The sequence below is a fragment of the Hemitrygon akajei genome, unplaced genomic scaffold, assembly GCF_048418815.1.
Source record: "Hemitrygon akajei unplaced genomic scaffold, sHemAka1.3 Scf000089, whole genome shotgun sequence".
Lineage (NCBI taxonomy): Eukaryota > Metazoa > Chordata > Chondrichthyes > Myliobatiformes > Dasyatidae > Hemitrygon > Hemitrygon akajei.
In genome coordinates this window covers 3060387-3126037 of record NW_027331975.1, presented here as the reverse complement: position 1 = coordinate 3126037, position 65651 = coordinate 3060387, and the positions used below count along the sequence as shown (strand labels likewise).

At 45.8% G+C, this 65651-nt stretch overlaps 1 protein-coding gene and 1 pseudogene across 1 annotated transcript; one reads left to right on the top strand and one right to left on the bottom strand.

Moving 5' to 3' along the window:
* Window positions 1–5113: 5113 nt before the first annotated feature.
* LOC140722781 (NACHT, LRR and PYD domains-containing protein 3-like) lies at window positions 5114–46667 on the top strand. The gene is made up of 12 exons (XM_073037451.1): window positions 5114–5143; window positions 18190–18284; window positions 20842–21111; window positions 21676–21842; window positions 29861–30032; window positions 30143–30208; window positions 42925–44662; window positions 45128–45214; window positions 45370–45540; window positions 45696–45866; window positions 46022–46189; window positions 46354–46667. The coding sequence occupies exons 2-12, from the start codon at window positions 18275–18277 to the stop codon at window positions 46439–46441; spliced, it is 3108 nt and encodes a 1035-aa protein (XP_072893552.1). The 5' UTR covers window positions 5114–5143; window positions 18190–18274; the 3' UTR covers window positions 46442–46667.
* LOC140722808 (U1 spliceosomal RNA) lies at window positions 17096–17241 on the bottom strand (annotated as a pseudogene).
* Window positions 46668–65651: the final 18984 nt, after the last annotated feature.

The following is a 65651-nucleotide window of genomic DNA, read 5'->3' as shown; positions in this document are numbered from 1 at the left end:
GTCAAGAAATAGAGACAGATCTGACCCTTCTTGTAGACAGCCTCAGCGTTCTTTGACCAGTCCAATTTATTTTCAATTCGTATCCCCAGGTATTTGTAATCCTCCACCATGTCCACACTGACCCTTTGGATGGAAACAGGGGTTACCGGTGCCTTAGACCTCCTCAGGTCCACCACCATCTCCTTAGTCTTTTTCACATTAAGCTGCAGGTGATTCAGCTCAGCCTCATCTCCCTTGCTGATGCATCCAACTATGGCAGAGTCATCAGAAAACTTCTGAAGATGGCAAGACTCTGTGCAGTAGTTGAAGTCAAGGTGTAGATGGTGAGAGAACGGGATACAGGACAGACCCCTGTGGAGCCCCAGTGCTGCTGACCACTCTGTCTGACACACAGTGTTGCAAGCGCACGTACTGTGGTCTGCCAGTCAGGTAATCAATAATCCATGACACCAGGGAAGCATCCACCTGCATCACTGTCAGCTTCTCACATAGCAGAGCTGGGCGGATGGTGTTGAACGCACTGGAGAAGTCAAAAAACATGACCCTCACAGTGCTCGCCGGCTTGTCCAGGTGGGTGAAGACACGGTGCAACAGGTAGACAATGGCATCCTCAACTCCTAGTCGGGGCTGATAGGCGAACTGGAGGTGGTCTAAGTGTGGCCCAACCATAGGCCGGAGCTGCTCTAGAACAAGTCTCTCCAGGGTCATGATATGGGAGGTCAATGCCACCGGTCTGTAGTCATTAGAGCCACTGGGGCGCGGCGGTCTTCGGTACAGGGACGAGGCAGGACTTCTTTCACAGCACAGGAACCCTCTGGAGACTCAAGCTAAGGTTGAATACATGGTGAAGTACTCTACATAGATGTGGGGGGGGGGGGGCACAGGCTTTGAGCAGCCTGGGGTTGACACCATCCGAGCCTGCAGCCTTGCTTGGGTGGAGACGTTTCAGCTGTCTTCTCACCTGCTCAGCTGTGAAGCCCACATGGTGGTTTCAAATGTAGGAGGTGTGTAGTCACGAGAGCAGGGTAGGGGGCTGTGAGGAAGGGTAGGAGTGGACAGTAGAGTAATGTGTTGGTTGGGAGCCGACACAGAAGAATCATGAGGGGATGGGCAGGGGCCACTGTGTCAAATCTGTTGAAGAGCAGGTTAAGTTCGTTGGCCCTGTCCACACTGCCTTCTGCTCCTCTGTTGCTAGTTTGCCGGAACCCAGTGATGGTCCTCATCCCACTCCAGACCTCTCTCATGTTGTTCTGTTGGAGTTTCCACTCAGGCTTCCTCCTATACTTATCTTTAGACTCCTTGATCTTGGCTTTCAGGTCCCTCTGTATTGTCCTCAGCTCCTCCCTATTTCCATCTCGAAACACCCTCTTTTAGCGTTCAGGATGTCCTTAATGTCCTTTATTACCCATGGTTTCTTATTTGAATAACAAAGGACAGTTCTTGCCGGAACATTGCAGTCCACACAGAAGTTGATGTAACCAGTGATGCACTCTGTGAGCCCATCAATGTCCTCTCCATGTGGCTCACAGCGTGCCTGCCAGTCTGTCACCTCAAACAATCTTGGAGTGCCTCATAAGCCTCCCCCGACCATTTCCTCACTGACCTCGAGGTTGCAGGTTTACTCTTCACCAGATGCACGTAGCAGAGTTTGAGATGCATCAAGTTGTGTTCTGACCTTCCCAGTGGTGGAAGAGGAGAGGAGCTGTAAGCATCCTTAAAAAAAACCCTTAAAAAGTGAATACTTAAGGGAATCTGAGGGGTAACTGCTTCACTGAGGGCGGTGCGAATGCTGAAAGAGCTCCCAGCCGTATTAGAGATGAAGGTTCAATTGTAGTATGTAAGAGATGTCTGTGTAGGTACATGGGTGAGGGTGGTCTAGAGGGCTATGGTCTGGGTGCAGGCTGATGGTACCGGACCGAACACAGCCGGAATGGACGGGCTATGAGTCCTGTGTCTGTGCTCTAAAGGCTCTATGAATCTACATTGAAACTTCTACACATAATCGACATTTGTTGCAGGCGGGTTGTATCCAACAATGTGTTTTTATTTTGGACCAGCGTCTGCAATGCTGGAAGTTCTGTAGAGCTGGAACCACCGTGAGATTGGGCTGAATGCACCTCGACAGGGTAAATACAACTACTGGAATTTTAGTTCACCGTTACAAAATGGCTGAATGTTCATTTCATCTTTGCCATAATAAAATTCAGAACATGTCACGTTGAGTATTATTTCCTTTTTCAGTTATCTTTGCAAGCCACTTCCTCCGTCGCCAGGGCAACAGCTCGCTGGAGCTGCAAGGAGAGTTGAACATGTTTATCTCTCTCTGTTTACTGACTCTCAGCGAGAGACAGGGGCCTCAGCAGCCAGTGTTGATACAAGGATGCTTTGATCATTTACTGTGCGGGACGGATGATGTCTGTGCTGGAATGAAGGAACAACTAATGATTGTAGGGATTGCATTTATGCGATTCTGTTCAGTGTGTCAAACATCTTGTAGTCAATCAGTGTTTTGTGCATCAAAAGAACAAAGAAATATCCTGTACTCAGTTTCCAGTGCTATATTTTCAATGTTATATTTAAAAATATTGTTCTTGTTACACGACGGGGAAAGTGGCTGTTAATTGACCTGGGCTTGATGACTGTCGCCAATAAAATAATGTACAAATGTGCTCAAAGTAACTGAGGAGACAAGTTGAAATGTATCAGCACCCTCTTCGTGACCCAGTGTCCATGTTTCCCGGCTGATCTCCATCCAGACAAAGGATCATCAGGCCCCAGTTCTGTCATGGGTTGGTGTGGGAGTGTAAGGTTTTGAACTGGGATTAGCTGAGACACTGCCGCATATTACCGGCAGCAAAGAGCCCTGGGAAAGCTGGTGCTTGAGATACAATCTTGCGATGGAGGCTCCGGGAATATGGGGCTGTCTGTGTTTGGGCTTCGGTCTACGTCGGTTCTTTTACAGATGCGGCTGGATGTTCCTCCTTCCTAAATGAAGCAGACGTCTCCGGGGGCTGGATATTGGTAGTGTGAATCTCTCAGTGTGTGATCTGGAAAAGATGTGCGAGGCTCTCGGTGCGGGCTGTGACCCTCTGAGGTTGGATCCTGGGATACCACACATGTTTTGACCCAGATAAAATGAACCGGGGATCAAGTTGTCCGGTTTTATGAGATGTTGAGCGAGTATTCTGTTCTGTGCTCAGATGTTTGGTTCTGAATTTCCCTTGAAAGCGAAGCAGAGAATGAGTTCCCATTCCATCCCTCACAGGGAGAGGTTGTGATTAAATACGCTGTTTAGTGTTTGCACCAGTAGAAATAGCCCGGGGTTTCAGAAATCAATTCACATTTGGAAATTCCTCTTCACTGTCACCTGTCTATCTGCCAGTGGGAGTCAAAGGGAAACTCAAGATGCTGAAGATAGAACAGAACATGGAACAGAACATCACAGGAACAGGCCCTTCGGCAACAATGGTGTGCCAAACCAGCTGAAAAGTATATCAACACCCACCCCAAAAATCTCCTACCTGCACAATGTCCATATCCTCTCAATCTTCCTCACACACATCTATCTAAACGTCTCTTAAAAGCCTCCGATGTATTTGATTCCCCCACCATAACAGACAGCGCATTCCAGGCATCCACACCTCTCTGAGTAAAACAACTTACCCTCACATTTCCATTGCATTTACTCGCTCACACCTTCATTGCATGGCCTCTGATATTAGACATTTCTAACCAGCGAAAAGATGCTCCCTGTCTACTCTGTCAATGTCTTTCATAATCTTATAAACCTCTATAGATCTTCCCTCAGTCCCTACCGCTCCATGGAGAGCACCCCAAGATTTTCCACTAAAAACTGGATGAATCCATTCTGACGAAAGGTTAGGAAACTGAATCGCTATCTTTTTTCCTCTCCCCACAGCAATTCCTTACCTGCAGAGCATTTCTTGTGATTCCAGTTTCTCTTTATTACATTCACCCTGGAACATTTTCTATCCTCTGTGAATGGAAGTGCACCTGCGCTCGTTTTGTGAGAGTTAATAGAAGAGTAAAGAAACCAGATTTTTCCCAGTACATTATCCTTGTACCAAATGTCCTGTTTTTCACGGAAATGTATTCAGTACAGTTGTTGCTAACAAGATTCACAAAATAAGCTGAGGAATCATAAGCTTTATGCGTGTGGAGCAGTGATGGCCCTGGGCCTGTGTTCAGTGCAGTTCACAGGGATAGTGTTCGGGGGGGGGGGGGGGGGGGTGGGTAGATAGGGCGGGAGTGATTATTTATATCAACTGAATAGCAACAAGTCTGGATGCAGTGAGAATGGACAGGGTGGCTTGATTAGACGGAGAGTCTGGGATCTGAGAGTGCTGCCTCAGAAATAAAGAAGCTTCACTTAAAAACTGAGCTGAGAGAAATTTCTTCAGCCAAAAGTTGGGGGAATGTGAAGTTTGATGTCACAGAGGGTGGTGGAGGCTATCGTTGGGTATATTCACATTTTGGGTTGCTAAATAGGTTGAGTGTTATAGCAGGGAAGCGAGAATAAGGTGTTGAAAATAAAATCTTCCATGAATGATTGAGCAACAGACTAGAATGACCGAGTCATCCAATTCTACTCCGATGTATTATGACTTGTATCTTATACTATGACTGAGCGATGACTTCATTGTATCCCATCACAAACAAGAGAAAATCGTCAGACGCTGGAAATCCAAGCAACACACACAAAATGCTGGAAGAACTCAGCAGGCCAGGCAGCGTCTATGGAAGAGAGCAGCGTCGACATACAGATGCTGCCTAGCCTGATGAGTTCCTCCAGCATTTTGTGTGTGTTCTTTTGCATCCCATGTCAGGCTTTGAAAAGTGTGAGTGACAGTTACAGATTTCTTCACTCGGATCATGATATAAGCGTTCAATATTTAAATTTCAGTTTAATGCTTTGTTCTCATTTGTATTAGTAACATACTCTATTCTCTCTGGTTAAAGTTAGACCTGCGGTGAGAGGTTTATTGGAAGAAAAGCCAACGACTGGAAGTAAACCACAACTGAAGATGAGGGAACAGCAACAATTGAACCAGTCCGAGGACTGAGAGCATCAACTGAAGAGAAACCTTCATTGATTCCATTGATTCAGTCAGGAGGAAGTTTGGTGAGTCTCATTTACTCAAACACTGGTCTTTTAGACATTACAGGTCTGTACCAAGGAAGGTAGGAAATAGTTGGAGCGGAACTGTATAAATGTGGAAGTGCCAGTTATGCCAGTTGCAATCACTCCAGATCTGCTAATTGCTGTCAGCATCAGCTCTGTGAGGCCACGCACATTCCTCATATTGTTTGCTCAATTCAAATATCACTTCTGATGTTTCCTTGCTTGTCTGTGTTATGTCATAATAATTTCAAAACGCGGTGAGAATTTCCTCCCTTTATAAGACGCCGCAACTGCTTCCTGCTGTAGTGATTGCAGAAATGTGGAATTACCATGAACTACAGCAACATGTCATTGACTCCTCTGTCTATTGCAAGCTGCAATGATATACTTGCCCTGGAGTATATCGTCGTGCAAGCCTCTGCTAAGAGCAAACCCTCTTGAAGCCAAATGTCCCACCACCACATTTCATTCAGTCCTAACTAGCAAATGCCAACCAATAATGTACATTTACGTAGCCTGGCGTCATCAAGTATCTTTCTACCAATAAATTGCCAGACCTGTGAATCTGTGATCAAGCAGAAACAGGTTTCGCAATGTTCCTGTTTGACCCTGTACCAAAGGCATGGGTTATATCTGTACTTGAGATGAACGGATGTTTTTGAAGCCAGGACTGCTGGAGCTGCCGGAGTCGGTTTAAACTCAGTCATTTCGGGATGGGAAGCAGCGTGTTGGATCAGATGATGAAGGAGATGATATTCAGTTAGATACAATGCTCAGAGGGACGGTGGGAGGTTTGGCTGTGGATAGGGCATCATGTAGTGAAAAGCAGCAACAGATCCACCCCCAACCCCGTCACTCCCTCTCTCACCCTCCTGTTTTTCTTGCCGGTGTTAATCGCGGGAGTCAGCAACTCTTTGTACCCACGGGCCAGTGAAATTAAAGCCTTTGATTCCATTCAAAGCCTAGTTTCTTTATAAAGAGTGGGGTTGAATTGTTTTCGAAATGAACATCGGGGAATGCGTAAAAAAAAATTAAATCAGATCAGTAGCAATTTCGGAGGACTGAGTGGTCCACTTATGCATTCGGTGTGTTGTTTAGAAAAGTTCTAACAGTTTAATTAGTATAAGCCAATATAACAGCCGGATATTAATGTTATTGTGGAACTGAAAAGAAAATCTACATTGATAACTACATACATGGAGATTTGTGTGTTAATGCTGTACCCCAGCGGGTTGCGGATCGACCATGACTCACTCGGTGAAATGGCCAGCACGGTACGGGACCGAGGGACGCGCTTACTGACTCTACAGTCTCCCCATCTACCGCGCGAACGAGCTCACCGCCCCGCCCACTGCCCACGTGCATCCTCTCGCGGAGCTTCGTCACCCTCGCGCTCCCGGGCTGACGTTGAGACGATTTGAGCATGCTGTGCGTGCCCGGTATCTGTCGCGGTGACGTGAATTTCACTTATCCCTCATTGGTGACAGCAAATAACCATTTAGCATATCAACCAATGGGGATGTGGGCTTCGTCATTTAGGAGTTCCCTCCGTAGATCCCGCCACGTGTTTCCTAACCCGACTCCCGGAAAAGATCCAACAAGCCCGTTTCTTTAATGTCACTCTTCCTCAACAAGGAGTTGGCGGAGCTGTAAGGTTGACGGATTGAAGTGGGAAAACGGGGGCTTATCTCCTCTGAAGTAACGAGGACGAATAAGGCTTCAAGTCAAGTCAAGTCAAGTCACTTTTATTGTTATTTCGACCATAACTGCTGGTACAGTACATAGGAAAAATGAGACAACGTTTTTCAGGACCATGGTGTTACATGACACAGTACAAAAACTAAACTGAAATACGTAAAAACAACGCAGTGAAAGCTGCACTAGACTACAGACCTACACAGGGCTGTGTAAAGTGCACAAAAACAGTGCAGGCATCACAATAAATAATAAACAGGCTAAATAGGGCAAGGTGTCAGTCCAGGCCCTGGGTATTGAGGAGTCTGATAGCTTGGGAGAAGAAACTGTTGCATAGTCTGGTCGTGAGAGCCCGAATGCTTCGGAACCTGTTCCCAGACGGCAGGAGGGAGATGAGATTGTATGACGGGTGCATGGGGTCCTTCATAATGCTGTTTCCTTTGCGGATACAGCGTGTAGTGTAAATGTCCGTGATGGCGGGAAGAGAGACCCCGATAATCTTCTCAGCTGACCTCACTATCCGCTGCATGACCTTGCGATCCCAGATGGTGCAATTATCCGAACCTGGCAGTGATGCAGCTGCTCAGGATGCTCTCAATACAACCCCTATAGAATGTGATGAGGATTTGGGGTGGGAGATGGACTTTCCTCTGCCTTCGCAGAAAGTAGAGACGCTGCTGGGCTTTCTTTGCTATGCAGCTGGTGTTGAGGGACCAGGTGAGATTCTCCGTCAGGTGAACACCAAAAAATCTGGTGCTCTTAACGGTCTCAACCGAGGAGCCGTCGATGTTCAGTGGGGAGTGGTCGCTCCGTGCCCTCCTGAAGTCAACAACCATCTCTTTTGTTTTGTTCACATTCAGAGACAGGTTGTTGGCTCTGCACCAGTCCGTTAGCCGCTGCACCCCCTCTCTGTATGCTGACTCGTCGTTCTTGCTGATGAGACCCACCACGGCCGTGTCATCGGTGAACTTGATATATGGTTCGAGCTGTGTGTTGCAGCACAGTCGTGGGTCAGCAGAGTGAACAGCAGTGGACTGAGCACGCAGCCCTGGGGAGCCCCTGTGCTCAGTGTGATGGTTTTGGAGATGCCGTTCCCGATCCGGACTGACTGAGGCCTCCCAGTCAGGAAGTCTAGGATCCAGTTGCAGAGGGAGGTGTTCAGGCCCAGTAGGCTCAGCTTTCCAATCAGTTTCTGAGGGATGATTGTGTTGAGTGCTGAACTTAAGTCTATGAACAGCATTCGAACGTATGTGTCTTTTTTGTCCAGGTGGATTAGGGCCAGGTGGATGGTGGTGGCAACAGCAGGCCCACTGAGGGGGCAGCAGGGTCTTGATATGCCTCATGACGAGCCTCTCGAAACACTTCATGATGATGGATATGTGTGCAACGGGACGGTAGTCATTTATGCAGGAAACTGAAGACTTCTTCGGCACGGGGACGATGTTGGCGGCCTTGAAGCACTTTGGAACGGTGGCGCTGCTCAGGGAGATGTTGAAGATGTCAGTGAGAACATCTGCTAGCTGGTCTGCACATCCTCTGAGCACTCTACCAGGGATGTCGTCTGGTCCAGCAGCCTTCCGTGGGTTGACCCTGCAAAGGGATCTTCTCACATCGGCCACGGTGGGACACAGCACCTGGTCGTTTGTAGGAGGGGTGGACTTCCTCGCCGCCTCGTCATTTTCCTCCTCAAACTGGGCGTAGACGTTATTCAGCGCATCTGGGAGGGAGGCATCACTTGCACAGTCAGGTGATGTTGTCCTGTAACTGGTGATGTCCTGGATGCCCTTCCACATGCGCCGCATGCCGCCGCTGTCATGGAAGTGGCTGTGGATTCGCTGGGCGTGTGCACGCTTTGCCCCTCTGATGGCTCGCGTCAGTTTGTCCCTTGCTGTTGTTAGGGCTGCCTTGTCGCCTGATCTGAAGGCGGAGTCGCGGGACCTCAGCAGCGCACTCACCTCCGCGGTCATCCATGGCTTTTGGTTGGCACGTATAGTGATGGTCTTGGACAGTGACATCATCACTGCACTTGCTGATGTAGCTGGTCACTGATGCTGTGTACTCCTCTAAGTTGATAGAGTCGCCATCGGTTGCAGCCTCCCTGAACATGTGCCAGTCAGTGTGCTCAAAGCAGTCTTGAAGAGCAGGGTTGGCTCCTGCTGGCCAGGTTTTCACCTGCTTCTGAACTGGTCTGAAGCACCTGACGAGCGGTCTGTATGCTGGGATTAGCATAACAGAGATGTGGTCTGAGTATCCCAGGAGGGGTGGGTCTCTGCCCGGTACGCGTCGGGGATGTTTGTGTAAACCCGGTCCAACACGTTCTCCCCGCTTGTTGCAAAGTCCACATACTGATGGAATTTGGGATGCACTGACTTAAGGTTCGCGTGGTTGAAATCACGGGCGACAATAAACAGACCATCAGGGTGTGCGTTCTGCAGATCGCTAATAGCCTCGACCATTTCATAAGCGCCTCCTTAGCATTAGCGCTGGGGGGAATGTAGACACCGAATATAAGGACCCGGTGGCGGGCTTTTGTTTGAGGTGTCTGGGTTTAAACAACGGAGTGAACAGACCCACCTTGGGCCTGGAGGCTGTCCCAGTGGGTGTTGTGGGGACAGACCCTTGGAGCATGATTGCTCCCTGTCTGTATTAGGGACAAAATGCACCATTTACGTCTGATATTGAATGAATGAAAACATCTATATTTATCATGTATTCTGTTTATGATACAATCATTGTCCAATTTATGTTCAAGTTTAGTAACCCCGGCACATGCCTGATGTCACGTGTGGGATCCCCACACCGGGATCTGACGTCACTCTGCGCCCCCACATGCCTGATATCACGTGTGGGTTCCCCCTCACCAGGATCTGAAGTCACGTGTGCAGTTCCTTACGTCACACTGTCGTTGAGACGGTCGAACATTACCGGCTAAGGTGACAATTACCTGACCCACCAACCCCTCCCCACAGTCAACAGAGGAGTTACACTCTTCACATAGGTGTGAAGCCATGTTTATCACTGGTTACGCCCAATAGAGGAGGCAGAGCAGCTGAGAGGGCGTTACCTCCGCTGCCTCCATCTCTCGCTCCCGCATCGAACTCTCCGTCAAAGCGGAACAAACCTTAGGTAAATGTCCTGCTTTTTGATTTATTTCCACTTCCCTCCGAGGGAAGTTGGGGCGTTTGTGAAGCGACTCCTGCAACCGGAGTCTGTTGTACTGCTGAGAGGTAGGAGGAGACCACTCGGTTCATCGGCTTGATGCCGGACCAATGGGGAGGGATCTCGGCAGAAGGGCGAGTGTGAGGGATTTTACTGTGAGGATAAAGATGGTGTGACAGGGGGTGGACAGAGTCTGAGAGGATGTTTATTTCAGTGGTGGATCCAGGAGCAGGATAGGGTAAGGAGCCCATTAACAGTGGGGAAGGGACAGGAGGGGCTCATCTGTGGAAATGTCTGAGCCCACAGTGGTGTCGAGCAGAGGGATTCATCACTTTGCGGGTCAATCACTGGCAGACTGTTGAGCTGCAAGTGGGGCCAATGGTCTGGGTAAAGTGGTATAGAGTGGTGTTGGGGGGCAAGGATGGAACAATGTTGGGTCTGATTGAATGACAGGATAGACTGGACGGGCTGAATGGCCTGCTCCTGTTCATGCTGTCTGTGTATTTAAAGAAAAGAATAACCACATCCTTCTTGGGCCTGCAGGATGTCCCAGTGAGTGTTGTAGGGACCGGTGCTTGGAGCCCAGTTGTTCCCAAACTGTGTCAACAACTTGGCTGAGGGACCAAATCAACATTTCCAAGTCAGCAAAAACAGTATTTATGACTATTGACACTATATATATATATTTGTATGATGGTTATGACATAAAACTTGTATTTCTATATTGATAATGATACAGAATTGTATAATTTATGTTCCGTGTGTTATCTGAATGTATTTGCCTGTGATCCAGCCACAAATCAGTGGTTCTCTGTACCTGTACCTTCCCATACATGCGCACTTGACATAAATTCCACAGTTCGTGAGAAAACTCAGTGAGATTTGATTCGTGATGATTATCTTGGCACCTTTGTAGCTCAATTATAAAGAGATAGTACACCTAAATGCAAAACCCTTAACTGTGTCGATGAGCAGAGGGATCAAGGAGTCCCAAGTTCATCGCTCCCTCAAAGTGGCTACACAGATTGACAGGGTGGTTAAGAAGGCAAATGACATGCTTGCCTTTATTAGTCAAGATATAGCATTCACAATTCAGGAAATTATGTTGCAGGTTCATGAACCGTGAGTTTGGCCACATCGGAAGTATTTCATACAGTTGTGGTTGTCTCATTCGAGGAAGGATGTCAATGGCCCTGGACAGGGCGCGAAGAGGTTTACCAGGAGATTACCTGGATTAGAAGGCATGAGCTGTAACGTGAGGCTGGACAAACTTCGGTTGTTTTCTCTAGAGCTGCACAGACTGGGGTGAGACGATGGAGGCTCATAAGGTTACGAGACGCATAAATAGAGTAGATAGAGAATAACTGTTTACCCGGGGAAGAAATGTCTAAATCAATATGCATGCACTTAAAGTGAGGGGGGTAGTTTGAAAGGAGATGTGAGGGGCAAGTGTTTTTTTTTCACACAGAGTGGTGGGTTGCTCGAATGTGCTACCGTGTGTGATGGTAGCGGCAGATATATTGGGGACTTTTAAAAGATGTTTAGATAGACACATGAATGTGAGGGAAAATTGTGTAGGCAGAAGGGATTAGTTCAGTTGGCGATTTGATTAATTAAATAGTTTGAGCACAACATTGTTGTCCGAAGGGCTGTTCCTGTTGTACTGTTCTATGTTCTGTGTCTCTTGTCGAAAGGTTTCGGGGTTACGCAGGCAAAATAAATGAGTGGAAACAACAGGTCAGCTGGAGCCCAATGTGGAAAATGTGAGATCACCCACTTCTGTAGGACAAACCGAAATCCTGAGTGTGATTAAATGGAGATGGACTGAGGCGCATTTGGTAGGGAGGAAGGTACTGCTATTCTATCTCTGTCATTCTAGAATCTTTGTACAGTAATATGCATTTTTAATTCAGTATCTATGTATTGTTGGAGGACCATCAGTGATTATCCTTGATCCCTTCTCTCACCTCGTTCAATCTCCTTATCCCCACCACCTCATTCAACCTCTGTCCAGTCTGTATCCTATCACCTCAATGATACATATCAACCATCTTGTTCAACCTCTGTCCAGCCTGTATCCCACCACCTCAATCATATATATCAACCATCTTGTTCAACCTCTGTCCAGCCTGTTTCCCACCAGTTCAATGATATATATATCAACCATCTTTTTCAACCTCTGTCCAGCCTGTACCCCACCACTTCAATGATATATATCAACCATCTTTTTCAACCTCTGTTCAGCCTGTACCCCACCACCTCAATGATATATATCAACCATCTTTTTCAACCTTTGTTCAGCCTGTACCCCCCCACCTCAATGATATACATCAACCATCTTGTTCAACCTCTGTCCAGCCTGTATCCCACCAACTCAATGATATATATCAACCATCTTTTTCAACCTCTGTCCAGCCTGTACCCCACCACTTCAATGATATATATCAACCATCTTTTTCAACCTCTGTTCAGCCTGTACCCCACCACCTCAATGATATATATCAACCATCTTTTTCAACCTTTGTTCAGCCTGTACCCCCCCACCACAATGATATACATCAACCATCTTGTTCAACCTCTGTCCAGCCTGTATCCCACCAACTCAATGGTATATATCAAATGTCTTGTTCAATATCTGTCCAGCCTGTATCACAACAATGATTATACCAACAATCGCTGTCTTCATTGTGAAGTATTTTGCCTTACTGAGTCATTTCTGAAATCGGTGTTTGTTACCTGGATTACCAGAGGATTTATTCAATACAGCACGTGGTAGGTTAATGACAGCCATTCCGATTTTAGTTTCAATGTTACCAAATGTCCACTGTGTTAATCTTTTTTAGGAAACAGATTGATAGTGGGATGCGGAGGATGTTGTGAGCACTGAATGCATCGACTGTATTACACCTGTGTTGAAATGAAGGCAAAACTAATGAATGTGGGCATTAAAGTTGTGCAGCGTCGTTCAGGCCATCACAAACATCCTGTAATCAGTCAATAGTTGCGCAACATTTCAAGTAAAAAGAGAAAACGCTAAGAGCATTCAGCAGATCGGGCAGCATCTTGGACAGTCCCGTTCTGACACTGGGTCTTCCACAGTTTCTCTTTCCTCAGATCCAATCTGATGTACCGTTTCCAGCACTTTACTTTCAATTTTATATTAAAAGCATTTTATTCCTGTTAGCCGGTAGGACATGTGATGATTGTGTTGTGCAATATCCCATTTTCTTAACTCCAGATATGCCACCAGTTCTGATCCCACTGTGAGAACATTTATATCTGACAGGAGGCTGTACGATCCCATGACCTTCTCTTATGCAGAGGTCACTGACACCCTCTCTCCATTCCCAATTTGTACTCGCAGCCCATGACGGTGATGGCTGTCTAGGGTAGAACCATAGAACAGTACGGTACAGTACAGGCACTTCAGCCCTCTATGTTGTGCCGACCCATATAATCATTAAAAAAAGTACTAAACCCACACTACCCCATAACTCTCCATTTTTCTTTCATCCATGTGCCTGTCCAAGAGGATCTTAATTACCCCGAATGTTTTAGCCTCCACCACCGTCCCTGGCAAGTCATTCCAGGCACTCGCAACCCTCTGTGTAAAGAACTTACGCCTGATGTCCCCCCTTAACTTCCCTCACTTAATTTTGTACCTATGCCCTCTGGTATTTGTTCTTGGTACCCTGGGAAACAAGTACTGACTATCCACCCTATCTATGCCTCTCATAATCTTGTAGACCTCTATCAAGTCCCCTCTCATTCTTCTACGCTCCAAAGAGAAAAGTCCCAGCTCTGCTAACGTTGCTTCATATGACATGTTCTCCAATCCAGGCAACATCCTGGTAAATCTCCTCTGCACCCTCTCCATAGATTCCACATCCTTCCTATAATGAGGTGACCAGAATTGAACACAATACTCTAAGTGCGGTCTCACCAGAGATTTGTAGACTGAGACTTTGTAGGTTCTGGGACTCTGTAACAAACACAATGTTAACAGCAAGATTAGACAGTAATTAATTAATATGAAGAGAAAATTGTTGCTTCCTGATGTATCCTGTCAGATCCAATGGATCAGATCCTCCCTAGTTTACCACTTAATTTGCCCCATGTCCGTCCTCCACGTCCAATAACTGCGTCCGATAACGCTCAATATCCCACCCTCCCTCTACTGTGCCAATCGCTCCAAATCCTTCCCAGCATTCAGCCCACATCCGCACACATAGACAGAACCCTTCACGCACGTCCACCCTCCCAGCAAGGGGACCCGCATCTAACTGATCCCACAATCCCGGCTGAGACGCAAAACCGGGACTGAAAGACTGGAGAGCCCGGAGCATCTGGCTGTTGGGAAGAACTCGAAACCGGACATTTCCCACTGCAACCCACCCTCTATTTACACAAACCCGAGATCAGCCCCTTCCTCACCGCCGCTCGTACAGGAATCCCGCCGGCGTCAGCTGGAGTCGGCACTGCGCCTGCGCTTTGCAGGAGGTTCACTGCGGCACCATCCGTGGCTGGAGGTCACTAGGTCAGAGCGTTTGGCTGTCCGGTTCCTTCACTGTGACACCCCGAACTCCACGACAACTCCATCCAAACCACCCAGGGGCGAACTTTAATGACCAACAAACCATAATTGCTCTCAGTGATCAGCGATCTGAATGATTCAGTCGCTTTTAGAGGAAGGGATACCTAAGGTCGACATTGTGGAAGTGTTTAGTTTCCCAGGAGACAAGACTGTGTACGGGAGGTGTTCTGTTACCTGATGCAATCTGTGTTTTCCCTGTTGGCAATTCCAGCTAACATCAATAAATCTGTTGTTTATGAAAATCCTAAACAACAAGACTCTGCACCGACTGCAGCCACTCCATCCCAAAGCAGATCACCCTGGAAAGTCCTCCCCTCTGATGACGTATTGATCACATTGCGCATGCTCGCATTCCCAGAAGGGCGGTGTTTTCATTTCCGTTCTTTGTTGAATAGGTTTCAGGGTCGGGAAAAGTCCCCCGGGCGGGGAGCCGGGGGATGGATCACTGACTGCGGGGCGAAGACATAAAGTTCCCATCGGTGAGCATTGAGACCAGTCCCGAGTGAGGAGATCTAATGCTGGGCAGTGAGACCCGTTATCTCAATCGAACTGGCGGCCTTCGCCCCGCTTCCTGGACGGAACCTGCCGGGGTCAGTCCGGGTTGTGGGACCTTCATACCAAACCGCATGGGATGAGCTAACGCTCAGCCCCTGTTATTCTGCTCCTCGGGAGGGGTGGGGATGAGGCGGTGATGCTGGGACCACACCCATCTTTCGCCCGTTTGGACAAGGCAGTGAGATCTACATCTGTCACGACCTTCCGTTGCAATTGGGGAATATGTTTCTCCTGACTCCATTCCACTCTTCCAGTCTGCCGAAATGCAGCCAGTGTTTCCGGGTATATTACCCATTTGTGTGAGAATTTAGTCTTTTCTATTTTTCTGAGCTACTAAAAAATGTGTACACTTCAATTAAACCTCTCTGCCGAATTTCCAGTCTATCTGATATTTCCACACAATTAAAATGAGGATCCGGTTTATTGTCACGGGAGACCCTCCACCAGTCACAGGATCCTGTGTCCCCCTCTCATTTTACCGCAGATCTGCAGTATCTGCAGGTTTCATTTCAGCCCCGGCACCCCCTGCACTGATGGCGCAACAATCACTTTGCGCATGCTCACTGTTCCTGGATGGGCGGCAGTTTCCTTTCCATTCTGTGTTGGGATTGTCTGCGGGGTCGGGATTGGGAGAGGACCCTCGCCCCTGGAGCAGCGAACTGGGGGAGCATCACCAGCACAGGTTGAATTTAATGCAGCGTGACGCAGGGTAAAAGGAGCCAATACAACTTCAATTTCATTATTATAGAATGTTGCCGCGTTACTCTTGCTCATAATGAAACTCACAGTACATGGTGTAGAGCTTTGTTGTTTGCTTTTTCGGTTATCTTTGGTGAGCCACTGTTCAGTAACAGCCCAGGAAGGAGTGCTGCATGTTTTGTTTTTTTTAATTGTCTGATCACTGTCCCTCAGTGAAAGAGACAAGTGACGTCGTGAAAAGAGAATGCGTTAAGGAAATGGAGCTGCAGCTCGATGTCATTTGCCTCATACGGGACGCTGAGGAAGTTCAAAGTAAAAATTATCAGAGTACCTTTAAAACCACCATCCCCTCAAAACTATTCAGCAAACTCCAACACCTGACCTCAATACATCCTTGTGCAATTGGATCCTGGATTTCCTCACTTGTAGACCCCACTCAGTTCAGATTGTCAAAAACATCTCCTCCACAATCTCCATCAGCACAGGAACACCACAGGGATGTGTACTCGAGCCCCATGTTCTACTCGCTTTACACCTGTGACTGTGTGGCTAAGTACAGCTCCACCACCATATATAAGTTTGCTGATGACGCCTCTGTTGTGCGCTCTATCAAAAGGGGTGGTGAATCATCATACAGGAGGGAGACAGAAAACTTGGCTGAGTGGTGTAATAACAACAACCTCTCACTCAATATCAATAAGACCAAGAAACTGATTGTAGAATTCAGGAGAGGGAAGCCCGAGGTCCTTGAGCCAGTAATCATTGGAGAATCAGAGTTGGAAGGGGTCAGTAACTTTAAATTCTTGGGTCTCACTCTTAGAGGTCCTGTCCCAGACCCATCATATAAATATAATTGCGAAGACAGTACGACAGTGCCTCTACTTCCTCAGGAGTATGTAGAGATTCGGAATGTCATCAAAAACGTTGGCAAAGCTCTGCAGATGTGTGGTGTAAAGTCTGCTGATTGGCTGCATTACGGACTGGTCGGGGAACACCAATGCTTTTGAGCAGAAAATCCTTCAAAAGGTACTGGATTTGGTCCAGTATGTCACGGGTAAAGGTCTCCCAAATATTGAGTTTATCTACATGAAATGTTGCCGTAGAAAAGCAGCATCCATCATGAAAGATCCTCACCGTCCAGGCAATGCACTTTTCTCACCGCTGCCATCAGGTAGAAGGTACAGGAGCCTCAGGACACGCAACACCAGGTTCCAGAACAGTTACTAACCTACAAACATTTGTATGTGAATGTACAAGGTAAGTACCACAAATTTTGCAGTCGAGTATCCCGCATTTGGGGACATCGCAGGCGTCAGCACTCCCGGAGTGCAATGGGATAGCCTCGTCCTGGAATCTCGGCCTTTCTGATCACCGACGATTCCCTGCCAGTAAGTTCGCAGATGGCACAAAATTAGTGGATGGTGTTCACGGTGAAGATTCTCGTAGCTTATAGGGGATCTAACTGGGCAGAGGAGTGGTAAATCGATTGAAAAACCAACTCGAGAAGCAATGGTTTCATGTAGAGGTTGGGGATTATGTGGAGGGAATTGCAAGAGGAAGTGGATGAGGCAGGCACAACTGTATAATTCCAGAAGCAGTTGGGAAGTGTAGATTGAATGAAGAGGCCAGGAGGGAAATGGGCCCATCACAGGAAATTACAAATGAATCTGCCTTCACTGGAGTATCTGGAATTATATTACAGACTCTAAACTCGTTTGTTTTTAAATTTTCAGGTCTCTTACAAATCAACCTCATTCGATATCCCCAAGTCTTTACAATTCTACCATTTAATTTTTCCCCAATCTATTTTCTAGATTTAAATCATCTTAACCAGCATACTTTATTATCGTATCTGTTCTGAGCAGAGCAAATGTAAGCTGTCTGGATGTGTCAAGTTTCTCATCGTCAAAATTGTTTTCTGTCTCCTTTCTGCCCTGTCTGGAGAGCCTTTATATTTGTGATAGTTGTGGGAGGAACCAGCCTTTTTCAAAGTACCTACCTCTATTCTCTCTGTGCCTGTGCTTCTATTTATGCAGCCCAGGATCCTTTATCCTTTTTAAACCACTTTGCAATTGGGGAGATGTCCAGAGAGTAGTAGTTAACAATCACCTATACACCTGTTATATTCTTGTTTCCACCCCCACCAGATCACTATTTTAAGGAATGTCCAAAAGAGTTTATTGTTTATAGAGTCTATTTTAAGGAGATTGACTGTTGATATTAACAGGGAATGTTTTGTCCCTAAGCCAACGGATGCTCTGATACAGGGGATGGCGATACTGTTATTTGCAAAGTACTGCAATCGTACTCTCTCTGACTCACATTCTACTTGTTTGTAATTCAGGGTATCACCGGCAGGTGGAGCATTTCTTCACCGGGACCAAAGTGTGAACAAGACGACGACAATCAACAATACTGTCACAATCAGAATGGACAGAGGTATGAATTCAGAGATTGTGTGATAAACGAGCATTTCTGGTTTTGGAAGGGCAGCTATCAACTCCCTCCTGGTTTTCTGGGCTGCTGCGGAAAGGAGATGAGCGGAGTTTCCGAAATCTGTTTTCTGTAGCCGAGCCGAGAACATTGCCGGAGTTGTGAATGGCTGAGGATCAGATGACATCTCATTCTGGATAAATGTGCGGTTTGCTTCAGTGTTTTAATACCCGAATCCATGTCTGGGCTGTGTACAAATGGTGAATGTGAGTTCTCAATATTTCCCTATTAAGATGATCTGATACCTGGATTTAAAATTCCCAGGATCTCTGATGGAAAACCCGGTATAGCCAATGACCAAATGTCTCAGTCCCCAGCAGACATTGTGATGGTGCTCAACTCTGATTCCGGGGGTAATAAAACAGAGATTACAGCCGGGACACAGGTCCTTCGGCCCAGCTAATTAATGCTGATCCAAATGTCTTTTGTGCTTGCTCCATTTTCCCACAGCTTTTCCCAAATTTCCCTTATAGACTTCTTCTATCCTTTTCCCTGCCCACATCCTCTCTCTTTAAATTTATTTGTGTTTACTGCCTCCTCTGGCTGCATGTAATTTATACCCATCACCCGCCACGTGAACGAATGCCCCTTCGGTCCATTTTAAATTTCTTCCCTCAAGTCTTAGACTCCTCTACCCCGGGAAAAAGACTATGACCATCTACACTATCTACGCCCCTGATTATTTTTATGTACGTGTGTAAGATGTTCAAGCTCCAATTATCCAGGGCAAACAGTCCCAGACGAACCACATAACAGAAAACCCAACATCCTAGTCCAGTGACGTACTGGTCATTCTCCACTAAATTCATTCCAGCTTAATCAAGTCCGTTCTATAGAACCAGAGCTCCAGAGCAGATAGTGGAGCGGGGGTGAAAATAAATCATGTTAAAAGTTCCTGCAAAGTCAGTAAGTGTCTTTGATGGTGGTAATAATCTTATGAGGTGTGTCTATTTCAATGCAAGGAGTATTGTGGCGAACGCTGACGAGCTGAGGGCCTGGATTGACATCTGGAATTACATTATAGCCATTAGTGAAACTTGGCTACAGGAGGGGCAAGACTGGCAGCTTAATGTTCCAGAGTTCCAATATTTCAAACGTGGTAGGGGCAGAGGAATGAAGGGTGGCGAGGTAGCATTGCTAGTCAGGGAAAATGTTACACCAGTGTTCAGGCAGGACAGATTAGAGGGCTTGTCTACCGAAGCTATATGGGTGGAGCTGAGAAACAGGAAAGGAATGACCACATTAATGGGGTTGTATTATAGACCACCCAACATTCAGCGAGAATAGGAGGAGCAAATCTGCGAAGAGATAACAGACAACTGCAGGGAGACAAAAAGTGAATAAAGATCGATCAGGTCCTCGGGTTGAGGGTCTAAACTGGAAAAAGGCCAAATTTGAAGAAATGAGAAAGGATCTAAAAAGCTTGGATTGGGACAGGTTGTTCTCTGGCAAGGGTGTGACTGGTAAGTGGGAGGCCTTCAAAGGAGAAATTTTGAGAGTGCAGAGTTTGTATGTTCCTGTCAGGATTAATGGCAAAGTGAATAAGAATAAGGAACCTTGGTTCTCGAGGGATATTGGAACTGTGAAAAAGAAGAGAGAGATGTATGACAGGTATAGGCAACAAGGAGCAAATAAGGTGCTTGAGGAGTATAAAAAGTGTACAAAAATACTTAAGAAAGAAATTAGCAGGGCTAAAAGAAGACAAGATGTTGCGTTGGCAGTCAAGGTGAAGGAAAATCCAAACAGCTTCTACAGGTATATAAAGAGCAAAAGCATAGTAAGGAATAAAATATGTCCTCTTATAGATCGGAGTGGTCGGCTATGCATGGAACCAAAAGAAATAGGGGAGATCTTAAACATGGTTTTTGCATCTCTATTTACTAAGGAAACTGGCATTGAGTGAACGGAAATAAGGCAAACAAGTAGTGAGGTCATGGAACATATACAGATTGAAGAGGAGGAGGTGCTTGCTATCTTGAGGGAAATCAGAGAAGATAAATCCCCACGACCTGATAGGGTGTTCCATCGGATCTTGAACGAGACTAGTGTTGATATTGCAGGGGCCCTGGCAGATAAATTTAAAATGTCGGTATCTACGGGTGAGGTGCTAGAGGATTGACGGATAGCTCACGTTGTTCCATTGTTTACATAAGGATCTAAAAGTAATCCGAGAAATTACAGGCCGGTAAGTTTGACGTCATATCTTTATTTAATTTCCCAGTATCACTGGACACCGTTGCGTTAAGATCCCGTGGTCATCATTCAACTGCTGTGATTTAAGTGATTGGCATTACTGTGTCTATCCTGTTATTTTACTGGGAGTGAATGTCTCCAGTCACCGGCTTATCGGTATGGTCACCAAGCAGGATGTACGGTTCACAGTAACCAGCACAGTCCCACTCCAAATCTGGTCAGCCAGAGTCACGGCTCCATTGCAGTTTGAATCAGTTTTGCTCAGATCTAAACCATACTCTTATAAACTGCAATTCATCACTTATTTCAGGTAGGACATTGAAACGAGTAGGGAAAGTACTGAAGAGGTGTTTACAAGGCGGATCATCGGGGAAAGCTGATCGGGACACGGGAAGCAAGGTACCGAAGCAGGGTCAGATTGAGAGCGATGTCCCAGAATGCAGTACGGCCGCAGCGGAAGTGGAGCAAATGCAGCCCAGAGACACCAATCCGGACCCTGGAACCAGCACAAGTGAGGCGACTGCCTGTCAGCCCGGAAGCTCATTGAACACGAAATTGTCAAGTCCCCAACACGGAGCCGGTGAGTGAAATATGAGGGTGATGTGTTTGCAGAATGTGGCAGGGAGAAGGGTAAATGCGATTCCTTGTTGGAAGGTTGGTCAGAGAGAGGGGGAATGTGTAGGTGTGGTACATTTGGTGTAGTGGGGTACCCATTACCCCACTACAGGAAGTGTACTACCTGCTCTGAGGATTTACGGGATGTACATTGGAGGAAAGGCAGTTGTCCAGATAAGAGAATATTTCCAGGATGTGAATTAAGGGAAATGTATTTGCCAGGATGGAGAGTGTATCTCTGGGAAGCGAATATTACCGACAGGCCCGGCATTTATTGCCGATCCAAAATTGAAATAGGTGAGTGGGTCGGTTGAGGGATGGACTGGTGTGCATCAAATCTGGTCCTTCTATGAACGTAATGCCTAGAACATTGTTTGGTAGGTTTTAAGGCCAGTTGGAGATTGGGAATAAATCTGTTTTTGTGTCTGTAGGCAGGTTCAAGTCATGTTTTTTTGTTGAGTTTGGTGAGATCGGTGGAAACGAAAAATAATTTGAGTTCAAGCCTACATTTTCCTTTTTATATTCACAGAGCCAGAGTTGACAATCCCTGACCTCCTAGCAGAGGGGGAGGAATATCGACTGTACCAACTGACAAAGTTCTATAGAGACAGACTCAAACAAGCAATTGAAGAAAAGGTTGAGAGACTCGGTTGGATGTTGACAAAGGAGGGACATTTCAGTAGAGAAGAAAATGAGGTGAGTGTAGTTTGTGTATTGTCACAGAACTGCTGGGAATAGTGACCAAAATTAATCTTCACGTTCTTGGCGTCCTACCTGGCAAAGGAGACTTTGATTTCTGACCTGTCTCTCACAGATCTGGTTTCAGCTGTTAATGTGGGGAGCACTGGAATCTGCAGGGTCAGCCTCAGCTTTTTTTCTCCCACCTGCTGTATTTATCAGTGTGATATGAGAGCAGTAGCGGCAAGTAATGGAAACTATGACAATTAAAGAGGAGGAAGTACTGGCACTTTTTAGGAATATAAAAGTGGATAAATCTCCGGATCCTGACAGGATATTCCCTTGGACCTTGAAGGAAGTTACTGTAGAAATAGCAGGGGCTCGGACAGAAATATTTCAAATGTCATTAGAAACGGGGATGGTGCCGGAGGATTGGCGTATTGCTCATGTGGCTCCATTTTCTTAAAAAGGGTTCTGAGAGTAAACCTAGCAATTATAGGCCTGTCAGTTTGACGTCAGTGATAGGTAAATTAATGGAAAGTATTCTTAGAGATGGTATATATAATTATCTGGATAGACATGGTCTGATTAGGAATAGTCAGCATGGATTTGTACGTGGAAGGTCATGTTTGACAAATCTTATTGAATATTCTGAAGAGGTTATGTGGAAAGTTTACGAGGGTCAAGCAGTGGATGCTCTCTATATGGACTTCAGTAAGGCCTTTGACAAGGTTCCGCACGGAAGGTTAGTTAGTAAGGTTCAATCGTTGTGTATTAATATTGAAGTAGTAAAATGGATTCAACAGTGGCTAGATGGGAGATACCAGAGAGTAGTGGTGAATAACTGTTTGTCAGGTTGGAGGCCGGTGACAAGTGGTGTGCCTCAGGGATCTGTATAGGGTCCAATGTTGTTTGTCATATACATTAATGATCTGGATGATGGGGTGGTACATTGGATTAGTAAGTATGCAGATGATACTAAGGTAGGTGGCGTTGTGGATAATGAAGTAGGTTTTCAAAGCTTGCAGAGGGATTTAGGCCAGTTAGAAGTGTGGGCTGAAAGATGGCAGATGGAGTTTAATGCTGATAAGTGTGGGGTGCTACATTTTGGTAGGAATAATCCAAATAGCACATACATTGTAAATGGTAGGGCATTGAAGAATGCAGTAGAACAGAGTGATCTAGGAATAATGGTGCATAGTTCCCTGAAGGCGGAATCTCATGTGGATAGGGTGGTGAAGAAAGCTTTTGGTATGCTGGTCTTTATAAATCAGAACATTGAGTATAGGAGTTGGGATGTAATGTTAAAATTGTACAAGGCATTGGTAAGGCCGAATTTGGAGTATTGTGTACAGTTCTGGTCACCGAATGTTAGGAAAGGTATCAACATAATAGACAGAGTACAGAGAAGATTTACTAGAATGTTACCTGGGTTTCAGCACATAACTTACAGGGAAAGGCTGAACAAGTTAGGTTTTTATTCTTTGGAGCGTAGAAGGTTGAGGGGGGACTTAATAGAGGTATTTAAAATTATGAGGGGGATAGATCGAGGGGGATCGAGGGGGATAAACTTTTCCATTGAGAGTTGGGGAGTTTCAAACAAGAGGACATAATTTGAGAATTAGGGGGCAAATGTTTAAGGGTAACACGATGGGGAATTTCTTTACTCAGAGAGTGGTAGCTGTGTGGAGTGAGCTTCAGGTAGAAGTGGTAGATGCAGGTTCGGTATTGTCATTTAAAGTAAAATTGGGTAGGTATATGGACTGGAAAGGAATGGAGGGTTATGGGCTGAGTGCGGGCCAGTGGGACTCGGTGGGTGTAAGCGTTCGGCACGGACTAGAAGGGCCGAGATGGCCTGTTTCCGTGCTGCAATTGTTATATGGTTATATATATCGGGACTTCGAACAGGCATTCAGTCTGAAACTGATTTCAAATCTTGTCTGCACTGTCGGGCAGATTCACCTCATCTCATTAATCCAGGATGAGTATTAAACTGACAGATTGTAAACTGAGACAACCGGCTTCACTTCTGTCCTTGACAGAAGGAAACCTGCTAACCACATCCGGTCTTGGCTCCGTGAGTTCCCAAACAACGTGTGGCTTACTTGTCATAGTTATAGAAAAGAACAGCATAGAATCAGGCCTGTTGGCCCATCTATTTCCATGCTGGACTACTTAACTATGTATTCCCATTGACCTTCACCAGGCCATGGCGCTTTATACCCTCATCATGCATGGATCTATCCAGACTTTTTTTAACCGCTTGTACTGCTTGCGATGCTAGCTAGTTTCAAAATCTTAGCACCCTCTGAGTCAACAAGTTTCACCTTTGTACCCCCTGAACTTTTCATCTTTCACCCTTTACTGATAACCTCTTGTTATAATATCTCTTTACCGCAGTACAAAATGTTGCTGCATTTATCCTGTCTATACCCCATGTAATTGTGCAAACTTCTCTCAAACCTCTCCTCAATCTTCCACGTTCCAATGAATAAAGTCCTATCCCGGTCACTCTTTTCTTATAACTTAGGTCTTCTAGTCCTGACAACATCCTTGTTTTTGTTTGTGTACTCTTTCAAACTTATTTCCAGCTGCCCTGTAGGTAGGTGAGCAGAACTGCACATAATATCCAAATTAGGCCTCACCAACGTCTTATGCAACATCATATCCCATCTATTGTACACGATATTTTCATTTATGAAGGTTAATGCGCTAAGAAACTTTCTTTCAGATCCACAACTTGAGCACATTTGCCATCACTTTCAATGACTTATGGACCTGTATTCCCAGATCACTCTGTTCTACCAGACTTTTCAGTGCCGTACCGGTCGCTGTGTAAGATCTACCCTGCTTGGTCCTTCCAAAGTGCAATTTGTCTGCATTATATTGCATCGTCCCCTTTTAAGCCCATTCTCCAGTTGGTCTAGATCTCACTGCAAGCTCTTCTAGTTCTTGCAAGCGTAAGCTCTTGTTAGCTCTTGCAAGCTCTTTGTCCACTGCACCTTCCCAGTGTTGGTGCCATCCGCAAATTTGCTGATTCTGTTAACCATAATTTCATCCAGATCATTGATATAGATGACAAACAACAACAGACACAGTACCGATCCCCGTGACACTACACGAGTTACAGGCGCCAATCAGAAATGCAACAGTCTGTAGCCACACTCTGGATTCCTCCAAAAAGCCAGTGTCTAATCCAGTTTACTACCTCATCTCGGATGCTGAGCAACTGAAACTTCTTGACCGACCTGCTATGAGGGAACTTGTCAAATACCGTGCTCACATCCATGTAGACAATATCCACAAACTTGGCCACAGCAAATTTCCTGGCAACTTCCTCGAAAATCTCTAAGATAGGTTAGTCGTGAAAGATCACGCACAAAGCCGATATCTCATGACCGCAAAAGTCAATAGTTTGACCTAAAAGGGAAGAAGAAAGCACAAAACATTAATCTGCTGACTAGCTGATATCTCATGATCTCAGCAATCAACAGATTGTCCTTAAAAAAGAAGATCAATAGGTTTACCTGAAAGGGAAGGGAAAAAATGAAAAAAAGAATTCTGTTAACTTGCTGAATATCTAACTAATGAGAGACAGGAACATCCCATTTCAGGTCACTCTCCTTGGAATTCACAGACAGTGATTGTCCTGTACTAGATCTGACCTACTCACCATGAGTGGTATTAGAAAATCAAGTGTGTTACACCCGTGAGTGACTCTGTTCTCGTTGGGATTCATTGGCGCTGTATGTAATGAATCAGACAGGCATTATCCAAAGACAAGAGGAGTCATCTGTAAATATCATCTAAAATTCATCATCTGGAGACGCCTGCTTTACTGGTAAACCTTTAAATCTCTTTCACAACTGTAACTCCTCAGACATGGTAGCAGTGAAACTGAGGGATTATTTTACAGTGCAGTGGACCATCAGGGAATTATGCTGATTTGTTCCATAATTATTTCCCATTATTCGTGTTATGGAAAACCTTTCCAATTCCCTACTGGTAACTGTTCTGGGAGATCAATCATTCAAACCCGGGACATCACTCCTCTTGTTTCTCAGAGCAATGTCCTAAGCCCATCCATGTTCAGTTGCATCCTCGACTACCTTAATTCCATCATCAGTGTATGTTCTGGTCAGACCACTCGTCTGAGTGCTACCGGTACCATGTAACTCAGTACTGCCTTTTGCATGGTCGGATGTTTGGTGACTAAACCAGCTCCCCCACCAGACTGGCCTGGTGAGGAGGGTGGCTAGACACCCTGCAGGACGAAAAACAAGACCTGTCAAAGGGCGGATGACCCCTCTGTTAGGGTCAACGGCCATCTAGAAAACAAGCGCGGAAAGCGCATCCCTCGCATCGAAGCTTGGTCTGGCCATTCACTGCAACAGAACTTCCCCCAGCCGTCTTGGACCCTACCAGGCTGCCGGATCCAGGAGGGGATGTCGAGAGGGTGGATCTCGACCGGTACAACGCCCTACTCACCTAAAATCCACTCACGCACACGGTTCCTTTCTGAGGAGTGGGGTACCACCCCACTAACTGACTGAAAGGAACCATCATCATCCTATGGGATGGATTGCCAGGGATAGAGAGAGAGAGAGAGATGTTGCTTGAAGACAGTTCAATGTTTAATTCATAATACCTCAGTAAATGAGGAAGCCCTTGCCTGCATTCAGGAAGTGATCACCATTTTACAGCATGAGTGCCAGGCAGTTACAATCTCCATCATAAGGCAGCCGCACTGACATTCCTTAATGTTCTTTACACATCATAAGACCATAAGGTATCGGAACACAAGTAGGCCATTAGGCCCATCTTCCTACTCCGCCATTACGTCATGGGTGATTTACTATCCCTCTCAACTCTATTCTCCTGCCTTCTCCCAGTGAACTTTGCTGACCAGACAAATCAAGAAGGTACCAACCTCTGTTTTATATATACCCAATGACCTGGTCTCCGCAGCTGTCAGTGCCAATGGATTCGACAGATTCACTACTCCTCGGCTAAAGAATCTCCTCATCTCTGTTCTAAATGGACGTCCCTCTATTTTGAGGCTGTTCCGTCTGGTTCTAGACTCCCCCACTTTGAAACATCATCTCCACATCCTCTCAATGCCTTTCGATATTCCACAGATTACAAATAGATTCCCCTCATCCTTCCACACTCCAGCCAGTACAGGCGCATCCAGGAATCATTCTCATCAAAATCAGGTTTAATATTACTGGTTCTGTCAGTTTGGATTCCTCTCTGGACTTTCCACAATGCATCGCGTATTTTCACTGATCAGGGGACTAAAACCGTTCACAATATACAAGTGAGGTCTGGCCAGTGCTTGTTCTTATATTCTAATCCTCTCGAAATGAACGCTAGCATTTGTTTTTGCCTTTCCTAACACCAACTCAACCTGCAAGGAATCCTGCAACAGGTCTCCTGAGACTCTTTAGAACTCTCAAAAATATTCTATGTCTTCATTATTTCTGCCAAAGTGTATGGCCATGTACCTCCCTATACTACATTCCAATTGTCACTGATTTGTCCATTTTTTCATCATTCATGTCCTGCTGCAAAATCCCTGCTTCCTCAACGCTTCCTGTCTTTCCCCATATCTTCGTAACGTGCGCAATCTAGTCCATAAAGCCTTCAAATCATTGACATAACGGAAAAAAGGAATTCTCCCAAAACCAACCACTGCAGAACACCACTGGTCACCAACATCCAACAAGAAAAAGCCCCATTTGTTCCATTCTGTGCTTCCTGACAGTCAGACAAAATCTGTCTGGAGAAAATCATGGATCCTCTATCAATGCTATTGTCTCTCTTGTCATACTGCCGTTCCCTGTCTTGTTAAACGGCGTCATGTGCGGTACCTGGTTAAAGGTCCTCGGGAAGTCCAAGTGAACAACTTGCACTGACTTTCCGTTGTCGACCCAGCATGCTGTTCTCTCAAAAAATTCCAACAGTTCTGTCAGACAAGATTCCCTTCCATGGATGTTGGCCTTTTTCTTATCATGTGCGTCCAAATACCCCGAAACATTATCCTCAATTATCGACTGCTGACGTCTTCCCAAACGCTGATCAGACTACATGGCCTATAGTTTAAAATGATCGGTCCTCCGGAACCATTCCAGAATCTCGTGATTCTTGAGTGATCATCACTAATGTCTCCACAATCTCTTCAGCCTCCTTTTTCAGAAGCAATCGAGTGCAGTTGATCAGGTCTTGTAGCTTTAGTTTTTGGTTTGTTGGGTGGTAGAGTTGGTCTCCTGACTTGGTGTGTCTGGGTAGTCTTGTTTTGTCTGGTGTATTTGGGAACGCGCTAAGACAGTAGCGCGACATTAATACGCAGCAGCCTCTCTGGACTATGGATTTGGGTATTACAAAACGTTATGTAAATTTTCTGGTGTAGTCTGTTTTGTCATATGCTTTTGTGATATCATTCTGGGGGAACGTTGTCTCATTTTTTAACTGCATTGCTTCTGTGGTTTCTAAATGACAATAAACAGAAACTGAACTGAACTTAACTGACTCATCTATCTTCAGAACTTTCAGCTTCCCGAGTGCCTTCTCCTTAATAATGGCAAGTACACTCACTTCTGCCACTTGACATTCTCAAATATCTGGCACGTTCTAGTGTATTTTTTACAGTGAAGACTGACGCAAAATACTTACTAATACCTTTTGTCATTTCTTTGTCCCCTGACAGTACCTCTCCACTGTCATTTTCCAGTGGCCCAAAGTCCACTTTCCTCTCCTTCACTCTTCATATATCAGACGGACCTCTTGGTGAGCTATTTTACGTTATTCGCTAGCCTACCTTCATTTTACATATTTTCTCTACTTACGGCTTTTTAATTGCCTTCTGTTGGTTTGTGAAAGCATCCCAGTCCTCCAGCTTTCTACTATATTTTGTAATATTATGTCCCCTCTCCTTTGCTTTCGTGCTGCTTTGACTATCTTGTCAGCCATGGTTGATCATCCTCCCTTTAGAATAATTCTTCATCTTTGTGATCACTTGTCCTGAGCCTTCTTAATTGCTCCGAGAAACTTCAGCCATTCCCGCTCTGCCATTGTCCCTGTTAGTCATGTTCGAATATATTTTTGCCCAGGTCTTCTCCTATGCCTCTGTAATTCCTTTATCCAACTGTCGCACTGATCCATCTGACTTTACCTTCTCCCTCTCAAACTGCAGTGTGAGTTTTGCTATTTTATGATCACTGCCTCTTAAGGGATTATTTACCTGAAGCTCCCCAATCAAATCTGGCTCAATACACAACACCAAATCAAAATCCGTCTGTCCTATCGTGGGATCAACCATAGGCTTCTCTAAAAAGCCATCTCATAGGCATTCTATAAATTTCCTCACTCAGGATTCAACACTGACCAGATTCTCCAAAGCTACCTGCATATTGAAATTCCCCATGACTATTTTCACATTCCCCTTTTTGCATACCTCTTCCCTCTCCTGTTGTAATTTGTAGCTCACATCCTGGCTACTGTTAACAGGCCTGTATCATCAGGGTTATTTTACTTATGCAGTTTCTTAACATCTACATCGTCCAATCCGTTATCACCTCTTTCTCAGGACTTTTCATTTTTAATGACAGCAGCTTCGACCCAACACTTTCACCTACCTGCGTATCCTTTCGATTCAATATTTATCTTTTGATTTAAGCACCCAACTATAAACTTTTGTCAGCCACGATCCATTTGTTTTTGCTCTCTCTCTCCCCTCTCTTCAGTTCTTGTTGTCACATCTTGTTGATGTAATACTGCACATTGACAGACTGAGGAAATTAATCACGTTGCATCTACTGCAGGGTGTCAGTAAATCCTTATTCTTACACAATATTGATATAGAATATCCTTCAGTTACTGTTTCTCTGTTAATGACTGAACCCAGAGAGGATGAGGCAGCAGCCCAGTGACTGCATCTGTTCTGAAGCTACTGCGGCCATGAACAGATACTTTCCTGTACATTCTCCATGTCTGTCTGTCTGCTCCACAATAAATTCATTGTTTCCCTTTTATAGAAAGTCACTGAACTGACAGAAAAGGGAAACCGGACAGAGAGTTCCAGACTCTTCCTCAGTTTGGTGATGGGCAAAGGTTCCCGGGCCCGGAGGGCGATGTGGGAATCCTTTGTGACATGGAGGACTGAGTTACCGAAGCTGGACAGAATACTGAGGGAAATAAAGGAACTCGGTATGTTAAAACCACGCACTGAACACAAAGCACATTGAGATAAACATTTTAGTTATTTTAATTATTTTAGCTCTGTTTCCATGGATGTTTTTTTTTAAATATTTAAACAGGTCCTGATCCACAGGAATACATGAACATCACCCAAGGTTTATCTGAATTACCCACTCAGCTGATAGGTGAGTGATCAAATGCACAGTTCAAACCACATCTCAAATGTTAGTCTCTGACTTGGCAAAGCTTGGGAATCAAAATTCGCCATTAAACATTCGCTGATCTCTGGATTCAAGTAACAATTCAAAGAATCTCTCTTTGCAGCCTGAATATTCTACAATATATTTTTTTTCGATTAATACAGCTGTTGGTTCTGCTTAATCCATGTAGACCACATCTACTACCATACCTTCATCAATTGCTTTTTGTTACCTCTTCAAAAAACTCAATTAGCCTCGTGAGGCAGGACCTTCTCTTCACAAAGCCATGTTGACCCAGACAGTAAATTCCAGGCACCCACAACTCTGTTAAAAAACTACCCACAATTGCTGTAAATTTACCCCATCTCACCTTAACCAAATGCCCTCTGGTATTAGACACCAGTCATATGTAAAAATAAACAAACAAAATACAGGCTGTCGACCCAAACTCTTATCTCTCAAACTTGCACACCTCAGTCAGATCTGTATTCTACCGCCAGAGTAAACAAAGCAAGTTTATCAAACCTCTACTTGTAGCACATGTCACCGAACCCAGGCAACACCCTGATGAACCTGTTCTGCACCCTAACCAATCCTTCCAAGAGCTCGACAATCAGAAGTGAACACAATACTCCAGATGCTCCCTGAAACCATAAGATCCAGGAGCAGAATTAAGCCATTCGGCTCAGTGAATTTGCTCTTCGATTCCTCTCTACCCCATTATCCCAGCAAACGTTGACACTTTTCCTAATCAGGAACATATCGACCTGCATTTTAAATATACTCAATGAGGTGTCTTCTTCAGACGTCTATGGCAATAATTTCACCGATTCACCACCCGCCAGCCAATAAATTTCTCCCCGTTTGGGTCCCCGGCAGCCAGGACAATTCCCCACAGTTCTCAAGCATGTTAATATTCTGTATGAACCTCCCATGTGGGATCTTGTCAAAGACTCTGCCAGTATACAAATAGACAATTTCCATGTGGAACTTCATCCAACACTTTTGTCACCTCCTGGAGGAACTCAATCAAGCTGGCAAGACGCAAACCCGACCCAAAGCTTTGCTACTGAACCCCAAACCACCTCATACATCCTCTCTGTCATACTCCCATGGGGCAGAACATATAAAAGGCTGAAGGTATGTACCACCAGTCTAAACGACAGCTTTATTCTGCATTTATAAGACCACTAAATGGTCACCTACTATGTTATTATTAGCTCTTAATAATAATAAGGCAATTTTATATCTAAAATTATAGCATCGTACATCCCGTAACTAATAACAACTCAGATAACAACTTAGATAACCACAATATACTCACAGGACAGCAGACAGAATACCGTTCGGGTTTGAACAACAGATAAAAGATTATGTAATTCTATTTCAAACCCTGTAGAAAGCAGAAATCTTTCAGTGTTATATTGTCTATCAATACAAAACACATCTGATTCTGTTCCTCGTGTGTTTAAAAGGTTCCAAATATATATATAAAATTCATACAATACTTGTGACATTTCTGCAACATCTGATGAAGCATTCGCGTAAAATAAACGTCCTATTAACAACCACAGAGGAACAACGACCACTATCAAAATAAATGGAAGGATTTTCCAGAGAGACTCACTAAGCACACTATGGTTTTGTCTAGCTTTAAGCCCACTCATAATTTACTGAAACAGACAAAATCAGGTATCTAATCAGAAGAAAATACGAATTATACGTTGACACAGTTATACACTGATGATTTTAAATTATTTGTTCTTTCATCAGTAAAGCTGAAACAAATAATTCAAATAATGGAACTAATTTCCAAATATATAAGCATGAACTTTAGACTAGGAAAGTACAGAACATGATTAAACATAAAGAAAGGTGCAATAGAACCGGTAGAATATCAAACAGAGCATCAGGATACAATGCAACAGAATATGAAACGTATATTTAGGATATCAATAAGCAAAGAAAATAGATAATCGTGTGATAAAGGAAAACCTTCCAACAAAATTTACTTCAAAGCTGAAAATCTGAATTTACTGCAAGGCTGAACAAACTTTGAATTTACATCGAGGATCAAGAAAATCTGCCAAACAGAGCTGAACAGTAAAAATATAACGAAGGTAGTAAACACTCTCTGTGCCCATATTGACGTATTGGTTTGGTATAATATCCTGGTCTGAAACGGATCCGGAAATATGCAAAGAAAAATAAGAACTTAAATAGCAATTTCTGGAAAACACCATGTGCACTGGAAAGCGCGTAGACTGATATGAACGAGGACAGTATGAGGATGATGAATAACAGATCTAAAAAAAATGAGACAACAGCCAGATAAAAATTTTCAGGGTCAGGGTTAATATCATGGATACATTTCGTGAAAATTGTTTTTCTGCGCCAGCAGCACAATTACAGTAAAGCGTGTGCAGTGAGCCTGTATTTATGTATACAATTGTAGAAATAAAATTGTATCAGCATGACTTAATCAGTCTGATGGCCTGATGGAAGAAGCTGTCGTGGAACCTGCTGGTCCTGGCTTTAACACTGCGGTACCATTTTCCGGATGGTAGCAGCTGGAACACTTTGTGCTTGGTGAGACTTGGATCCAGAATGATCCTTCGGGCACTTTTTACCCCCTGTCTCTGAAATGACCTGAATAATAGGAAGTTCACATCTACAGATGCAATGGGCTGTCCGCACCACTCTCTGCAGAGTCCTGCGATTGAGAGAAGTACAGTTCCCACACCAGGCAGTGATGCAGCCAGTCAGGATGCACAAAATTGTGCCCCTGTAGAAAATCGTTAACATTTACGGGCCCATCCCTAATGTCCTCAACCATCTCAACCATCTGTTTTTCTGTTTTTCTTTTTTTTTTGTTCAGACTAGAGAATATGCCAGGTAGGATGTTGGAATGTTCCTCTTGCAGGATGTGGGAAGTCAAGGAGACATCCGGTGTCCCTGACGATACCTGCAAGAAGTGCATCCAGCTGCAGCTCCTAACAGACCGCATTAGGGAACTGGAGCAGGAGCTGGATGACCTCCGGAGCATTCGAAAGACTGAGCAGTTTATAGATAGTAGCTTCCAGGAGGTAGTTACACCTAAGGAACAGGGCACAGGTAATTGGGTTACCGTCAGGCGAGGGAAGGGGAAAGGGCAGTTAATGCAGGGTTCTTCTGTTGCCATTCTCCTCCAAAATAGGAATACTAATTTGGATACTGTTGGGGGGAAGGCTTACCTGGGACAAACTGCGGCAGCTGGATCTCTGGCACTGAATCTGGTGCTGCAGTGCAGAACAGGGGGAGGAAGAAGAGGAGAGCGGTAGTGATAGGGGACTCCATAGTCAGGGGTACAGACAGGAGATTCTATGGTCGTGGCAGAGACTCCCGGATGGTTTGTTGCCTCCCGGGTGCCAGGGTCAGGGATGTCTCTGAGCGCCTGCACAGCATTCTGAGGTGGGAGGGTGATCAGCCAAATTTCGTGGTACACATCGGTACCAATGCCATAGGTAGAAAGAGTCAGGATGTCCTGAAGAGTGAGTACAGAGAGCTTGGTAGGAAGTTGAAAAACAGGACATAGAGGGTAGTAATCTCCGGATTGCTTCCTGTGCCACGTGCCAGTGAGGGTAAGAGTGCGTTGCTCTGGCAGATGAACACGTGGCTGAGAAACTGGTGTAGCGGGCAGGGTTTCAGATTTCTAGATCATCAGGACCTCTTCTGGGGCAGGTGGGACCTGTACAAGAGAGACGGGTTACACCTGAACTACAAGGGGACCAATATACTTGCAGGGAGGTTTGTTAGTGTTATTGGGGAGGGTTTAAACTAGATTGGCAGAGGGATGGGAGCCAGAGTGCCAGAGTAGATAGTGGAACGGTGGTAAAAATAAATAATGTTAGTAGTTCATGCAAAGCCACAAATAGCAAGGTTGAGTGTGGTGGAAATAATCTTCTGAGGTGTGTATATTTCAAAGCGTGGAGTATTGTGGGAAAGGCAGACGAGCTGAGGGCCTGGATTGACACATAGAATTATGACATCATAGCCATTACTGAAACTTGGCTACAGGAGGAGCAGGACTGGCAGCTCAGTGTTCCAGGGTTCCAATGTTTCAGACGTGATAGAGACAGATAAAGGGTGGGTGGTGGCTTTGCTAGTCAGGGAAAATATTACAGCAGTGCTTCGGCAGGACAGATTAGAGGGCTTGTCTACTGAGGCCATATGGGTGGAGCTGAGAAACAGGAAGGTATGACCACATTAATAGGGTTGTATTATGGATTACCCAATAGTCAGCGAGAGTTGGAGGAGCAAATCTGCAGAGAGATAACAGACAACTGCAGGAGACAGAAATTTGTGATTGTAGAGGATTTTAATCTTCCACACATTGATTGGGACTCCCATCCTGTTAAAGGTCTAGATGGGTTAGAGTTTGCAGCATGTGTTCAGGAAAGTTTTCTAAATCAATATATAGATGTACCAACTAGGGGGGATGCAATATTAGATCTCCGATTAGGAAATGAGTTAGGGCAGGTGACGGAAGAGTGTGTAGGGGAACACTTTCGTTTCAGTGATAATAACGTCATTAGTTTCAACTTGATCATGAATAAAGATAGATCTGGTCCTCGGGTTGACGTTCTAAAGCTGGAAAAAGACCAAATTTGAAGAAATGAGAAGGGATCTAAAAATCGTAGATTGGGACACGTTGTTCTCTGGCAAGGATGTGATTGGTAAGTGGGAGGCCTTCAAAGGAGAAATTTTGAGAGTGTAGAGTTTGTATGTTCCTGTCATGGTTGACCCCAAAATGAATAGGAATAAGAAGCCTTGGTTATCGAGGGATATTGGAACTCTGATAAAGAAGAAGAGAGAGATGTATAACATGTATAGGCAACAGGGAGGAAATAAGATGCTTGAGGAGTATACAAAGAGTAAGAAAATACTTAAGAAAGAAATCAGGAGGGCTAAAAGAAGACATGAGGTTGCTTTGGCAGTCAGGGTGAACGATAATTTTAAGAACGTCTACAGGTATGTTAAGAGCAAAAGGATAGTAAAGGATAAAATTGGTCCTCTTGAAGATCAGAGTGGTCGGCTATGTATGGAACCAAAAGAAATGGGGGAGATCTTAAATGGGTATTTTGCATCTGTATTTACTAAGGAAACTGGAATGGAGTCTATGGAAACAAGGCAAACAAGTAGGGAGGTCATGGAACTTATACAGATTAAAGAGGAGGAGGTACTTGCTGTCTTGAGGCAAATCAGAGTAGATAAATCCCCAGGACCTGACAGGGTATTCCCTCGGACCTTGAAGGAGACTAATGTTGAAATTACAGTGGCCCAGGCATAAATATTATGTCGATATCCACGGACCGGGTGCCAGAGGATTCGAGGATAGCTCGTGTAGTTCCGTTGTTTAAAAAAGGCTCCAAAACTAAGCCATGAAATTATAGGCCGGTAATTTTGACATCGGTAGTAGGTAAATTATTGGAAGGAATACTAAGAGATAAGGTCTCCAGGCATTTCTATAGACAGGGACTTATTAGAAAAAGTCAGAATGGGTTTATGCGTGGTAGGTCATGTTTAACCGATCTATTAGAGCTTTTCGAGGAAGTTTCCAGGAAAGTGGATGAAGGGCAGGCAGTGTATGTTGTCTACATGGACTTCAGTAAGGCTTTTTGGCAAGGTTCCGCATGGGAGGTTAGTTAGGAAGATTCAGTAGCTAGGTATACATGGAGAGGTAGTAAATTGGATTAGACATTGGCTCAATGGAAGAAGCCAGAGAGTGGTAGTGGAGGATTGCTATTCTGAGTGGAGGCCTGTGAATAGTGGTGTGCCACAGGGATCAGTGCTGTGTCCATTGTTATCTGTCATCTATATGAATGATCTGGATGAGAATGTGGCAAATTGGATCAGCAAATTTGCTGATGATACAAAGATTGGAGGTGTAGTGGACAGTGAGGAAAGTTTTCAAGGCTTGCAGAGGGATCTGGACCAGCTGGAGGAATGGGCTGAAAAATGGCAGATGGAGTTTAATGCGGACAAGTGTGAGGTATTGCACTTTGGATGGTCAAACCAAATTAGAACATACAAGGTAAATGACAGAACACAGAGGAGGGCAGTGGAACAGAGGGATCTGGGAGTATAGATACATAATTCCCTAAAAGTGGCGTCACAAGTAGATAGGGTCGTAAAGAGAGCTTTTGTTACATTGGCCTTTATAAATCAAAGTACTGAATATAAGAGTTGAAATGTAATGTTGAGGTTGTATAACACATTGGCGAGACCGAATTTGGAGTATTGCATGCAGTTTTGGTCACCTAATTACAGGAAGGATATGAATAAGGCTGAAAGAGTGCAGAGAAGGTTTACGAAGATGTTGCCGGGACTTGAGAAACTGAGTTACAGAGAAGGTTTGGATTGGTTAGGTCTTTATTCCCTGGCATGTAGGAGAATGAGAAGTGATTTGATAGAGGTGTATAAAATTATGATGGGTATAGATAGAGGGAATACAAGCAGGCTTTTTCCACTGAGGCTAGGGGAGAATAAAAAACAGAGGTCATGGGTTAAGGGTGAAGGGGGAACGTTTAAAGGGAACATGGGGGGGGATTCTTCACGCAGAGAGTGGTGGGAGTGTGGAATGAGCTCCAGATGAAGTGGTGAATGCGGGCTCACTTTTGACATTTAAGAAAAACCTGGACAGGTATATGGATGAGAGGGGTTTGGAGGGATATGGGCCAGGTGCTGGTCAGTGCGACTAGGCAGAAAAATGGTTTGGCACAGCCTTTATTCACCAAACAATTGATGTGTACGGACCACGTGAGGTCCTCAGTGATGTGAATGCCAAGGAACTTAAAGCTGTTCACTGTCCCAACCCCAGATCCATTGATATCAGTGGGGGTTAGCCTATCTCCATTCCTCTTGTCTTTGCGAAATTGCATCCAGCTCCTTTGTTTTTGCGACATTGAGGGAGAAGTTGTTTTCTTGACACCACTGTGTCAGGCTGATGACTTCTTTTGTATAGGCTGCCTCGTTATTACTTGAGATTTGGCCAATAAATATAGTATCCTCAGCAAATTTAATTAGCAGATTGGAGCTGTGGGTGGCGACACAGTCATGCGCATACAGAGAGTAAAGGAGGGTGCTTAGGACACAGCCCTAGGGGCTCCTGTGTTGAGGGTCAGAGGGACAGAGATGAGGGAACCCACTCTTACCACCTGCCGGCGATCTGACAGGAAGTCCAGGATCCAGCTGCACAAGGCAGGGTGAAGGCCGAAGTCTCTGAGCTTCTTGTCAAGCCTGGAGGGAATGATGGTGTTGAATACTGAACTGTAGTCTAATAACATCATTCTCACATAAGCATCCCTCTTCTCCAGATGTTTAAAGACAGTGTGCAGAGCAGTGGCTGTTGTGTCATCTGTTGATCGGTTGTGTCGGTAGGTGAATTGTAGGGGGTCCAGTGTGGGTGGTAACAAGCTGCAGATGTAGTCCAGGACCAGCCTCTCAAAGCATTTGCTTATTACTGAGGTGAGTGCGACAGGACTCAAACGTTCAGGCATGTTGCCTTAGTCGTTTTAGGTACAGGAACAATGATGGATGATTTGAAGCAGGAGGGAACTCTACAGTGGGAGAGGATGAGATTAAAAATATCCGTAAATACACCTGCCAGTTGTGCCGCGCGCATCCTGAGTACCCGCCCTGGGATGCTGTCCGGTCCCTCAACCTTGTGACTGTCCACTCGTTGGAAACACCTGCGAACTTCAGCCTCAGAGATGACCAATGTGCAGGTCGCTTTGTCGGCTCTCCTCGGGGTCTCAGTGTTGGCGATATCGAACCGAGCGTAAAGAGACTTAGATCCTTTGGGAGACAAGCAGCGATGTTGGCAGCACCACTGCACTTAGCTCTGAAGTCTGCATTGGTGTACTGACCTTGCCATAAGCTGTGTGTGTTGTTGGTGGAGAGTTGTGCCTGAATACGATCTCTGTATTGTCGTTTCGCTGCCTGGATGACTTTGCACAGATCAGAGCTGAATTTCTTGAGCTCCTGCTGATCACCGGCATTGTAAGCAGTCGGTGACACGGCAAGTGCTGTTCACACGGAACTCTTGATACAAATGTTGTGGTTTGGGAAGTCCTGACCGATTTCTGAAGGGAATCATCCCCCCTCTGTGACAATAACACACAACTGGGGGATGTTGTTATTACACAGCTGTGATAATAACAGCCGGGAACTCCCTTGGCAGCCGGAAAGGTTTACACAGCAGCACCAGGTACTCCAGATCCGGGGAACAAAAGGATTTGAGGGAATGGGCATTCCGGGGTTCCCCCAAGCATTAATGATCATGAAACATACCCTGAATCCTGTTCTCTTCCCACAAGTGTGTGTGTGTGTGTCTGTGTGTGTGGGGGGGGGGGGGGGGGAGGTGGGGGGGGGAGGGTGGTGGCACTGGATGACGACACGATTGTTGGTGACTGTAGGGGCCAATTCTGGATCTGCAGACCCGGGAGCAGTTTGGACAGAGGGACAGCTGGGATGCAGGCGCTTGGGTAGTTGGATCCTTCTTGCATCCCCTCTTCTTTTCAGCAGTCGCTCTTCTGGGTTCCTCAAAATTCTTGGCTTTTCCGTGGATCAGCGGCTGCCACTCATTGACCTCCATATTTGCCTGAGAGAGCCTCTGCTTAATTTGGTCCTTGTACCTCTTGCGCGGGGCACCACGATCTCTCTTGCCCTGAGAGAGTTCTCCGTAGAGTACTGCTTTCGGTAACCTGGAGTTCTCCATGCGAGGTACGTGGCCTGTCAGACAGCGGATCTGGCTGAGCAGCAAAGCTGCTTCAGGGCCTGGAAGTTGAACATATAGAACTATGCATGTCTGTGTGATTATATGAAATATTAAACTAAATAAGTAGTGCAGAAATAGAAATTTAAAAAGAGATTAGTGAAACAGTATCGATGGGTCCAATGTCCATTCAGAAACTAGAAGTCAGAGGAGAAGTTGTTCCTGAATCGTTGAGTGTGCACCTTACTCCGATCCTGTACAGTAGTCCCCATGAACCAGACGGTGATGCAGCCAGTTACAATGCTCTCCAAGTTACACCTGTAGAAATATTCGAGTGATGTTGGAAACTCCTGATGAAATATAGTCACGGTTGTGCCTTCTTTGTAGCTGCATCGATATCTTGGGTCCAGGTTAGATATTGAGAGATACTGACAGCCAGGAATTTGGAATTGCTCACTCTTTCCACATCAGATACCTTTATGAGGACTGGTGTGTTGTGTTCCCTCATCTCGCCTTTTCTGAAATCCACAATTAGCTCTATTGACATATTTTTATAACGCAAGCAGGATTCAGCACTCCGTACAAGCATATGCAAATCCAATAAGGGGTACACATCACTGAACGAAAATGAAAGCTTAACCCATAAAAAATGAAGAAACTATAATAAAACGCTAACCAATGGAAGAGTCTGACTCCCCTCGGAAGACATCCACACGATCTGAGCCGACTAGATGTCGACAAGGAAGCGTCGAGCCCCTGGCTCAGAGTTGGAGAACTCTTCCCAGAAACAGAAGGGATCATTGTCGCAATACAGGACAAGGTTGTTAACACATGTAGTTATCAAAAATACAGAATAAACGACCAATAGGTTCAAGACGATATATGCTGAAAATTACAAGAGAAACCAGAAACAATCCGACTTTACAAGATCCTGCAGTAGTTTAACTGAATCTCATTACTTGCACAACCACAATCAAGTGGTGGACAGCATTCACAAACACATTGCTTAAACTACAACTGATGAAAAACACCACAACTTACAGTAAGTACAAGCCTGCTCCACTTTTAGAGTCCTATCGGCGTCCTTCATATCATACTGCGTCCGATCATTATTTCAGATAGCGTAATCCATGATATGCGTTCGGATGTAATTTTACAGAATAAACAAGCAAAAGCAACTTTTTAAATATATATAGCCATTCCAAACACACATAACTTACAGAAATGAATTAGTAAAAAAATGCAGGAAATATGTTGAATTAAAAGGACAAAATGAATGACTATGGAACACGAACAGGGTATTCGTTATCCCAATCGTAATATCATTAACTGGATCATCCTAAAGGCTTTACAGAATAGTATTAATAAATTAGGCCCACATGGCAATACTTGTGTAAATCTTCGAAAACCCTCAATACTATACACCACGAAAATAGTCTGAATTCTCCTATCACTTGAGACATGAGTGTGCTTGGCTATGCCTGTACCTCAGGTTTTACCAGTTTAGGCTAAGATAATAATAATAATAATAATAATAATAATAATAATAATAATAATAATAATAATAATAAGAAGAAGAAGAAGAAGAAGAAGAAGAAGAAGAAGAAGAAGAAGAAGAAGAAGAAGAAGAAGAAGAAGAACAACAACAACAACAACAACAACTACTTATTTATAAAGCACCCTTCATCCAGACGATGCCGTTCAAATCGCATCACAACGGGATAAAGTGCAAACTAGAAAATAAAAGACAAAATGTGTCAGTCCTAATATATACCTCAGACGTCTGCACAGTACTGTAGTTTTAGGTGTTGAATTCTACAGTTTAAGGACATAGTCCCAAAAAAACTCAACGCTGACCTCCCAATGATCCTTTGACCTTCTACCTTATTGTCTGCCTGCACTGCATTTTCTCGGCAACTGAAACACTGTTTCCCTGAACTATCCTGTTCCGTTTTTCCTTGTACGACCTCATTGCACCGATGTGATGTAATGATCTATTCGGATCGCATGCAGAAAAGTTTTCCATTTTACAGTGGTGCATGTGACAATAATAAACCAATTTACCGATTGATTGTCAATAATACAGTGCACTTTGGTTGCTTAAGATTGTTATACCCGGGTGGTTGGCAGTGCGGATGAGCTGCCACGTCCTATTAAATGCTCCCAGTGGCAAGTAGCCTCTGTCCAGCTCCTGGCCTTCACGTGCGGTTCAGCCACGTTTCTTCTGACAGGAGAAGGGGCACAGGTGGGTTACTTATGCCTTACAGCCAGCCGCTTTGTTCAGATGGGCTCATCAGCCGTGATTGGCAGCTCACCCAGGAGTAGGGAAACTCTGATCTCAAAACTCCACTGCCTTTAAACTCCACCCCTCATGGGGAAGAGTTTGGGAGTAAACCCAGTGGGAAATTTCTTGACCTGGAGCCCCTAAGTCAGTGTTAAATGGTGTTCAACGCAGACTGGCATATCCTGCCAAGCTGTGTCAGTCTCTGCCGATCCCTTGTGTTCATCAAATGCATGGAGAGAGGGAGCTTGCTACATCGGCAAAAGCTTCCTCTCCATATCGGAGTGTCCCAGCTTGCAGGGGCAGGACATCCATGGTCGACTCTGGCAGACGGAGGCCTCATTAGACAGCGCCCCACACCCCCACAGCAAGACTGATGAGTAGCAGTTTCCAAGACTTCACCAACCTCGCCCACAGACACGATGTACATCACTGAGACAGACGCTTGCGGTTTCTTCCATTATCACAGATTCCATCATTCCACCAATCCTCCATCACTGCGATTGAAAACTACCCATTTCATTCTTGTCATTCCGATGGATTATCGACCCACAACTTCACTGTGATTCTCCCCCAGACGCTGCCCGACTTGAGTATTTCCCGCATATTCTGCTCCTGTTTTGATGCAAGAGCAGTGGACACCTGTGACTCCCCAGTGTGCAGCTTTGCCAAAATTCACAGTGTCCTGCTCTCCATAGTTCCACACCAGATCAACATTAACATCGTCTGTTAATGATGCAAACAATGCTTTAAATATAGTGAAATGTTGTTGTAATGGGAGTGCAGTCAGGATTGCAATAGAATATTCAAGATTCGAAAACTTTATTGTCATTCTAACTGTACATCAGCTCTGCAGGACAGAATGAGACAGCGTTTCCCCAGGAGCAATGCAATCATAACATAACAAACGCAACAATAAATAGTAAACACAACAATAGAAAGTAAAACAGAACAGCCACATGTCAGTTAAAATCAAGTTACAAGTGTCCAGTGCAGTTAAAAGTGTCCAAAGTAGAGTCAGATCGAGCAGCTATTTAGCAGTCTGACTGCCTGTGGGAGGAAGCTGTTTAGTAGCTTTGTGGTTTTAGTTTTGATGCTCCTGTAACGTTTACCTGATGGCAGAAGAACAAACAGTTCATGGAGAGGGTGTGAGGGGTCTTTAATGATGTACCGTGTCTTCTGGAGGCATCGACTCTGAAAGAATTCTTGGACAGAAGGTAGGGAGACCCCAATAACCTTCTCTGCTCCCCTAACAACCATCTGCAAGATTTTTCTGTCGGCAGCACTGCAGCTGGAGTTGGTACTCCACAACCTGGTGGTTGTGATGCAAAAGGTCAGCACACTCTCAACCACTCCTCTGTAGAATGTAGTTAAGATGTTAGTGGGGAGTGATGCTTGTTTAAGCTACCTCAAAAAGTACAATCTGGGGAATGTTCACTTTCACAAATAACTAGAACCAGAAAATGAGGATTGGACATTTCCAGGGACATACGTTGCTGTCAATTCCGGTGTCTGTGAACAGAACTTTACTTTCTGTCCTAATATCCATGGAAGCATTGAATTTATTCATGTAATCTCAAACACTGAATGATGAAATGCAGTTATAAAGTTCTTTCTCAGATGAGCCATTTAACATTTTGAATATGTTCTCTCTTCCCATGGAAGATGTTCAACAGAAACACAAGGAGACTCTGCGGGCACAAACTGAAACACTGAGAGTGAACACGATCCTGATGAGGGAGAATGTGAAGGTTTTCCAGCTGGTTGATCGATACGCTGAGCTCACGGTTATTTCTACTGTTCGAGATCGGACACTGGTGGAACATGAGCTGCTGGCAAGAGGCAGAGACCATGAGGAGTGTAGACAGAAACATCTCCGCGGAGAGTTGGAAAAAATCCGGACTGATCAGTTACTCCAGAGCAGCTTTTCCCGGAGTAAATCCAAATCTGGGAGTTCGGCAGCAGTGGCTGGAGTCCCGGGGATCGGGAAAACAACAATGGTACAAAAGATTGTTTATGACTGGGCCACGGGGAAAATATACCAACAGTTCCAGTTTGTCTTCAGTTTCAAATTCCGGGATTTAAACTCCATTAACTGCAGAATAAACCTGAAGGAACTGATTCTGGATCAGTATCCTTACTTTGGAAATATCCTGAGAGAGGTCTGGAAGAACCCAGAGGGGTTGCTGTTTATATTCGATGGTTTGGATGAATTCAAACACAGAATCGATTTTGCGGACAGTCGGAGAGACACCGAACCAAAGCACCAGTGCCCAGATCCCGAGTGGTGGTGTGAAGTGTCTGACATAGTGTACAGTTTAATCCAGGGCAAGCTGCTCCCAGGGTGTTCAGTGCTGGTGACCACCCGCCCCACTGCATTACATGTATTGGAAAAGGCAGAGATCAGTATCTGGGTTGAAATCCTGGGATTGGGTGGTGAGGAAAGGAAGGAATATTTCATCAGGCATTTTGAAGATCAGACGGTGGCGGCAGCTGTTTTCAAATATGTGAAGGAGAACGAGATCCTGTACACCATGAGCTACAACCCCTCCTACTGCTGGATCCTCGCTCTGGCACTGGGCCCCTTCTTCACACAAAGAGTCAGGGACCCGCAGCGAGTTCCCAAGACCATCACCCAACTGTACTCCTACTATATTTACAACATCCTGAAAAACCACGGCCGTGAGATTGAGAACCCCCGTGATGTGTTACTCAGGGTTGGTCAGATGGCCTTCAGAGGAGTGTCCGAGAAGAAGATTGTGTTTACAGATGGAGATTTGATCAACTACAATCTGCAGCCTTCCCAGTTCCTGTCCGGGTTCCTGATGGAGCTTTTGGAGAGAGAGGATTCTGCCCGGTGTGTGGTGTACACATTCCCACACCTCACCATCCAAGAGTTTGTAGCTGCAGTCGCACAATTCCTGAATCCACATCCCGAGGATCTCCTGATATTCCTCAATGAGGCCCACAACACGACAGATGGACGATTTGAGGTATTTCTTCGTTTTGTTGCTGGTCTCTCCTCCCCAATGACAGCTCGGGGCCTGGAAGAGTTTCTGGGTCCATTCCCTCTTCAAATAACCTGCCGGGTGATTGACTGGGTGAAGGAGAAGGTTAAACACCAGAGTTCCATCACAGAGAGTGAAGCTGGTAAAAGGAGCCTCCTGAACACATTGCACTACCTGTTTGAGTCTCAGAATCTTGGACTGGCTCAGGCCGCACTGGAATCAATGGAATCACTTTCATTCCGTGGAATGACACTGACCCCGATTGACTGCGCAGTCCTGTCTCATGTCATCGGACTTCGTGATACAATAAAACGCCTGGACCTGGAGTACTGCCACATTCAGAGTGAACGAATCCAGCGGCTCGGACCCGGGCTGCACAAGTGCCAGGATTTGAGGTAACTTGACTTATCTCTCACTCTGATCTGTGAAACTGTTCCATTGTGTTGTTTCAATGTCAAGGGATTTGGTTAAAACTATAGTAAATGAGGTTCTGAAGAATTGTGTCAAATTCCCTGGTGATTGGCCACTAATTCCCCAAATACAGGAGGTTTCTGTGATTCCTTGTGAAGGGCTGTTGGAGACTTTGTCAGTTCAGAGAACACCGGCCTTTGTAACACTTCTCTAACTGTCAGAAATGAGACAGAATATGTGTATTTTACAGGGTCACACCAACAGATTAAATTACTGATATTCGGTGAATACCCTGGAGCTGGGCAGAGAGGGACATTGACAGTGATGGGAACACCGATCAGTGATTTACTGAAGGGTATAGTGGTTCCTGAAATAACTAATTGAGAGTAATTCCCTCAGACCCTCATCAATTCATCAATTTGTTCAGCAATCTGTCTGTTTGTGTTTAGACTTGCGGGGAATGAATTGCGAGATTCAGGAGTGAAACTGGTTTCTGCGGCTCTGAGGAACCCGGAGTGTAAAATACAGAGACTGGGGTAAGTACCAGACTGTGGGAGAATGTGTTTACAGTCACTGGGTGTCTGACACTGAACATTAATGTGATCAGTAATTGAGATACTGATAAACTCTGGGAATTTGTACCGTCTCCTGTCTCTTTGTGTCCTTCACCCTCACTCTCTCTCATCTCCAGGTTGGACAATGTCGATCTCACAGTTTCTGGTGCCGAGAATCTTGCCTCCGCTCTCGGAACAAACCGATCACTGATGGATCTGAACATGGATCGTAATAAACTGGGAGATTCAGGAGTGAAACTGGTGTCTGTAGCTCTGAGGAACCCGGAGTGTAAAATACTGAAACTGGGGTTAGTACCAGACTGTGGGAGATTGAGTTTACAGTCATTGGGTGTCTGACACTGAACACTAATGTGATCAGTACTTGCGTTACTGATAAACACTGGGGATTTGTACCGTCTCCTGCCTCTCTGTGCCCTTCACCCTCACTCTCTCTCATCTCCAGGCTGAGGGGTGTCGGTCTCACAGATTCTGGTGTCGAGGATCTCGTCTCTGCTCTCAGAACAAACCCATCACTGACGGAGCTGGATCTGAGTGAAAATAAACTGGGAGATTCAGGAGTGAAACTGGTTTCTGCGGCTCTGAGGAACCCGGAGTGTAAAATACAGAAACTGTGGTAAGTACCAGACTGTGGGAAATTGTGTTTACAGTCACTGGGTGTCTGACACTGAACACTAATGTGATCAGTAATTGTGTTACTGATAAACACTGGGGATTTGTACCGTCTCCTGTCTCTCTGTGCCCTTCACCCTCACTCTCTCTCATCTCCAGGCTGTACAATGTCGGTCTCAGGGATTCTGGCGCCGAGGATCTCGCCTTCGCTCTCATTACAAACTCATCACTGACGGAGCTGGACCTGGGATTAAACTCGCTCACAGACCGATCTGTCCCCGCTCTCCGCCGCCTCATACTGACCCTCCCGAGTCTGGAGCGGATCTGGTGAGAGTTTGTGTCAATGTTCAATGTGATGAAATATCAGCGGATCCGCGGGTTTTCTGGTGATATTTGTCTGTGAGTGTTGTTGAAACATTAACCCCAGTCCCCTGTTACTGACACTGTTGTGTAATCTGTTTATTTCATCTTTATTCTCCCATCTGTTTCAGGCTGCAATGGAATCGGTTCAGTGAGACCGGGGAGAAGGAACTGAGATCTCTGCAGGAACCCAGACCAGGACTGAGAGTGGAGTTGTGAACATCTGAATGTGTGAACATCCCTGCTCGCTGAATGAGGACATGTTGGCCGATTTCCTGCAATACACGTTTAATTTCTAACTGTTCTAACAGATCCTGGCTTCAGCCGAGCGCTCTGTGATCTCAGAGGCGGTGCCGCAGTGACATGATTCCGCGTCCTGTCCAGTTCACACATTCCTTAATTTACATTTGTCATGATGAAATCAATAAACCGCTGTAACTTCCTGCATTGGTGTCGGACCTGAGTCTCATTAGAGGAGAAACAGTGACCTGGTGTTACTGCTGCTCCCCACACTCGGTGAACTGCAATAATGGCTCAGAGCTCCTCACACTGGTACAGCAGCGTCTCAGAGACTAGGTGCCCACAGACAGTTAACATCTACTGTAATGTCAGACGTGATTTCACTGAGGTCCCAAGTACGAATGGGATGCGGGATGGAATACCGGCATTCAGCACAGGGTGAAGCTCCAACCACATCGTCCCATCACACACTCCCGGGGTCAGACACAGGGTGAAGCTCCAACCACATCGTCCCATCACACACTCCCGGGGTCAGACACAGAGTGAAGCTCCCTCTACACTGTCCCATCACACACCCCGGTGACAGACACAAAGTGAATCTCCCTCTACACTGTCCCATCACACACTCCCGGGGTCAGACACAGGGTGAAGATCCCTCAACATAATCTCATCACACACTCCCGGGGTCAGACTCAGAGTGAAGCTGCTTCCACACCATCCATCACACACTCCTGGGGACAGACACAGAGTGAAGTTACTTCAACACTGTCCCATCACACACTCCCGGGGTCAGACACAGAGTGAAGCTCCCTCTACACTGTCCCATCACACACCCCGGTGACAGACACAGAGTGAAGTTACTTCAACACTGTCCCATCACACACTCCCGGGGTCAGACACGGGGAGAAAACACGTCTCTGCAGTGTGAGATATACCAAAAGAGTTCTCGAGTTGAAACTGATTACAAAGGAGACTCTTACTGTGTTCACCTTGGAACTGTAGCACAGGGAACCACACACACACACAGGGAACCACACAGACACAGACAGAGGGAACCACACACACACACACACACACACACACACACACACACACACACACACAGACACACACACACACACAGGGAACCACACACACACAATGAAGTGTTACAGCTGCGCCTCAGTTCCAGGCTGAGATTGTCTAGTCCCCATGATCTCTTCACTCCCCATCCCCATCCAGGCTGACCACCGCTTCGTCGCACCCGAGATACGCCCACTCTCCTGACCCCAACCTCCCTGAGCACTCTCCTGGCTTTGCAGACAAAATCGACAAAAGAGATTGGAAGCTCATATACGGTATACTATCAGACCTGCGTCCTCAACGGTCGGAAACAGCAGAGGGTCAGACACAGAGTGTATGCCCCTCTACAGGGCCCCATCACACTCTCCACGGATCAGATACAGAGTGAAGATCCCTCTGCAATGTCGCATCACACAGTCTCTGGGTCAGACGCAGAGTGAAGCTCCCGCCGCATCGTACCATCACACAATCTCTGTGTCAGACAGAGAGTGTGGTTTACTCCACATCATCCCATCAGAACCCTCCAGGGTCAGACACTGAGTGAAGCTCCTTTTATATCGTCCCATTACATACACCTGGGGGTCAGAAACACAGTAAATCTCCCTCTCCACCGTCCCATCACACACTCCCGGGTTCTGAGACAGTGAAGTTCTCTCCGCACCATCCCATCGCACACTACCGGTGTCAGACACAGAGTGAACCTACCTACACCTCGTCCCATTACACACTCACAGGGTCAGACATTGAGAGAATCTCTGTCCACACCATGAAATCACCCACTACCGGGGTCAGACACCAAGAGAATTCCCTCCACACTGTATAATAACACAATCGCAGGTCAGACATTGAGAAAATCTCCCTCCAGACTGTCCCATCGCACAATTCCTGTGTCAGACACAGAGTGAATCTCCCTCCACACCGTCCCATCACACACTCCTGGGGTCGGACACAGAGTGAATCTCCCTCCACATCATCCCAACACACACTCCCAGGGTCAGACACAGCGTGGAGCTGTTCTGAATGAGCTGGGAGAAATCGAGGAAAATCTGCTGTATTAAGTTCGTGAGAAACTTTGGAGTTGGTTCGAATTGTCTCTTGGACATGTGTGTGAGCGGCTGTTTTAGTGTGGAAGCTTCGTTTGGAGTTTTTCTGCCAGTTTGGACTGGGTTCGTTGACGGCTGCTAAATGCCTGGCTCCCAGCTGCAGCTGCTGGCAATTCGCCAGGAGACCGGTTTGCTCCAAACACCGGAGACAAACGCCATTGTTCTCCCATTAACATCGGGACAACGTCCCTCCTCTTTTATCGTCGTGATTCTCGTTCGGTGTAGGAGCCGGAGCATCTGTTGAGAAGTCTCGACGTCTCACGGCCTGGAAGGTTTGCAGGACCGACGGAGCCTTTCCTGGCGTTGGAATTTCTGGCGCCGAGCCAACAAGGTACTGTCAAGTACAAACTTTTCCGGCCAGTTACTCAACTCGTTCCAGGACTTATAACCGGCACATCCGTCTATCTCTAGATTTGGACATATACATGCCGGGCCGTTCTCCACGGAGTTCCAGGCCTTCGGGGAGTTAGACAAAGGCGGCTGCATCTCCAGCCTCGGACAACGCCCTGTTTTGGTCGGTGAAAGGAGAACGCGGGTGCAGTGTATTTTGAATCTTAGAACCACTCTGCAAAAAATATGTGGTGACTATGGAGGACTTGTTTGGGAAAGGTGGTATTTTGGCCACAGAGAATGAGTTCGGGTAGGCAGTGTTTTATCTAGAGCATATATGTCAAACTCAAGGCCCGCAGGCCAAATCCGGCCCGCGGTGGAATTATCTTTGGCCCGCGAGATAATATCTAATTACTATTAAAGCTGGCCCCAGTAATCGAAGCGCCTATGGCGTATGATATGGCTAATGCTGAGTTTTTTCAGGTACCAGGTTTTCAGGGTTTTTAGTGTTTATTCGGCAGTCTTCTTCATAAGAAACGGAATTTGTAAAGTGAAACACTTTGTAGTTATAGCAGAGACTGAGACACATGAGAGCAGGCTGAAAAAACGGAGGCAACGAAAGCTGCGTTCGCACGCGTCCGACTGATCCGGCCCGCATGAAGCTGCATTTTGCTCAATCCGGCCCGTGACCTGAAATGAGTTTGACACCCCTGATTCTAGAGAATGATGAGTTAGTACACCGGGATCTTAGTTGGGGGGATCACGGTGGAAAACATCCTTTTAAAGATGGAGCTGGTGACATTTCCACGCAGCGAATTGTCTTCGGACACGTTGAGCCTTTCATCCCCAACGAGGTCCTGCTTCCTGGGACAAGTAAGGTCAGAGATAACTGACATCAGACACAAATTTAAAAGACACACCCTCCGTAACGTAATCTCTTTCCGGCATCAGGTGTTCATGCAGCTGGAAATGGAGGACGACGTTGAGGGCCGGTTTACTGTCCGGGTTATTGAGGGGGTAGACTATCAGGTGTATTGGAACTTTCAGCACCCACGGTGCCAAGCGTGCGGGGAGGTGGGGCACTTTCGGAGGGACTGTCCTAGTACCCGAAACCCTAGGGTGTCCACTTCGGGCACCAATGCCCCAGCTACCTCTGCCCCGATCCTATTCCTGTGCCTGCACCTGAGCCGACTCCTGCTTCCTGCTCCTATTCCTACGTCTGTTTCAGTCCCTGCTCCTGCCCCGTGGTTCAGGCGGGTGATCCTGAGGCTACGTACAGGGAGGTTCAGGCGAGGGACGGGGAGGAGCTTGTGCTGAGAAAGAAAGCAAAGAAGAAATCCAAACACATGAAGAAGTCGGCCCCCGAGACAGCAGAGCTCCCGCCTATTTGCCCTGAAGTGGAGCGGGAGGCTCGGGGAAGTGCGCAGTTGGAAGCGGAGAGTACCGCCCCATTGGTGAATCCTGTACCTGTGTGCGCCTCCCGCTTGAAGTGAAGGGTATCTTCCCCCAAGAGGGTAGGGAATGTAGATGCGGGGGATTCCCAGGAAAGGGTGGGAATCCGGGTAGAGGTTGGGTCTAACCCTGAATCCCCAGATGTAGCCACCAGTCCTGTGGTAGGTGGTGCGGTTGTGCAGGAAGCTAGTGCTAGGCCTGTTTGCACAACTAAAACAGACCTGGAGCCCTCCACCCAGGACTAAGCAGAATGCGCCTCCCTGGAGGCAAGTGTATTAAACAGTATGAGCGGAGAGGAGACCAAGCTCTCTCACTGTCAGCATCAGGCTGCCGGTGAATCCCTTGGATCAGAGGTGCTGGGGTCCCCTTCATACTTCTCTCCTGGGGAGGATGATATAACCTGCATGCCGACCCCATCAACTAATGGCCTGCAGGGAGTCCCTGGGGATTTTCCCTCCATCGTCGTAACTGTGGATAAGACTGATGCGACGGTGGAGCGGGAAGGTATGAGGGAGGTGCCCGCTGCGCAGTGTGGGTCACAAGTGCAGCCGTCTATTAGAACACATGAGGAGGAAGATGGGGGAACTATCTGCAGTGAGGGGTTGGAGGGAGACTCTTTTGATAGCGAGATAATAGAAATCCTCACCCCTCCTGAGAAATCCCCATTGATATATGTGGAGGAGATAAGAGAATTCATTCTCACCTCTGAGGGTGCAAAGCATCGGCCTAAACTAACCTCGCTTCGCTGTCCTAGCATGCCGAGGCTGGTGAAGTCCCTGTGAGTCATCGTCGGACGGAAGGGGAAGGGGAAGAGGAATGCTGTGTCGGGGAATGACAGACGACAGCCGAAATCCTCCCTGGATGACCTGGTGAGGGACATCAGAGTGGAAAGCAGCCTCGCTCCTTCGGGAGATGGTGGGTCACAGGGTAGTGATGGTAGCAGTCGGTCCCGGAAAGCGAAGAATATTCTTGGTTTTCTTCGGGATAGCGCGGCTGAGGGTGACACCGCTCTCAGTGGGAAGGGTACTGGTGCTGAGGCCTAGTCTACTCCCGACATGACACTCACTGTAGCTAGGCTAAATTTTAATGGTAGCTGGGGTTCTCTCCGAAGATAAAACACTCTGGCAGTGTTCAGGGATGGGAAATATGTTGTGAATTTCCTGTAGGGAACACATACCACCCCGGGAGACGAGTCTGCTTGGCTCCTGGAGTGACAGAGAGCGGTCTACATGAGCCTCCGCAGCTTTTGCGCAATCGAGACAGCCCTGAAGCCCTCCACCCAGGACTTAGTAGTAAGCGATTCCCTGGGGGCAAGTGTATTAAACAGTAAGAGCAGAGAGGAGACCAAGCTCTCTCACTCTCATAATCGGGCTGCCGGTGGATCCCTAGGACCTGAGCTGCTGAGATCCACCTCATACCTGCCTCCTGGGGAGGGTGATATACTCTGCATGCCGACCCCATCAAATAACGACTAGCAAGGAGACCCTGGGGATGATCCCTCCATTGTCGTAACTGTGGATAAGACTGATACGCCGGTGGAGCGGGAAGGTATGAGTGAGGTACCCGCTGTGCAGTGTGGGTTACAAGTGCAGCCGTCTATTCGAACACACGGGGATGAAGACGGCGGAATCTATTTGTAGTGAGGCGGCGGAGTGAGACAATGGACATCCTCACCCCTCCAGAGAAATCCCCATTGATACCTGTGGAGGAAATGGGAGAGTTCATTCTCACCTCTGAGGGTGCAAAGCATCGGCCTAAACTAGCCTCGCTTCGCTGGCCTAGCGTGCCGAGGCTGGTGAAGTCCCTGCGGGTCATCCTCAGACGGAAGGGGAAGGGGAAGAGGAATGCTGTGTCGGGGAATGACAGGCGGCAGCTGAAATCCTTCCTGGATGACCTGGTGAGGGACATCAGGGTGGAAAGCAGCCTTGCTCCTTCGGGAGACGGTGGGTCACAGGGTGACGCTGGCACCGCTCGGGCTGGAAAGCAAACAGCATTCTTGCTTTTTTTTTCCGGGATAGTGTGGTTGAGGGCGCCTCCGCTCTCACTGGGAAGGGTACTGGTGCTGAGGCCTAGTGTACTCCCGACATGAAGCTCACTGTAGCTGGTCTAAATTTTAATGGTAGCAATGGTTCTCTCCGCAGAGAAAACAATCTCGCAGTCTTCAGCGATGGGAGATATGTGGTGGATGACCTGTAGGGAACCCATAACACCCCGGGGGTCGAGTCCGCTTGGCTCCTGGAGTGGCAGGGAGGAGTATACATGAGCCTCCTCAGCTCCAGCTCTAGCGGGGTGGCGATCCTGTTGGCCTCGACCTTCCAGCCGGAAATGGTAAAAGCTCAGGATGTCGAGCCCGGCCGCCTGCTCCATCTGGCTGTGCGCCTGGATGGTGAACCTCTGCATTTCATCAACGTGTATGCCCTGAGGGGCGGGGTGATGCAGACGCGCCTGTTCCCTATTCCGTCAGCTGTCCACTCTACTGAGCTCCATGGATCCTGGGGGTGGGGACTTCAAATGTACCTTCGAGGTGGGGAACCTCTGCAGTCTCCAGCGCGACACAGCGTCGGCAAAGAAGCTGAAGGAGTTAATCGGCCCCTTTGACTTGGTGGACGCCTGGCGGGATTTACATCCTGACTCTGGAGCCTTCTCGAGAAGGTCTAGAGGTGGAGATTCCCGAATAGACCGCCTCTGTGTCTCTCAAGCGTACAGCTTCCCCGCGACGGCAAACTGCATGCGGCAATGTCGTCTTCGAACCATCACCTTGTGTGGATGGAATTTCCCCTCTGCACTCTGAGGCGTCGCGGTATCAGCGCCGGACTCCGGAGCGAAGGGTCCCGAGTTCAAAGCCAGCCGGCTCCCTTGCACGCTTTCCATCCGTGCTCGGTTGAGCGTCGAGCTGGCAACTCGACCTCGTAAAAATAAAACTGGAGAATGCCACAGAAACGCCATGAGCAATCTCCGGAAAGATCGGAGCAAAAAGCTTGTCATGACGGCGCCCGATGACTCCACCAGGAGTTAAGGACCTTCTTCTTCTTCTTCTTCTTCTTCTTCTTCTTCTTCTTCTTCTTCTTCTTCTTCTTCTTCTTCTTCTTCTTCTTCTTCTTCTTCTTCTTCTTCTTCTTCTTCTTCTTCTTCTTCTTCTTCTTCTTCTTCTTCTTCTTCTTCTTCTTCTTCTTCTTCTTCTTCTTCTTCTTCTTCTTCTTCTTCTTCTTCTTCTTCTTCTTCTTCTTCTTCTTCTTCTTCTTCTTCTTCTTCTTCTTCTTCTTCTTCTTCTTCTCTGAGCTGGGATCCAGGCACTGGCGCTGTAAGAACCAGCTGCTGGAGGAAAGCTGACTCCGAGCGTTCTTGGTCGCCTGGAGGGAAAGACAGGGATGATTGTTCTTATGTCTGAGACTGAGCGGTTTGAGAGAACATTGCTTGACCTAGTGCATCGGAGGGGTCGTGACAAACACGTGACAGCACTGCCCACTACCCGGTCGGAAGGCACGTCACCTGCCAGTGAAGGTTTGACCCCTCCTCGCCCATCAATGCGCTGTTACGAACTCGCAGGTTTCGTTTACTGTGGACTGTCACTTTAACAGAGCGCTTCAGTGAGGCAGGACGATGATGTTGTTCACTGACCGACTCGCAGCTTGTTTACCTTTAAAACAAGGACACAGACAGTCACCATCAGGAGTCGGAAGAGGAGAGAGAGGAGCGAACCTGGAAAAGGCAGCAGTTCCAGCTTGTCAAAGCTGGGGATTTGGAACTCTGCTATACCCACAAGGGTGGGGTGATCATCGATCCGGTGCACATCGGATGTGTGGCTGTCACTCCGTATAATCCAAAGGAGTGGATCTGGGAATGTCCTGTGGGACCACTCGAAGTTACCCCTTGCCTGGGTGTGTGATGTGGTAACCCCTTGAAGACGGCATCCCTGTGACAGATCACTCTGGTGGTAATTCGTGTGTGGATTTGGAACGGCTCGACGGAGGATCTTCCACCACTGATATTTATTAATTACCACCGTGGAACCCGTGAAATTCCCCGTAATTGCTTTTTCTCTCTACGTTTTACCTCTCGTTATCATCGCTGTGTGTATGTTATGCTGTGCTTGCCAAACCATTCAGAGCACGTCTGCCTTTCTTTAGCTCTGTATAGACACATACAAATAGTTAAGTGTAAGACTTCCATTAAGATATATTACTTTCCTTCTCACTCTGTTACATGTAATGCTTGGCGAGTGGCGTGGATCCGAGGGGTAGACTGTATTGGAGGGGGTCGTGACTGTCACGTGACAACACTACCCACTACCTGGTCGGAAGGCACGCCACCTGCCAAATACACACCTCATCACTGGCCCCTTTAATTAGCCCTGGATTTGGCCTCGAGCAATTGGCCTTTGTAATCGGATTAACTCTGCTGGCACGGAGCCTTTGCCCCTCTGTAGATTACCTGGGCTGGACCCTCCATCCCTGTGCACTATAAAGGGTGCCACGTGTGCTTTCCCTTTGCCATCTTCAAGGGACCACACTGCTTCACTCCAGGCTGAGAACCGTGGAACGGCGCTGGAGGAATTGTTAGTGGGCTGTGCATTGAATAGGCTGGAAGCGTTGATTACTGTCCTTAATACCCTGCACAGGGTCAAGGGCTGGCGGATATCGTATAGAATTTTCCCTTGTGTGTTTGCGTGTGTGTGCGGGTGTGCGCGCGTGTATTTTGTTCCCAGGCGATTTCCCCACGTTCGTTAGTAATTGTCCGTGTGTGTTTTATTGCCGAACCGACTTTCGCCACGACTGCTGTAAATTGTGCGCATGTGCCTGTTGCTTCTGTTGCCGTTTTCCCACGTTTGCCTTTTGTAAATAAAATTATTTTCTGTCCAAAGTCCTTGCTTCTGAGACATATCGAATCTGTTTCCCCACTTACAACACTTGCTCAGCCAATTTACATTTTTCTACGTTCATGCGATATGGGTGTTGTTTCATCGGTTTGGCTTGACCAATATCTACGTCATGTACTGCAACCGCGGTTTGCTTGGGAACATCGGGAAATAAATCCTTAAACTTCAGAATTAATTCCGTCACCTGTTGTTGTTGCTTTGGCTGCAGATGAGACAACTTGTTAGCAATGTTTTCTGGAACAACCGACTTCATTAGTCTAACTGGGACCATGTTTGGCTTGTGAAAAGTCTCAGACGAGTCAATTGTTTCATTCTCAGGGTTACCAGATTCATATGTTTTGACAACTACACTCACAGACGGTGCCTGCTTGTCAAAATAAGGCTTTATCATATTTATGTGTACCACCTGTGTTAGTTTACGTCAGTCGGGCGCTTTAATAACATAATTCACATCATTAATTTGAGAGACTATTTCATGTGGTCTATTGAACTTCGCCTGAAGTGGATTCATCAATATTGGAGATAAGGCAAGCACCTTATCTCCCACCTGGTATTTTCTTTCTCAAGCCCGCTTATCAAACCGACACTTCATTTTGTTTTGAGAAATCTTTAGGTTTTGTCTCGCTAGACTACAGGCTTGGTGTAGTTTATTTCTGAACTTCAAAACATAGTCTAACAAGTTAACATGTACATCCCACTGTTCCTTTAACAAAGTCAAAGGTCCCCTCACTCTCTGACCAAATACAACTTCAAATGGACTAAAGCCCAGTGATCTCTGTACCGACTCTCTTACAGCAAACAAAAGCAAATGTATACCTTCATCCCAGTCTTTTCCATTTTCAACATTTTAATGTCATAATCATTGTTTTGAGGGTAGAATGCTATCGATGCAATGCTCCTCAGACAGGATGAAGAGATCAATACTCCCCAATGCCATTCGGCTTTACAATTCAACCGCCAGGAGTAAGATATGTTAAAGTGCCAGGGTTAGGACTCAATGTATTTAAGTAAACTACTTAAGAACTTTTTAAAAGCTATTATTAATGCTTTCTGAGAGAGTGATTTAGATGCATATCATATTTTTACTGAGTTAAGTATTGTATGTAATTAGTTTTGCTACAACAAGTGTATGGGACATTGGAAAAAAATGTTGAATTTCCCCATGGTGATGAATAAAGTATCTATCTATCTATCTATCTATCTAGCATGAAATTTTTCTAAAGCCCCTTGTGATTCTGGATGGTATGCAGACGATGTAATTTGTTCAGCTCCCAGTTCATAAACTACCTGCTGGAATAATCCAGATGTAAATTCACGTCCTTGATCAGACTGGATTTCTTTAGGCAAACCAGAAAATGTAGAAAACTTGGTAAGAGCCTTCGCCACAGTTTTAGCTTTAATATTTCTGAGAGTTATTGCCTCTGGGAATCTGGATGCAGTACACATAATAGTTAGCAAATACTGATGGCCAGCTTTAGTCTTTGGCAATGGGTCAACACAATCCACCATAAATTTTGAAAAGGGTTCACCGAATGCAGGTATAGACCACAGTGGGGCACTGGGGTGACCTGAGTAGGTTTACCCACAACTTGACAAGTGTGACAGGTTCTGCAAAAGCTCACAACATCTTTCCTCAGATTAGGCCAGTAGAATTATTTCGTAATCCTGTTTACCGTTTTATTCACTCCAAAATGGCCACCTAAGAGCATACTGTGGGCCAAAGTTAAAATTTCAGTCCTATAAACTTAAGGAACTACAACTTGGTGAACAATTGCCCATTCCTCACTCGCTGGTATAGTAGGTGGCCTCCACTTCCGCATTAACACACCATCCTTGAGATAATACCCTGCTGGCACTTTCTTAATCTCATCATCTGAGAGAGCTGTTTCTTTTAAAGCTTCAATCTCAGGGTCTCGGTTCTGTTCTGCTATAAACTCCTTCCTAGACAGGGATAAACCTTTCTCATCAGACTTACGACCTGAATCCTGTTGAAACAATGAAAGCAGAAAAGTCCCTGACAAGTCATCATAACCTGAATCCCGATTTTGGCTATCAGGGGTATCAGAATCAAGGTGTACAGACCAACCCTGACTGTAAAGTTACCTTGTGCAATGGCACAGAAAGCATGCCATGCCCAATGCCTTTAATAAGATTTACCTCACCAGTGTTAGTCTCATTACCAAACTTTAGAACACTGTCTAATATAAGTGACTGAGAAGCCACAGTATCTCGAAGAATTTTCACTGGAACTGGGGTTCACCCTTCCTTTACTAATAAAAATCCATCTGACATAAAATGATCCAATCCCTTCTTAACTCGGTCAGACCTCTCAGACCTTAACTGAGCTTCAATAGAATTTTCAAGACCCTGTGGGTTTACAGGTGCTTCAACATACAGAACACAGGCATTTGGGACTGCCTCCTTTTCCTTTTTCTTCTTCAGGACAGAACAATTAGCCATCACATGACCAGCTTTCTTACAATAGTAACAAGTAAGACCAGAATATTTCTCCTTCAACTGTTTCCCTTCATCCTTACTCTTGTCACTAGTCCCAGCTTTAATTTCTGGTTTACCCTGGTGATCCCTGCTACTCTTTTGGAAGCTCTTATTCGGGATAAACTTAACCTTATCAGTTAGAGCAAACTCATCTGCTAATCTAGCAGACTCCTGCAAAGTGGCAGCATCCTTTTCATCTAAATATGTCTTTATGTAATCAGGGATGCACCTTTAGAATTCTTCAATTAAAACCAATTCTTTCAAGCTGTTAAAATCATCATTCACATTTTTATATGTGTACCAGCGGTCAAAACACACAAACTTCTCATAAGCAAATTCCACAAAAGTCTGGTTCACAGATTTCCTCAAATTTCTGAACTTTTGCCTGTATGATTCTGGGACCAAATCGTAAGCTTTGAGCACAGCCTGTTTCACTATGACATAATCATCTGCTTAATAAACTGACAAAACAGAATAGGCTTGCTGAGCCTTCCCCTTAATTACACTTTGTAAAAGAATAGGCCAAACCTCTTCTGGCCACTTTAAACTCTGAGCAACCTTCTCAAAATGCTGAAAGTATTTATCAATCTCTGCCTTGTCAAATGGAAGGACCAAATTAACTTCCCAACTGCCCTCAAATTTATCACCAGAGACTAACGCTAGACCCCTTTGCTGCAACCTCTTTATCTTTTCCAGCTCAAACAGCCTCTGTCTTTCTGTTTCCTCCCTCTATTTTTCTGCCTCTTCTCTCTGTTTTTCTGCCTCTCTGGCCTCAAACTGCCTCTGCCTTTCCGCAGCCTCCAGCTTTAATTTTTCTCACTTGTACTGGAGCTCAAGCTCACTAGGTTTACTTTCAGGAAACACCTCCAACTCCTCCACTTTAAACACACCCTCAGATACATAATGTTCAGCTATTATCCTCTGCCTCTGTGCCCTCCTCATTGTCAATTTCACCTTAGCAAGTTTTAAACTTCTAGCAAAGCTCAACAACTCAATCCTTCTGGCATCCTCTAATGCCTCAGAGGTTGGTGCTTACAGACATCTATCAGCATCCATTGCTGCTGATTTTCCACACACAAAGAAATGAAAAGGGATGAAATTGATAATTAATGAATACGCCCCCAAATCTGTTCATATACTGGATGCAGGCCCCAATTTTGTTACGAATCGTAACGTTTTAGAAATGAACCAGCAGCAACAGACTATAACTGGAGTCTGTTTTTGATGCTAAAACTATCTTTATTAGAATCTACTTGTAATATAGTAACTTAAGCAAGATAAACAAAAGCTAACAGTGTTATGTGTATATGTGTGTTTAAATAAAACTCCCAGACTATTGAGCTCGGGGGAAACAAGGCTTGGAGTCTTGGGATGGTAAAGTATGAAAGTTCAGTTCATCCATGGAATAGGTGATGAGAGAGATATTTGTAATCCAAGGAAAATGTTGAGAGAAGGCAATTATGTCGAATTCCACAGGTTCCATGGTAGTAAAACGAGAGAACAGTCTCTGTAGATTTTATTTGTCGTCGTTCCAAACCCACATACGATTTATCACCGAAAGTGACTTGTCACAAGGTGTATCGTCTTCAAGTGAATTACCACACCACACCCAGGCAAGGGTTAACACATCAGTGGTCTTCACAGGACACCCCAAATCAGATCCACTCCTATGGATCAAACGAGGTGACAACTACACATTCAATGTACGGTGAATCGATAATTAACCCACCCTTGTGGGCATAGGAAATTTCCAAACAGTGACGCTTGGCCACTAGTTCCCTAGTTTCAATCCTTCGATTTTGCCTCCTTCGTCTCCATCTGTCTCTGAGAGTCTGTGTCCTCAGTTAAATCTAAACAAGCTGCGAGCGATGTAAACAAGCTGCAAGTCAGACTGATTCACCTTCTTAATCTCTCTCGCTCTCTCTTAAAATGACAGTCCAAAGCAAACGCAACCCAGGGATTCATAACAACGGCCCGTCCCCACTGTGAACTGACTGGTGAGCAAGTAGTTGGGACGACTGAGTGAATCCCTTCCCACAGACTGAGCAAGTGAACGGCTTCTCCCCAGTGTGAACTTGCTGATGTCTCTGTAGGTTGGATGATCCAGTGAATCTCTTCCCACATTTTGAGCAGGCGAACGGCCTTTCCCCTGTGTGAACTCGCTGGTGTTTCAGTAGTTGGAATGACAGACTGAATCGTTTCCCACAGACTGAGCAAGTGAATGGCTTCTCCCCAGTGTGAATTCGCTGGTGTGCCTGTAGGGTGGAAGATTGAGTGAATCTCTTCCCACATTCTGAGCAGGTGAATGGCTTCTCCCCAGTGTGAACTCGCTGATGTCTCTGCAGGTGGGATGACTGAGTGAATCCCTTCCCACATTCTGAGCAGGTGAATGGCTTCTCCCCAGTGTGAACTCGCTGATGTACCAGTAGGCAGGATGAATCTGTGAATCCCTTCCCACATTCTGAGCAGGTGAACAACTTCTCCCCAGTGTGAACTCGCTGATGTTTCTGCCGGGTGGATGAATCAGTGAATCCCTTCCCACAGACTGAGCAGGTGAATGGCTTCTCCCCAGTGTGAACTCGCTGATGTCTCTGCAGGTGGGATGACTGAGTGAATCCCTTCCCACATTCTGAGCAGGTGAACGGCCTCTCCCCTGTGTGAACTCGCTGATGACTCAGTAGGCTGGATGACTGAGTAAATCCCTTCCCGCATTCTGAGCAGGTGAAAGGCCTCTCCCCATTGTGAACTGGCTGATGATTCTGTAAGTTGCATAAGTGAGTGAAGCTCTTCCCACAGTCTGAGCAGGTGAACGGTTTCTCCCCAGTGTGAACTCGCTGGTGTCTCTGCAGGTGGGATGACTGACTGAATCCCTTCCCACATTCTGAGCAGGTGAACGGCCTCTCCCCAGTGTGAACTCGCTGATAATTCTGTAGGTTGGATAACTCAGTGAATCTCTTCCCACATTCTGAGCAGGTGAACGGCTTCTCCCCAGTGTGAACTCGCTGATGACTCAGCAGGTGGGATGATTTAATGAATCTCTTCCCACAGACTGAGCAAGTGAATGGCCGCTCCCTGGTTTGAACTCGCTGGTGAGCCATTAGGTCAGATGACTGAGTGAATCTTTTCCCAGAAATTCAGCAGATGACAAGCCTCTGCCTGGTGTGACCTGACTGGTGTGTCCACAGTGGGAAAACGGAATGAATCCTTTCTCACGCACAGAACAGGTGAATGGCCTTGCCCAGTGTGAACTTGCTGATGTACCTTCAGTTGAGATGACCGAGTGAATCCATTCCCACTGTCTGAGAAGGTGAACGGCCTTTCTCCTGTGTAAAATGACGGGTGTGCCAGTTGGTCAGTTAACCGAGTGAATCCATCCCCACTGTCTGAGCAGGAAGGATGGTCGATTGAATCCCTTGCTCCACTTCTTAAATACCTAGACAGAAACAGCAAAACTGGTGTGTCATGTTTGAGCTTCCTGGAGACAAATTCCTTCTCGTTTTTAACCTGTAAAAAGATTTGCAAAATCCATCAATGGGTTTAGGACAATATTTCAGTTGAAATTACTTGAGTTGCCAAGGTTTGATCTGGTATCACACTGTTACAGTGAGGTTCAACCCAAGCTGGACAGAGATATCATCTCCTGACTGGGCAGAGTGCTGGTATCTGGAATGACCATCAATTCTCTGATGCTCTTCCTGTCTCTATAAGAATGGGGCATTTTGGCCTTCTCCAATTTGAACCCTCACTCAGTTTGACTCTCTCCATTGGTATTATTCCCCCCTCCTGCTGAACTGCATGGGTGCCTGGCCCCACAGTAACAAAAACAGTCTCACATAAATAGTCTTTCTTGACGTGCAACTGGGATTTTCTTTTATGTATTATTAACTTAAAGTGCCACAGTTTTAACACCATATAAAAAATTCCTGCTGAGATGAATGGTTGGTCCGCACGTCGGTTAAAAGGATTTAGAGTGAATTTTTGTATTATTTCAGGTTCTTGTCACAGTCATAGAAAATTACAGCACAGAAACAGGCACTTTGGGCCATCTAGTTTATGCAGAACTATGTAAATTGCCCACTCCAAAACCCTTACCATCCAGGTACCTGCACGAACCTCTTAAATGTTGAAATTGTGTTTGCATGCACCACTTGTGCTGGCTGCTCATTCCACACCCGGATGACCGTCTGTGTGAAGAAGTTTCCCCTCATGTTCCCTTTAACGTTTCAACTTTCACCCTTAACCCATGGCCTCTGGTTGTAGTCCCACCCCCATCTCAGTGGAGAAAGCCAGCTTGCATTTAAACTATCTATGCCCCTCTATCACAATCAAATCTCCCCTCAATCTTCTACATTCCAAGGAATAAAGTCCTGATTTGTTCAATCTTTCCTTATAATCCAAGTCCTCCAGACATGGCAACATCCTTGTGAATTTTCTCTGAAATCTCTGAACTTCTTTTACATCTTTCCTGTAGGTAGGTGACCAAAACTGCACAGAATACTCCAAATAAGGCCTCACCAATGTCTTCTACAAGTCAACCATCTATTGTCAGTATATGGTTCATGCAGGCCAATGAACTAAAATCTTTCCTTCCATCTCTATCTAACTGTGATACCACTTTCAGTGAATTAAGGACTTGTATTCCCAGGTCCTTTTCTTCTACAACACTCCTCCGTGCCCGACCAGTCACTGTGAAAGACCTCACTTGGTAGCTCATACCAAAGTGCAACAACTCACACTGGTCTGCATTAAATTCCATTTTCCATTTCTCAAACCATTTTCCCACCTGATCCAGATCACACTGCAAGCCATGATAGTCTTCTTGCAGTCCGCTGAACCCCCAGTCTTGTTGTCATCCACAAATTTGCTGATCCAGTTAACCACACTATCATCCAGATTACTGATGTAGATGACAAACAACAACAGATCCAGCACTGATCCCTGTGGCAACCACTAGACAGAGGCTTCCAGTCAGAGAGGCAACCATCTGCTACCACACTCTGGCTTCTCCCAAAGACAGTGTCTCATCCAATTTACTGTCTCATCTTGAATGCTGAGTGACTGAACCTTCTTGACCAACCTCCCATATGAGACTTTGTCAAGTGCCTTGCTAAAGTCCATGTGGACAACATCCTCTGCCTTGCCTTCATCCACTTTCCTGATAACTTCCTCGAGAGACTCTCTAAGATTGGCTAAAGCCATGCTGTCTATCCTTTATCAGTCCACACCTATCCAAATACTTAGAGTATATACTTGGTTCCTGCACACACATTCCAATAACTTTCCCAGTACTGATGTCAAGCTCACAAACATATAATTTCCTAGTTCATTTTTACAGCCTTTCTTGAACAGCAGAACAACATTGTCTGTCCTCCAATCCTCCAGTACCTCACCTGTCACTAAGGATGATTTAAATATCTGTGCTTAGGCCCCGATAATTTCTGCACTTGTCTTCCGCAGGGTCCTAGTGAACAACTTGTCAGGCCCTGGGGATTGATCCACACTAATTTGCCTCAAGACAGCAAATCCCTCCACCTCTGTAATCTGTACAGGGTCCATGAAGTTGATGCAGCTTTGCCTCACTTCTGTAGACTCTGTGTTCAGCTCTTGATTAAATACGGATGGAAAAAAAATCTCCCCGTCTATGTTATCCCTTCTTATGGATTACCATTCTGATCTTCCAGAGAATTAAGTTTTTCCCATGCAATCATTTTGCTCTTAACATATCTGCAGTATCCCTGAGGATTCTCCTTCACCTTGTCTGCTGGGGCAACCTCATGCCTTCTTTTATTTCTTTCATAAGTGTTCACTTGAATTTCTTGTATTTCATAAGTACCCCCATTTGTTCCTATCTGCCTGTACCTGGTATGCACCTCCTTTTTATTGATCTGGGAGAGGAAAGCCAAAGGGGTGATGCTTTGAGGTGCATGCTGGGAGGTGGGGGTAAGGAGGATTAACCTAAAGTAGCAGGGGGAATGGGAGCCTGAATAACAGAACAGATAATAGAGAGGTTGTGGAGACAGATGTTCAGGCCTCAGACAAAGTCAGGAAAGAAAAAGTTGAGCATGGTGCAGTGAATATGCTGAGCCCTGTATATTTCAATGGAAGGAGCAGTGTAGGAAAGGTGGATGTGTTCAGGGCATGGATCAACACCTGGAATCAACACTAGGATCTGGCAACTGTGGACTGGGACAGGCTGTTTTATGGCAAAGGTGTGCTTGGTAAATGGGAGGCCTTCAAACCAAAATTTTGAAAGTACAGAGCGGGTATGTCAGAATAAAAGGTAAAGATAGAAACTGTAGGGAACCTTGGATTTCAAGAGATATTGAGACCCTGGTAAAGCACAAAATGGAAATGCATAACAGGGATAGGCAGTCAGTTTCTTACGGAGTATAAGAAATGCAAGAGAACTCATAAGAAATCAATCAGGATGGCTAAAGGATGGCATGAGGTCGCTGTCACAGAAAAGGTGAAGGATAATCCTCAGGGATTCTAGAGAGAGATTAAGAGCAAAAGGATTGCAAGGCACAAAGTTGGTCCTCTGGAAGACCGGAATGGCAATCCACGTGTGGAAACAAAGCAGATGGGGGAGATCTTAAATATTTTTCCATTCTCTATTTACTCAGGAGATGGACAAAGGGTCTATGGGAGTGTGGAAAAGCGGCATTAAAATTGTGGACCCGGTAGAGTTTAAAGAAGTTACTTCACTGTTCAAAATGGAACGTAGAAATCTACAGCATATTCCAGGCCATTCCGACTAAAATGTTGTGCCAATCATGTGACCTACTCTAGTAACTGCCCAGAATTTCCCCAGCACACACCCTCTATTTTTCTAAGCTACATGTACCTATCTAAGAGGCTGTTGAAAGACCCTGTTGTATCTACCTCAACAACCACAGCTGGCAGCACATTCCACGCACCCACCACTCTCTGTGTAAAAAACTTACCCCTGACATCCCCTCGGTATCTATTTCCAAGCACCTTAAAACTATGCCCCCTCATGTTAACCATTTCAACCCTGGGAAAAAACTGCTGGCCACCCACACGCTCAATACCCCTCATCATTTGACTCCTCTGCCAGGTAATTCCCCCCAACAGCTTCTAAAGTGGTCCACCTGTTGTTGTTGGGGATGGCCACTAGAGTACTCTGTGATGCCTATTTAACCTCATTCCGCTTCCTGACTCTCACCCAGTTTCCTGTATCCTGCCCCTTGGGAGTAACTCACGTCTCTTCATGTCATATCTATCACCCCCTCCAACTGCTGGATGATCTGGAATTCACCCATTTCAAGTTGCAGCTCATTGAAGTGCAGGGTTACAAGCTGCAGCTGGATGCACATCTTGTAGGTGTGGGCATCAGGGACACGGGAGGTCTCCCCATCTTCCCTCCAATACCCCTCTAATTTGTATAAATCTCCCCTCTGATTTGTAATAACTACTGTGCAGATAAATCTTGTACTGTGTATGTTTTTTACCCAGTGACAAGACGTGCACAGTGAATTTTATACAGAGAGGCATTCATTCTAACAGCTGGCAAATCACTGTCAATAGGAACTTTGATCTCCTCTGGGTTTGATCGAGTTCATCTGTACTCTCACACAACCTATGTAGCAGGCCTGGAACGGGTAATGGAGGATTTTCTCACCAAAGCTTTTGCACATTGTTCATATGTGGTTTGCTTGCTAAACTATGCTTTAAAAAGTCAGATTTCCAAATATCACTCCACTTCTTCCCACTTGCAAATTCTCCAGTAACTTTTGCATCACCAAAATGCAAACAGGCATCCCCAGTTTCTGTACTCTACATAAATATTACCCCTGACCCTCCCCCCCAACAATGACTGACGGTGGTGAACTCAGTGAATGAAATCCCA

Bases quoted from the DNA above. Each gene is read 5' to 3' on its own strand.
- LOC140722781 (XM_073037451.1), top strand. The intron at 30,209-42,924 runs GTGAGTGATCAA...TTCCCATGGAAG, and splicing joins ATTACCCACTCAGCTGATAG to ATGTTCAACAGAAACACAAG. The intron at 45,541-45,695 runs GTTAGTACCAGA...TCTCATCTCCAG, and splicing joins TGTAAAATACTGAAACTGGG to GCTGAGGGGTGTCGGTCTCA.